At 36.6% G+C, this 60,948-nt stretch overlaps 2 protein-coding genes across 5 annotated transcripts; one reads left to right on the top strand and one right to left on the bottom strand.

The window, feature by feature from the left end:
* Positions 1 to 1,185: 1,185 nt before the first annotated feature.
* On the top strand, positions 1,186 to 9,308 carry LOC121327023 (transcription initiation factor IIB-like). 2 transcript variants are annotated; one of them, XM_041270782.1, is made up of 8 exons: positions 1,186 to 1,277; positions 2,857 to 2,969; positions 5,109 to 5,242; positions 5,855 to 6,001; positions 6,115 to 6,244; positions 6,536 to 6,817; positions 7,118 to 7,261; positions 7,646 to 9,308. In XM_041270782.1, the coding sequence occupies exons 1-7, from the start codon at positions 1,261 to 1,263 to the stop codon at positions 7,249 to 7,251; spliced, it is 957 nt and encodes a 318-aa protein (XP_041126716.1). In that variant the 5' UTR covers positions 1,186 to 1,260; the 3' UTR covers positions 7,252 to 7,261; positions 7,646 to 9,308. The 2 variants fall into 2 exon arrangements, with proteins under 2 accessions (XP_041126716.1, XP_041126715.1); XM_041270781.1 differs by lacking the exon at positions 7,646 to 9,308 and having other exon boundaries at positions 7,118 to 7,599.
* A 3,590-nt stretch (positions 9,309 to 12,898) lies between these two features.
* LOC121327128 (serine/threonine-protein kinase N2-like) lies at positions 12,899 to 41,303 on the bottom strand. 3 transcript variants are annotated; one of them, XM_041270942.1, is made up of 22 exons: positions 40,966 to 41,303; positions 31,865 to 32,165; positions 24,679 to 24,821; positions 22,774 to 22,903; positions 21,834 to 21,979; positions 21,201 to 21,414; positions 20,173 to 20,358; positions 19,690 to 19,799; positions 18,611 to 18,754; positions 18,301 to 18,376; positions 17,896 to 18,067; positions 16,996 to 17,122; positions 16,472 to 16,608; positions 16,102 to 16,177; positions 15,892 to 15,983; positions 15,408 to 15,584; positions 15,106 to 15,168; positions 14,772 to 14,848; positions 14,391 to 14,533; positions 13,618 to 13,725; positions 13,406 to 13,486; positions 12,899 to 13,318 (listed from the first exon to the last, which is right to left on the bottom strand). In XM_041270942.1, the coding sequence occupies exons 1-22, from the start codon at positions 40,984 to 40,986 to the stop codon at positions 13,115 to 13,117; spliced, it is 2,928 nt and encodes a 975-aa protein (XP_041126876.1). In that variant the 5' UTR covers positions 40,987 to 41,303; the 3' UTR covers positions 12,899 to 13,114. The 3 variants fall into 3 exon arrangements, 1 of the variants encoding a protein (XP_041126876.1); XR_005951528.1 differs by lacking the exons at positions 12,899 to 13,318; positions 13,406 to 13,486 and having other exon boundaries at positions 13,638 to 13,725; positions 14,391 to 14,532; positions 21,834 to 21,988; XR_005951529.1 differs by lacking the exons at positions 12,899 to 13,318; positions 13,406 to 13,486 and having other exon boundaries at positions 13,638 to 13,725; positions 14,391 to 14,532.
* Positions 41,304 to 60,948: the final 19,645 nt, after the last annotated feature.

Raw genomic sequence — 60,948 nt, 5'->3', positions numbered from 1 at the left:
GCTACACATATTTCTAATGTTATTGTATAACAGATTATTTTGCTCACCATCTGAATCTGGCGGTCTATAGCATGCTCCTGTTATTATGCCCTTTGAATTTTTTTTTCCGTTATTCTGACCCATATTGATTCGGCTTTATTTTCTTTGTCCAGGTTTAACACCTGGGCTTCAAGTCTGTTTCTTATGTATAGCGCTACCCCTCCTCCTCTTCTGTCCTGCCTGTCTTTCCTATACAGTGTATACCCACAAATATGATATTCGTCCCCATCACTCTCAGACAACCAAGTTTCTGTAACACCTATCACATCATAGTTACCTGTAGTAGCTTCAAGTTCTAGAATTTTGTTTCTGATACTTCTAGCGTTTAAATAAATACATGTAATGGTTGTCTTACCTGAGTTGTTGTTCTTGTTTTGATGTGGTCTCCCTTTTGTTTTTTTTGTTGATTTCTCCCCTCTTCCTTTCTAGTTTAAATGCTTCTGAACCTACTTGAGGATCTTTTCTCCAAGTAGACTGGTTCCCTTTTTATTTAAGTGCAGTCCATCTCGTCTACACAGATAGTACACGTTATAGAATGTGGTCCAATGATCTAGATAGGTGAAGCCTTCCCGTGTGCACCATGTCTTCAGCCATGTGTTTAGATTAATTATTTCCAGCTGTCCATATGGTCCTAACCCACATAACCCACATAACCCTCCAAATCAATTTAAACACCTTGAAGTGGTCTGGGCTGTCAAACTCAGATACAGACCCGGCCAGTGACTGTACAGCATAGTCTTAGCTTCACTAAAGCGGCTTTCACTAGTGTTACACACTTAACCTTTTATCGTGAATACATTAAAAAATGACTTCAATATCATGAAGCTGATTACCTGAAACAAAATGTCAAGTATCCCAAGAGTGCTGTCCTTCAAAATACACACAACTAGAAACACCTGTCTATATGGGTGTGGGCCGGACAAACCCTTAGGTGACAATTCTGCAAATGCTTACACTTTGCTTACTTTCAAAAAATCGAATTGCAAAATGGAGATGCAACTTAAAAATACATGTCGGATTCATTTACATAAAAAAAAAAAAAAAAAAAAAAAAAAAATCGGTCAGGATGGTCCATTGACACAGCACTCCCTTGTTTTGTACCTTTTAGCGTCCCGTCCTCAGGCCCTAACACGTGACGCTACGAAGCTATAAATAGACGATGAGCGCCATTATGTTCCGCAATCATTGTTGGCCGTTTGAGAGAGCGATAGAGAGAAAGAAATGGCGGCTGCTATCCGGTTAGTACATTTTAACATAAGTGTGTTGTGTTTAAAGTACTCCAATGTGTATTCTAATTACCAAGAAAAGCGGAGCGGCGAGAGTAAGTACACACCTGACTGTGATGATAACATTTTGGGTTCGCTTAGTGAAACGTTTTGCGCTGTCAGGGATAAACATTGCCAAAACTTAGTGGGGAGACTGTCATTGTTCCTGAAAATGCAGAAACTTGCTTGCATTGTATTTTGCTGTTTGATTCCCATTTCAAAAACAAAATAAACGGTTATCAGTAGTCTTTTTTTTCCGTTTCACAAAAAAAAAAGCAAAACGTAAATCAGACATTTTTAAAAACCCGGTTCGTTGGTTTAAAAACCTGTTTCTACGTATTTTATTTCTAAAAAACTTTTTTTTTTCTTCTTCTGTTTTGCTGTCACTAAACGGTAATTACGGTAACATGAACCATCGCTTACGCTGTTATGACTTCCTTTTCTAAGGAAATCAAAACTTTAAAACCAAACGAAATCCTATGGATATGATAATGACAACAGACTCGAGCACATAATAGCATGTAGTGTACTAATGACCAAATAGAGTGGTAATCGTTTAATAAAAAAAAAAGTTTTTAAAATATCAAGCCCCTTACACAAATGGACCTTTTGGTTTTTGCCACATCAGTGCTTACATTTGTATTTGTTTTTGTGTCGAAGAGTAATTCGATCATTTTATATATATAGTGGAATCGCCTTTCTTTATAACTCTGATTAAAAATAAATAACGGAAGTGATTTGTATTGGCATACTATGGTACTTTTTCTTTGTGGCGATTAGGCAGTGTTCATGGTGGGGATATGTACCTGAACTCCCTTACTCCTTTCTTGTATGTGCCTCGTACAGATATTATTATTATTATTATGCGTTGTGCTATAGCAATCCACTCCTTACAGGTACCACTATTCTATGACCTCACCACGTTATTTATAGCACAGTAAGACGTATTGTTTTTCCTGTGTGTTACTAACGTGTGGCTGCAAGTATGTTCGGTGGCCACCAGACTTTTGCGATTTTAGTAGGAGCTTAATCAGACACTTATGGGCCTCTCTCAAACAAGTACATAGTATTCTTTTTTGCGTAGCATCGATACTGCAGCGCAGCTTAAGGATGTGATTGTTTACATTTAAACACACCCGGTGTGATGGCTGAAGTCCAGGACCTCTCCGCAAACCCCCATCCTCCACGGAGGCAAAACCGCTTTGAACAATTCAACACTTTGTGAAGGAGATGCGGTTTTCTTTTTATACTGACAAACTAAACTGTGCAGGTTGTCTTCTATTAATAAAAATGTGTACTCTAGAGAACACAAACATTTGTGAAGCAGTGTTTATTAATTTTTTTATGACCCTACATTGTAGAACTGTAAGGCTTTCAGTGTACCTAAACAATCTAAGATTTGTTCATTTTATATATGTGTGTTTGTATGTATGTATGTATGTATGTATGTATGTATGTGTGTGTGTATATATATATATATATATATATATATATATATATATATATATATATATATATATATATATATAATTTTTTTTTTTTTTTTTCCTAGTGGTGATGCTCTAGCCCTTCCCAAGGTGCAATGTCCAAGCCATCCAGATGCACTTTTGGTTGAAGATTACCGAGCTGGAGATATGATCTGCCCAGAATGTGGACTGGTGGTTGGTATGTTTTGTCCAGTAATTAATGCACTTTTGTTAAGAAAAGTGTGATGTTTTAGGGTTGACAACACAAATCTTTTTTTTTTATATATCTGATGCATTCCTCTACCCACCTGAAAACTTAAACTGTATGTACTTGGCTTATTTTTATTTTTAGGGTATTGAATCAACTACTAATTTCTGCCCTAAAATTAATGAAGTGGATGTAATTATTTAACTAAAATATAATTTGCCCTATAAGTTTTGTTGTTTTTTAAATGAAATCACATGCTCAGATTATTATTTTTTTTTTTGGGGGGGGAGGGAGGAATGTGTTAATTATGTATTCTATTGATGTCTTGGTATTATATAACAAATCTCAGCACCTTTATGCAAAGGAATATAAAAAAGGATAACACTTGAATGTGTGGGTGTTTTTAATATTCTCAAAATAAAGTAATCTTCTGAAATAGTGTCATTAATCGGCAAATTCACTAGCTTTAACATCTGGAGCCCTATTTTAAGTTGCACAATAAACCACAGTTTGGCACTGGGATTGCTTGAAACCTTTGGAGACTCAGAGGCAAAGGATTTACTTGGCCTGGATATTGAGCTGCTTCTTCAATTCCTTGAGAGGGCTCATTCTCCAAGGTAGAGTTTAGTGAGGCATTTCTGTGGTGCAGTGGGGAAGCTCATATTTCAGTTACTTACTGTATGCATTATCTGCTCGTTGGGTAAATGGAGGGCTTCTGGCTCCAGATAAATATGTAATTAAACTCTTTCTTAGCACTTCATATGAAAAGGCTAGAGGTGTATCTTGCAGTCTGGTGACAGTTTATCAAACTGTGATACAGTAAAACTTTCCGTTTTACATGTTTCAGTTTTTTGATCAGTTTCTTGGCATATTTTTTTTTTTGTAGATAATCTGTAAAACTTAAATCCTGGCAGTAGATGGCAACATAATTGTACTGTAAAACACTGCCGATCAAGTGTTATGAAGGTTAACAAGCACTGGAGGCAGAAATGCTAAGATGCTGTATATGTACTGTGACAAGTTTCAAAGTTTTTAATTCCCCTGTGAATTACGTTTTGCACTTCAGCGGGTTATGTATTAACATTTATTGCTAAACAGAATGTAAATGTTAAATAACTGGTTGCATAGACCCTGATTAGCCTGATCTTGGACTAATGGTAGTTCAATGGTAGTAAAGGTAGTTCAAGATTATTTCTAATCTGGGTCTGTAAAACCAACTGTTTATAAGGCAAACTAAACACAAATGTACTTCTCCATCGGCTTAAGTTGGTAACAAACTACTGTTTAAAATGGTTAGATGTGTATACATTGGTGTACACATGACATGAATATAAACCCATTCATCATTCTTAGGCTCTTCATTTATTAAGTTGTTTCACAATTTCTCTCTCCTGCCCTCCCATCTGTAATACAGAGAGCAAGACACAATAAATAAGAGCAGCTAAACACATTGCAGAGGCAGATTACAAATAATCAAAAATAAACAGTGTACTGTTAATGCTGGTGGAGTAGAAAACATTTTGTATGTTAATAGGACCTGTGTTGTGTTTTATTTTAATTTTATGTACTGTATACTGCAGATTGGTTGTTGTACATTTCTAGGATTTTTCAGTTGCAATATCTCCAGTGTCAACAAAAGAAACAACTTTTATGCCACCTTTTAATATCTTTAAGCATTGTGAGTGTTTGCTTATAACCGAATATGGAGTTAATTATAGTAAGTAGATGACTGGACTTCAGCCTGAAACACTGGGTTTTTTTTTGTTTTTTTTTTTTTTTCACAAGGAAATGAGTCATAGTTTAAAAATAGAAAATTACAGCCCACTTGCTCTTTGAATAAAAATGAGCTATTACATCACACACGCCAATATGCAGGGAGCAGTGCATTCCATTGAGGGCTGAGTAATCATTTGCATGATTTTTTCATGATTTTGTATCTGCTTAATGAAATAGCCTAGAGAACAAGTTGTTTGTTCCATTTAGTTTTTTTTTTTAACAGATATAGATTGATTTTCATTTTTCTTTTTTTAGCAACAAACATAATGGCACTAAGTTTTTAAAAGCTGGGACACTGCAGATGTTTCTTCTTTCTTACATTTTGCCTGACCGTATCTATTTGCATCCAACCAGGTGACAGAGTTATTGATGTTGGATCAGAGTGGAGAACATTTAGCAACGACAAAGCAGCGAAAGATCCCTCTCGAGTTGGTGATGCCCAAAACCCACTTCTAAATGGGGGAGATTTGAGTACAGTGATCAGCAGGGTAAAAGCATTTTTTACATTTTAAAAGATGCAAACCTACAGAGTTTTGCAACACAATCCACCAAGGAGTAACCATTAAAACCCACATCTGGTCTGTGTAGATTGACCATCTGTTATATTCCAATATGCATTCTCTACAAAATATTTTACTGTTCTGTACAGCTACTTTCTTGCCAGTTCTGCTGTGCTTTCATACGTGTACTCAAACCACAGGTCATGTAACTTACAATTTTACAGTGCACCTCTATTGACAGACAATGCAAAATGATGCTTCATACTTGTGCTACAAAATGAGCATGCCCACATGCCTGGGGCACATCTTGGCATTTGTTAGGTTTGGTTCAAAACGTTCAGATTAGCTAGGAGTTGCGTTAAGTTTTCTTTATGTATTTCAATGTATTAAAGTTGACTATGCAACTATGGATACATCGCTTGCTTAAGCAATGCATGCAAATTGTCTTATTTGTAAGCTTTCCTTAATAAAATTTTACAGCCTGTACTGGTACAACTATTCAATATGTGTGCTCTTTAAATGTGGAATATACTTGGCAGATTTTATAACTTTCTTCAATAAGTATTTTGCTGATTGGATACTTTTTTTTAAATGTTTTAGGGAACAGGTTCAGCAAGTTTTGATGAGTTTGGCAACTCAAAGTACCAGAACCACAGGACTATGAGCAGCTCTGACAGAGCGATGTTAAATGCATTTAAGGAAATCACCAACATGTCGGACAGAATAAACCTCCCCACAAATATCATAGTAAGTGCACTGCATCCTGTACCTAAATGGTGGTGTTGGCTGGTTTGTTTAGCATAATGTAATGAACACATGCATTTTAATACTAATTTAAATGTTGCTTTTTCACTTGCTAGGATCGAACAAATAACTTATTTAAGCAAGTGTACGAGCAGAAGAGCCTGAAGGGAAGAAGTAATGATGCAATTGCTTCTGCTTGCCTTTATATTGCCTGCAGACAAGAGGGTGTTCCGCGGACTTTTAAAGGTATGTATTGGAATTAAACTACATGCCATTTCTACTCATTTAAACTATACGGATTGATATGTTATAATTATATTTTAAATGTGTTGTATTATAACGTTTAGATGCACTTTAGTATATATTAAGAGGACTGCTTTCTGTGAGAGCTGCAATGTCATCAAAGAATTTATGGAACATTTTGTAATGCAGTATTTTAAACAATTTGTTCCTAAAATAACTAAATTCATTGGACACTGAGTTGCCAATGAACAGTCACACCACCCCCCACCCCACCCCACTCTCTTTGCTCTCCAGAAATTTGTGCAGTCTCCAGAATTTCTAAAAAAGAAATTGGCCGATGTTTCAAGCTGATCCTGAAGGCACTTGAGACGAGCGTAGACTTGATAACAACTGGAGACTTCATGTCCAGATTCTGCTCCAACCTGGGGTTGCCCAAGCAAGTGCAAATGGGTGCTACCTATATTGCAAGAAAGGCTGTTGAGCTCGACCTGGTACCTGGCAGGAGCCCTATCTCTGTTGCAGCGGCAGCCATCTACATGGCATCACAGGCCTCTGCAGAGAAGAAGACTCAGAAAGGTAAATTACAATTTACTGTAGTATAACACAAATATTTATTTATTTATTTATTTTACCAATTGAGTGCATAATGTTTCCCTGTTACCAATCCATGAGACAATAGCCTCATGAATGTGAAGCGAGGACACATCTCCCAACAGCAAGACTGAGTGCAAGAACATTGGAACTATAACATTTTAAATAAAAATTAAGCTTCAGTCTGTTGCTTTTTTAATGTTTTTATTTCCAAAACTATTTTCTCTGTGAAAGTTTAGCCTCTTTTATTGAGACCAAAATTATATATTTTTGTTTTTTTTTCAGAAATCGGAGACACTGCAGGTGTTGCTGATGTCACAATCAGGCAGTCGTATAGACTCATCTATCCTCGAGCTGCAGATCTCTTTCCACCAGACTTTAAATTTGACACCCCTGTTGATAAACTTCCCCAGCTGTAAATTGCTATATGTAATGTCTACGTTTAAAGTTTTTATTTTCCTTTTTTTTTTTTTTTGGTAACTTTCCTAGACATTTACAAAATATTATTTGAGCTTTCTATTGAGAGAGTGAAACTTTGTAAAGAACTGCAGGAATAACAGTACAGGACACATTCCAGTGCTTAAAAAAAGCTGAGTATTTGTATATACGAGTGCAAAGGGAAGACATATTTATGAAGCTGTTTGCAGAAAGACAGATTTCATACTGTATTCACACTTTCTTTTGTAGAAAATAAGCAAGTTTTATTTTGTCAGTTGTATGCAAAATATTTAGTAAATTAAAACCAATTTGTGAGGGGGAAAAACAATCATCATTGATATGCCCAGATCTGCTGACTTTTTTTTTACATTTTAGAAATGGGATATTCCTTGGATTGTATTTAGCACTGACATCAGCTCGCACTTTGGATACATTGTTATTGTAGTCCTGAGATTGAAATGGTGTCTGAGCTCTGCAAAGGCAGCACAGGTCTGCTGGTCCCTGTTGTCCTGGATATCCCAGAAGGTGAGAAGTAACAGTCCAAGAATGCACAGCACAGTTTGTCCAAGGAGGACCTGGAAAAGTAAGGAGACCAGTCTGTAATCTAAGGTTAAGGGAACCCACAGGATGGATCTCTTCTGCAAGTTTGCATCACCAGCACTCTGTTCCATAAGGTGTCACAGAGCCCTGCAGGAGAGCAGTGGCTTTTTGTGCATGAGGTGGTACTGCAACTGATCGTTCATCTGTGTCAATTGAAGGGATTACATTGTGCAATGGGGAGTAATTTGCTGTAATGACCCACAAAAAAGGAGTTTGATTACTGACTGTGGTTTTTAGTTTTTGCCATTTCACAATTTTGAGACTGAAGTGGAGTTAGAACAGCCCTGCTTTCTTCATGATGCTACAAACAGATACACTAAACCATAACGGCATTGAAATCTAAACTAGCACGTTTACTGTCTATTCAATTATACTTAAGGTGCTGTGCAGAATTTAACGGGTTTACAATAGCTTAATATAATCTAAAACTATTTTCAATAGTGAGACTTATCCAGTTTGTGATGTTTGACATCAGTATAATGGCTTTTATAAAGGAGGCAGCTATTGTTAATCTTGTGAGTTCACACAATTTCAAGTCTGTCTGTTTCTTGGATCTCCCTGTATTTTGTACATTTGATGTGAAAGCTTTATTTTTTATTTATTTTTAAAAGGGGTTTGGTGTATTTCTAATGAGATTTTAAATACATTTACAGTCAGAATTGCATGTTAATTTACAAATAATAATAATTAAAAAAAAAAAAACAGTACATCAGTTGGACAAGGATTCAGCTGTATTTTTTGTTTTAAACAGTGGGGAGAAAAGCAAATTACCTTACACTGAAGCAAATGTGAAGTATGTACTGAAGAGTTGGCCAGATCAGAAGTAGTATTAACACTGAACAAAAATATAAACACAACATACAATAATTTCAAAGATTTTACTGGGTTACAGTTCATATAAGAAATCAGTCAATTAAAATAAATTCATTACGCCCTAATCTATGGATTTCACATGACTGGGAATACAGATTTGCAGGCTATGGAAGAACTGGGCCATTTTCAGCTTCCTGGAATTGTGTACAGATCCTTACGACTTGGGGCCATGCATTATCATGCTGAAACATGAGGTGATTGTGGCGGATGAATGGCACGACAATGGGGCTCAGGATCACGTCACGGTATCTCTGCTTTCAAATTGCCATCGATAAAATGCAATTGTGTTCGTTGTCTGTAGCTTATGCCTGCCCATACCATGACGACACCGCCACCATAGGGCACTCTATTCACAACGTTGACATCAGCAAACCGCTAGCCCACACGATGCCATACATGCTGTCTGCCATCTGCCCAGTACAGTTGAAACCGGGATCTGTGAAGAGCACACTTCTCCAGCGTGCCAGTGGCTTTCAAAGGTGAGAGTTTGCCCACTGAACTCGGTTATGACGCCGAACTGCAGTCAGGCCAAGGATGACAAGCATGCAGATGAGCTCCCTGAGACTGTTTCTGACAGTTTGTGCAGACATTCTTTGGTTGTGAAAACCCACAGTTTCATCAGCTGTCGTGGTGGCTGGTCTCAGACGATCCCGCAGGTGAAGAACCCGGATGTGGAGGTCCTGGGCTGGCGTGGTTACACGTGGTCTGCGGTTGTGAGGCCGGTTGGACGTACTGCCAAATTCTCTAAAACAGCGTTGGAGGCGGCTTATGGTAGAGAAATGAACATTCAATTCTCTGGCAACAGCTCTGGTGAACATTCCTGCATTCAGCATGCCATTTGCACGCTCCCTCAAAACTTGAGACATCTGTAGCATTGCATTGTGTGAAAAAACTGCACATTTTAGAATGGCTTTTTATTGTCCCCAGCACAAGATGCACCTGGGTAATGATCATGCTGTTTAATCAGGTGGATCGATTATCCAATGGATCTGGTATCTTATTTTAGCTCATGAAACGTGGGTTAAGTTTATATTTTTGTTCAGTGTAGCTTGCATATGTCAGGCATCTCTTGACTAAATTAGAACTAGCAGCTATAATGACGATACACCTCTGATTTTTATAGATGTCGTTTATAAATGTATTCAGATGATGTTTTCCGTTTTATATATTGTGAACATCTTTAAATCTAAGCCTCTGGCTCTAAAAATCACATGTCTATCAGTGTCTGCAAAAAAGTTACATTTGATCACACTAATCTACATTCAAATTCTTTCAAGTAAATTCTGTTAAATGTACTGTGTTGGGCCAGTCAGACTTGTTGAACAAGCTGCAGCACACTGACTTAGCAAGACTTACAATACCACGCTTCTAAAGGGAGGACTCCCTGGAAAACCCTCAAACATCTATAGAACATTTGCATGTGTAATAAATAATTGCCACCTGACTTCATAGCAGCAATTTGCAGATTTTCTTTTTATTACTGAACGCATGTGAAAATCACTGCCCTATTACACTTTTTATACTCTGAACCATGGAACAAATTCAACAAGTTGCAGCCCTTGTTTTGTTCATTAATTTAGATAATTATTAATTGAGAACATGTCACTTATTTACAGTTGATCTGTTGCAGATCTGGTCTTCTTAATATGTTCCTCAAATAGTAAATGAAGCAGACTTTCTAAGGAGTGACAGCCATTTTCACCACATAGTTCCACACAAGACAGATCTGTATTGTCAAATATTGTACCCCTGTGATTTAGACACATTGTATACAGACTGCTTGCCATGGAGGGTAGCCCAACTTGAACTACTAAGTACTGTATTTTGAATGTGATATTCTTAAGGGAAATTGGGAATAGTGAGACACAATAAACTGAGCAGTCTCAAATGTGTTATAAAAAAATAAAAAAAATGGGGTAATCTCCAAAGCAATATTAGCCCTGCATTTCTTTATCCAAATACAGTAGCAGCTTCAATGTTATGTATTGGAAAGTTTCGCTATAGCAAGCAGATAGCAAAGCTTACTTAACAACTGTTCAAGTTACAGAAAAAAGAGAAAAAAATACAAGGCTGTTCTATTACAAATTTATTTTAAATTTGTGCATTCACGATATGCATAATGACTGCAAAACACTCATGATTTTCTTGGTCATAACCTTATCTGCACACATTTCACTTAAAAGTAGTGTACCATTCTAAAGCATCACTTCTCACAAAAGTGCTCAAGCAGACACTTTTAAAATGTATATAGAAATGTATTTACAATCTATTATCCTTTTATGGGCTAAAAAGTTGATACGTTTAAAACTACATAGATACAATTAGTGCTTTGAGCTCAACTGTGTACATATACCCTGCCCCTTTTACCCCTTAGTGATTTATATTTAAAAATTATTTTCCGTACAAGTTTAGTTACTGAGCTAAGGTTATTGTACTTTTTCAGTTTAAACAAATTATTATTCTTGTTTTACCGGTGCCACCAAATCAAAAACACTGGATCTGAAATCTACTATCAGGCTATATCTCAAAAAGTACAATAAAACATGTTTTGGTGCTCAGCAATTTGAGACATGTGGCTTAAAATCAGTTTATATCAAAACATAATCCCTTCAATATCTCCATTACCTCAGTCTTTTACAAACAGTTTGAGTCTGATTTTCTGCTGTTGTAATAACCACTGTATAAAATGTAATTACATGGAGATTATACTGATCAAGTTATTAAAAAAATTGTCAAGGCCCAACCCGAGTAATACCTGAATAAAAGTGCAAAACATTGAACCATGTTTTCAGCAGTACTGCTGTTTCAGACCGAGGGACTGTTCCAACATAAACTACATTACAGGACTGACTGGTGCCTTAAATGTAAAAAAAACCCCAAAAAAACACACAAAAAAAAAAGCAAAACAACAAAAAAAAAATGTACGAGTTATGTTTTAAGAGAAAAACATTTAGCATTTTAAGATACAGCCTGCTTTGACATATTATAAGCCAAAATATACACTGTGAAATATATCTATTTTTTATTTTATTTTACATTCCATTTGAGAATTCAAAGTTCATTTTGACCTTGTAGCTATTAATTCCTGACAAACTTAATTTAATCCTTTGGATGGCCACTGTAATTCAGAAAAAAAACCAAAACCCCTAAAAACTCTCTGTGAATGTAAACTAAAAGTAAAAAGTTCCAAACTTGCACATTACAGCTTGTATACATTTTCATACATCCCTACAGGCTTTACAAAAATGGTTAACATCTACAGCAAATGCAAGATGCACCAATGTACTAAAAATACAGTATAAAACTATAATCTTATATTTGTTCACTGATCTTGGTACATAACATGGAAGGACAATGCAAAAACAGGAGACTGTAGAAAACCTCCAAGGAGGACAAATGTGGACCGTCATTTAATCACACCCAAGACTTTTTTGTAATGTTCCTTTGTTCTTTTTAGAAGGTGTCACCTGGACCTAATATACTATCAGCTGTTTGGCAAGTGGCTTTGGTAGGTGTTCAGTACCTGGCTTTTGCTGCATGGAAGCCCACATATTGTTGTCTCACAATTAAGGCATCTAGTTGTTATACATAATAAATACAATAAAAATGTACAAGGCAAGGACCTATATTAGTGTTCCAGATAAAATCAAGACAAAACAATTCTCATGATACCCAGTCTTTGAATAAAAAAATGCACATTTCTGGCTGAACAGAAGTTAAAAAAGTAGTCAAGAGTGTCGTTGCCTTATTACTTGGTGAGACCGTGCCACAGTGCTGCTATTCTAAAGCACCTGAAGTCTAATGTGGCACATTCTGGCCTTAAAAAATAAAAAAAATCTAAAAAGATCATTACAATTTTACCTAAGCCAAAAATGGTTTGTTTATATATATATATATATATATATATATATATATATATAATATATAAAATCCAAACCTGGGGCCCATCGTTTTACAGTAATGATCAAAAAGTAATCAAAAAGGTTTCATTTTGTGTTTCCACCAAAACATTTTCCTAGGGGTTTGTCTATAGAAACAAGAAACGAAAAAAAAAAAAAAAAAAAAGATTCCCATGCTCAGACAAAACAAAACGGACATTGGCCTGTTGACAGGTGAAAAACTGGGATGGATATATATATATATACTCCTATATATTATATATATATATATATATATATATATATATATATATATATATATATATATATATATATAATATATAGGGGAAAAATAATCTTCATTTGCTTTAAAAGTCAAGGATCCCTAAATGGCACTGAGTGCACAACAGGCTGGAAGAACTCCTGTTCTTCAGAAGAGGAGGTTGTGAGCTACAGTCAGCTATTGCGTTTCACAGTGTTGAAAGTCTGAGGTCTAACACCAGTCTGCTATATAATCAAAATCTAGGAACATTTCTTGCTCGTCCGCTGTAAGGACCCTGGGCTCCCGAGGTGGGGTCAGAATGGGTGCTTCCGAGGTAAATTCATCATCGAAGTTACTGACGTCCACACTGCCTTTAACTGTAGGTACAAATGGAGGCCTCACCTTCTTTGATAACAGACCATTCCAATCAACGTTCTGTAAAACAAGGTGGGGGGATTTAGATCATAAGGTTAAGATTCATTCAGAAACACAACTACAGCTCAATTTGAAGTTCATACATACTCGGAAAAATGGGTGCTTTTTCACTTCTTCAGCATCTTTTTCCCCTGCTCCAAGACGCCTTTCTGGATTTCTCCTCAGCAACTGAAATAAAAGTAAGTTTCCCCTCCCCATTATCAACTGCATGATTAAGTTTGTGAAGTAAAAGGCACATTATGCACTGGTGTATTAAGCCATCTGGTTCACTGCACACAGCGATTTTAGTTCAGACATACCCTTCTCATTATGGAGATGGCTTCAGTAGACAGGAATCTTGGGTAACGGACTTCGTCATTAACGATACTGTCAAACACCTCCTCTTCATCATCACCTGGGAAAGGAGACTGAGAGGGAAATAAAGGCAGTTAGACACTCACCTATTTTAGAACCAATATCACTGAGAAAAAACAAACATGCTATATGAATGCAGTGGTCACAGCAGTGGTCATTTACACAATTAGAACTTAAGAAAATAAAAACAAATCTATTTGCAGATTATGAGAGGACAGTCATGTATTATACATATCATGCCTGATTATTAAAAGAGTACCTTAGGAAACTATTCATATATTAAAACACAGAAATTTTCTTAGTTCAACAGATTAAAGCCATCATAATTATTAGTATATATCAGTACTGTATACAGGAGTTACGCAATAAGTGGTCCAAGATTTTAAAAGATGGTCTGCCAAAGCCTACTCCAGTTCTAAAATTACTGTCCAGCCCAGAGCTGATAAAGGAGCTTTAATTACTTTTCATATTAATAGCCCCAAGCCTGAGGAAAGGGGCCTCTCTGGCATGCACCACATCTCTACCGAGTGGAAATCTCTTCCAGATATTCAGAGATAATCAAATTACTTACTGGCTGACAGACAGAACTGACATTCACAGACACAACCTTCTCATGTGGACAACATTTTGAAATAACCTTCAGCATACGTCTGCTTGTCACATAATCATAACCAGAATTGTACCAAAGAGGAAAATCATTACATTTTCCAATACCCACCTCACCAACTAACATCTCAAAGATCAGTACACCAAGTCCCCACCAATCCACTGCCCGTGTGTAGGATGTTTCTGTTAATACTTCTGGAGCAAGAAACTCAGGAGTACCGCAAAACGTACTTGTACGATCTCCAAATCCCATACCTGTAAAAGGAGGACTGATCATAATCTGCAACTAAAAACTAGATAACAATAGCACAAATAAAACAGGTTTAATTAATTTTGATCATCCATGTTCAGGTCTCCCCCCCCCCCCCCCCCCCCCCCCAACCCCCCCCCCCACCCTCCCCCCCCCCCCCCCCCTCCCCCCCCCCCCCCCCCCCCCCCCTCCCCCCCCCCCCCCCCCCCTTTGGGGGTGAGTATTTACATGGAGAAATGTTACCCTTCTTTGCAAAGGCCAAAGTCGAAATCTTTACATAGCCTTCAGTGTCAAGCAGCAGATTATCCAGCTTTAAATCTCTAGACAAAATAAATAAATAAATAAAATAAAAAGCATACTAGGCTTTACACAGACTTATAATTGAGTGAAATTAAATATACAATGTAACAGCAGTAGCAAATCTTTCAGCTTTCGATTGATCATAATACAGTGAATGTGTAGAACTATACGGTATCGTTCATTTGTATTTTATAATTTAAAAGATCTGAATCCTTATTTGTGTGGCAAACAAGCAGTATATTTAAAAACCGTTACAGGAGTGACGGTCACAGCTTACCTGTACACTATCTTATGTTCGTGCAAAAACTGCAAACCAAGGACAACACAAGCAGCATAAAACCTGTACAGGAGAAAGAGGATTCAGGATAACATTACTTTACATTCACCTAACATCCTCTTTACCCAAAAACAGACATAGGCTTTTTTTTGTATCGCAGATTGCATCTCATAAAAATACTAAACCTAAATCCTGCCAGACCTCAGCTCTGTACTAATATTGCACTAACATTTCAAACTGTGCTGTACGACAAAAATACATCTGTACAAATCAATACAATATAAAACCCAAGTGTTACTTACACAGCCCTAGGTTCACAAAACACATCTGCATGAATGTGCATCATAAGATCTCCTCCAGCAGCATATTCCATGACAAAACATACATGATCTTTGGTTTGAAAACAGGCAAAAAGGTTCACCAAAAACGGATGCCGGACACAGTTCACAGTTTCGAAGATTCTCTTCTCACACATAAGGCTAAGAAAGAAACAAATTAAAAGTATTACACAGTGTTCGTATGAAAAAAGATAATTTATATGAAAGTTAGACCAATACAATATTTAAATTTATTAAAACACACAAAAAAAAAAATACAAACTAAAACATAATATATTTACTAGGGAACGTTCAAACTTTAGCATTTCCAAATAAAATTTACATGAAACATAACAGAAAGGAAAACTACAGCTGCATTTTCTAAATCCCCTTCTCGCTCAATTCAGAGCTAAGCATGTGTGTTCGCAGCATTTACTCACATCATCTTCAAAGTTTTTACTTTACTGACCTGTCTACCTCTTCACGTGCTACAATGTCTCCTTTCTTTAAGGCTTTGATGGCAAACATTTCTCCTGTGTTTTTGTATTCGGCAAGCAGCACCTGTTAAAACAGAATAGCCATTAAATTCTCCAGGACTACATGCTTTGAGAAAGTTACTAATTGAACATTTTGAAAAAGTTGCTAAGAGTGCAGTGAACCTGAAGGAATGTTTGTTTACCTTTCCAAAATGCCCACGGCCCAGCACTGCAACACAATGGAAATCACTGAGGCCGAACTGAAATCTTTGCTGCACCCTGAATTAAAAAGGGGAAAAAAAGTGATTAGCAACCATAAGAAAACCATTCTTATTATCTTTAAAACAACCCCCCCCCCCCCCCCCCAATTAAAGAAGACACTTTTTTATCATCATTTTGTTTTTTTTGTTTTTTTAAATACGTTTCAGACAACGTGTTAGAGAAACTGGCCTCAGAAATGCTTTTAGACGACAGTCAAGTTAACTCTCCAATGAAGCAGCTATATCTTGGTGACCAATACACAGGAAAAAACTTGAAAAAGGACTGCGTTGAAATGTAATTAGTTAGAAGTACCTGCTATTTGTAGGTTCTGGTACAGTCATGAACTCCAAATCTGGCTGCTTAACTTCATTCTTAGCAACAACTTGTGTCTCTGGTCTGGGTACAATGCTATTTCTGTCATTCAGAAAGTCAAACGTTGCCAATGCATCCTGCAAAATAAGCATTTTTAGGTAAAAACTACATTTCAGAAAGACAAAGAAAACAAAGTAATAACGTTTTTTTTTTCATGAGTCAAATACATGAAAGAAATAAGAATTTAAGAGTTCTAGTGTTACAAAAACATAATGAATATGTTACGACTGGAATCGCATTATCTTTACTAAAAACAAAACTGTTCAATTCAGTGCAAAAACAGAATACTTAGTCTAATGCCTTGGCAGTTATATAGTTTTACCTTAAGAATGCCAGACAAGGCGGCTGGTTTCATAGTCCACGATTAGGACTGGTCTTCGGCTACCCAACTGGGGTATGTGAAACCAACTGTGAATGTTTCAGCTTCTGCATTAAATATGCAGTATTGTTAGTTTTGTCCATACCTGTATCTGCATGCAATCTGCAATCTTAATTTCTGGCATGGACTCTCTAATCTCAACCACAGAGGAATGTCTCTTAGGAGCTGGAGGGGGTTCCTGTTCAAATTCTAACTTTGTCACTGTTGAGTCACTTAAAGGAGAGGAAACACACAGTATTGTAACAACTATAAAAACACCAAAGACTCACTTTAAACATAAGTCTAATTATTCAAGTATAATATAAAATGTAGGTTACATTAAAATACAAACAATAATGTTCCTTCTGCATTCAAGGTTAACATAACATTGCTTCAAGATAAGCTCCACGTGTTTTAAATCAAAATGAATAAAGGACACAAATGTAAAATACTCATTGAAATTTGACACAGGCACTCCCATGTGGCATGGTAGGGGTGTGAAACACCTAACATGTCCATATTTATATATTTTTTTTGCTTTTGTCAAGGACTGGTATCAATGGCGGCGTTTACATGCACAAGTCATGACAGTTTTGGGGGAAGGGGTGGGGGGGTCTTTTGTACAGCCTTTCTGCTGGAGATTACATGATATTAAGTCAGAAAGATCTTGACTGGTGAAACCTTGTGAGCCACCAGCATGACTCCTTCTCCAGGTTTTTACAGCTATTTTTATCGTGAGAAAGCGACTGACCCTGCCCTTAAAGTCGCACTCCCGAAAGGAAATCCTTTTGCTGTTTCACAAAGAATTTGTGTGACAATGTCACACAGTCATGACAATAGATTCGATTTTCAAGTGCATGTAAACCAAGCCACGGTCTCCTTGGGTGAGCAAGTAAGCAGCTTTATGAAAAGGGCCCTATAACCATGATCATTTTACTTGTGTGCCTTTATTTTAATTGATTTGATTTAAACTGGGGCATGAGAACTACAGTAATAAAGCAGGTACCTCGGTGACGAAGGGGATTCTGGGATCAGTGTATCCCCTGGCACTGCTGCAGGCACTTGAACCTGAGGGCTAAATGTGCCAGAGTTATTTATTGAAGGGATTGCTCTCCTCACCAGTCTTCCCCATGTTGCAATATTAATATTCATTTGAGGGGCTCGCAAAAATGTTTTGCCTGTAGAGAAGAAAAAAAAAAAAATAAGCCACAAGAATGCATGGCAGGCTTTTTACTATTAAACATGTAATTTCTATTTGCTGAACAGAATCTTGTATTTGCCTCATACGTGTACATAGTGAACACACATTTCATGAGCTTCTTCTAGTCCACTAGCAGATGAAACTGTTTCATATCACAGACACCTATTTTTATTGAATGTATTTATTTAATTAACACTGTTACTTATTTACCTTGTTGCTTTGAAAATATCTTTTTCTGCCTTTGAAGTTTTGGTCTCCTTTCAATAACAGGGTTAAAAAATGTAACCTGTGAAAAAAAAAATAATATAATAATAATAATAATAATAATAATAATAATAATAATAATAATAATAATAATAATAATAATAACAACAACAACAACAACAGTATATACTAAAAAACACTAAACACAAATGGAACACGTTGTGAGAACAAATCAGAACAAAACTCTTCATATTTTATTACTGAAGTTCAATGAATAAAACTAGAATATTTTTTTCTTTTTTTAAACATTCAATACCTCTGCAAACAGTGTACCCTGAGGTTCGAGGTACAGAACCATTCCATGCCGTTGATTGTCAAGGAAATCCTCTAACCGCAGAAACTTGACAGCGCAAAGTGACCGCCAGTCTCGCCAATACACAGACATTTCTAACTCACGCGACTGCAGGAAAAGAAAGACATCTTAGACATACAACTATAAAAGTAAATGAACAGCTCAGTTAATTTCCAGTTACACTAAAAGGTAGAATATGAAAACAGAAAGACCGAGCCACACTAAAAAGCTGGAGTGACTCATACTGCTATGCAGCAGCAGCAGCAGTCACAACTGATACCTCGATATGGCAGGTTCAGAGAATATTCATGTTAATGCTGGGCTCGATTATTTTATTAAAGTTAAACATGCAGCACTGTCTATTAGGTATACATGGGTCCAGGACTGCTGCCTCCCAACAGGGGTGGCAGTAGTACAGTTTAGGGTCCTCTTACAGATCAGGGAAAGAACTCACTTGAACAAAATGACATTTAAAGATTGTAGTATTAGCGGTGCCTAGAATCCAAAACCAGTGAGCCTGCCTTCACACACACACAAAATTAATAAAAACCTGCAGTTTTACAAACAGATGTGATCGGCTGATCAGGCGGTGCAGCCTTCAAAAGCCTTACAGTTGTGTATATTGATGGGAGTATTTTTATTTATTTTTTTGCATTTAAGTTTACCGGAATGAAGGGGCTTACCCTATTCAGTATGACTGTTGCAGGAAAACAAGACATTTAAGTCAAATCAATAATTATCTGCCATTGTGGCGTGACACTGTATCAAGACTAAATGTTCTCTTTTATAATCCACTGTTGGTGTTTTTTTTAATCTTCATTTTAGAAAACTGTAAAAGCCATAATTGCTGTTACAACTTGAGACACTGGCACATTTACTCTTCTTAGCTTTCTGCTCAATCTCCATATGGCTGTATTTTATTTGCAAAATCAAACAGGTCTCTGGCTATGGCAAGCAAATCCCAGATTAACATTTGCACACTTAATTCAAAAGGAGCAGTGGCCTAGATCCCTGAAGGAATGTCAGAAGTGGAGCCAACATACCCGATCCAGCTCCAGTGTAAACTTCTGATCCCACGATTGATTAGAAATAGGTTTCCAGCCAGTCTGCCCAACAACTGTGTTGTCCAACTTCAACACAGCACTGATCTCATCTGTGAAATAAAAATATTAAAAAGTTCACCACAGCTTGCTAAGGAGATTTAATAATTTCATTTGCACATCTATACCAGGTTACACATCTTTTTCTGGAGCCATAAGGAGATACAAATAAAAAGGAAGTCTTAACTGAAACGTTCAAAACGAATGCAGGGTGCTAACTGATAACCCAAATTCAAGAGCTAGATTTTCAACATTGCTCAATTGTTAACTTCCCCAACCAATATAAGCGCAGTGGCAAGAGATAATGGAGATGTTTAAACTGCATGGCACAACTGTTTATTTTTTTATTTTTTCAAATGAAAAAGACTCAAATGGTTCCTCAGTTAGTCAGTTTCAGCACAAGAGAGATAAAATTGGCCACTCAACTGGACAAGTCATCTGTTTTCGAAAGGTTTCGACTGCTTCCACTCCTATTTTTGGTAGTCCTGCTCATAAAGGAAGACCTGGCTTCACTTGGGCTCCATCCCGGTAGAGGAACGGATGTAGTTTTTAATCGGCCGGGAACATTCTCCAAAAGGTCTTGGCAGCCCATTAGTCTGACGTCTAGGGTACCTATTGAAAAACCAAACGTGCCACACACTTGTGTACATTAACATGTTAACACCAGTATGAAAAGCAGCACATTTAAGATGTTCCAAAAGTACTTTATAAGCAGAAATACATTTAAGCAGCAATAAGCAACTATCTGAACCGTATGCAGGAATAAAACCAGCTGGATTGTTTTGTTTTCTTTGCTGGGTTAACAAAACTTATACATCTAGTACCTGGTAAAGAAACACATCCCTGAGCTACTACAGGGGAAAGATTAATGATGAACTATGCCATTGTTCACAAGTATTATATGGAACTAAATTCCTGACATGGCGAGTAACTTAGACACAAAAAACAGGAGAATGTAATTTTAAAAATAAGATTTAGGTCTGTGACCTATCTAGAGGACATGTAAGGAAACCCCACCCCCACCCAAACGGTTTTATTACCTATTATGATCCCAGGTTTCCCCTTCAAGTTTAACTGCCTCAAACTGCTGGTTTCAAAATACTGATTTCTCACTTTGCAAGAGGAGATGATAGATTTAATACATATATATATATATAATGAGCTCTATTAAACATACACATGCTCACAACTCACATATATCATAGTGCTCTGTTACAAACAAAATACAATTCTAAACATTAAATCCAGTGAAGACTTAGTACAAGCAAAGAGAATTACAGTAATATTTCTAACCTACAAATCAAAAGAGCAAGTCTAAACCTTGCAATTAAGGATGTAACAAAATCCTTTATGTTTGAGATCTGTAACCTGGTAAGGCTTATTGCTCTAGAACAAAACCCATATTTGCTTCTGAAGTGCCATTTAATAAGACTTATCAAATGAAACTGACTTACCTGTTAATGCAGCTGGTTTGGCGACTGTGCTGTATTGATTTTGTGTAGAAATGATACTGTGTCGAGGGCTTAATATTGGCGATGCTACCAAAGACAGTTCTTCTATTATAATACTGCTACTCGGATGGTTCTTGGGAAGCTCATTCAACCTTTGCTCCAATGAGTATTTTAAAAGGTCTAATTTCTGGCTTGACTCATTAAATCTGGCTTGAGCCTAGAACAAAATAAATAAATAAATAAAAACAAAACACACACCACTTTTAGGACACACATTTGGCCGTAACACTAAAGTAGGGTTTATAATCTTGACTTCTGTTGTAATTGATTAGTCAAAGCATGTACATGATCATGCATTTATCAAATAAACTGCCATTTGCTATTGAATTGCATTAAAATGTGCCACAAATGGCAATCATTTCTGTAAAAGCATTCATAATTTCAAACTGATTTAAAAGGTGCGATTAAAAGAGTTGACTTATTTTGCATTTACTGTATTAAAAACTTAAACTGAAGCAGATTGATTAAATTAACAAAACATTAAACACATTTAGGTTAACTTAATCGATTTATCTTTATTGATTGAAAAACCTCAAAATTCCAGTATAAATAAAATAGATAAAAATGACTGATTACTTCAGAAAGTGCTTTCTTGTCAGTGACTTTTCCAGATCCAAGCAGCTTGATGACATTCTTGGCTCCTTCTGCAACTGCGTATTCTATCCGGAAGTGGTGTCTCAGTTCCTCTATCCGCAGCTCAAGCGGGCTGATCACAGGTTTGGCTGTGGAAACAGCAGGATGGCAAATGGGCCACTTTGCATTAAACTGCATTAAATCTTGCAACAGTTAACTTTCACACTTGAAAAACTGTCCACCACAACCTGTTACAATGTCTCTGCTTCCTTCAATAGGCTACACAAGACTGCGTGGCTTCATTAGAAGTGGACAAAGCTACATTTAAGACACGGCTGCATCTCTTTTAATGAGAATAGATTACTTGGTTCTTAACCTGTTCCCTACTGGGCAATTTCCTTAGCTGGAAGTTAAACTGAGCAAAACCTACAACTCTTTGAAGTATAGTGGCAGAATACTTTAAGACAGCAAAACATAACAAACCAAAGTTAAAATGAAAGTAATAATTTAACGACCTAAACAATACAGATCTCTCAAAAAATACAATTTTTTCTGAGGACTTGATTTCACTGTATTATTATATTTAGTAATGTTAAAACTAAAAGCAGCACAATAAATTCAATGACAAATGTTTCGACCAGAAGTCTTTCTTAGTACTTTCATGGATTAATAGACTTACATGCTAGCGGGATTCAGATCCACTGCTGTTTATATCATTACACATCAGTTTTATTAAAAGCTAAAAAATAAACAATTGTGATTTCTGTTCACGTATTTGTAATATTACAAAACCTGACAGCTTTGTATTCAAAAACATGCCTGCAAGAAAATACATGACTTTTTAACCTATTTTTTCAATGCACAGTGTATGTATGTATGTATATTTTTATACACACACACAACAAAATTACTAACGTTCTCCTGTATGTGTGTCAATGCTTACCTATACCTTCTGTATTATCAAAAGCCATTTCACTAGTCTGGATTGCTTTCAGAATCTGCATCCTAATGACTTCTATTTTTGTCTTACTGTCTTGGAGCATTTGTTGTGCTGTTCCAAGCAGTTTACGATCCTGTAAAAATAAAGAGAGAAGCTGAATTACAACAAAACAAAACAAAAAAAAAGAGAATTGTACAAATATGTGAATACCCAGATATTTGTGCCGACACAAATTAAAAATAACTTTACAAAGAATATAGAAAGCAGTTTTTTGTTTTTTAAATGAGTATTTAAACCCAATATAGCTCACCCACCCTTGTTATTGTCAAACTTAGTTCACAAGGTATACAGTAGATGCCCTCCCCTCCCTAAATAATATGGCAAGGCTTGATCGTAAACAGTAAATTATATACAGTGAAGGTTACAACCATGCTCGGCTTACAGTTCAGGTGTAAAGGTCAAAAACAGCGACACACAAAATGTCTATTCTGGTAATGGGCAAGACATTTTTTCCCCCCCATTTATTGCTCCAATTTTTTTCTATTAAATTTCCTATAGGATATGCTAATCTTTTGCACCTGCATCTTTTCAAATTGTTTTGGTTTGTCTGCTGCTGTGATTGATATCTTCTTGATTCAGAAGGTGCCCCATTCTAAAATAATGTGTTTTTATAACATACCATAACTGTATCTTGAAAAGCAGAGACGGGATGCATATAAAAATATTAGTACAGCACTATGCTGTGAGGGGATGAATGGAAAGATGGACACACAGCCTTTTGCTTCTCCAGCGGTTTGAGATCTGGGTCTGCACGAACTAACCTCGATTCATCTAACATTTTCCTAGCTGGTGGTGAGATCAGGAAGGCATGATACATTTGCTGCCTATTTTATGAGGGTCACTTGTGTATGTTGCTTTTGAACAAACTCGGTCAGGCTAGAGAGAGCCTCCATTTAATTGTGTAAAAATACAGTTACCTGCAAAAGCCAATGTTTTAAAAACCAATTCAAATGTTTCACTGGGGCCAGGTAGTGGTTGATTTTACTCTCCATACTGTATATCATAGTATAAACCGAGTTCAGGAGTTCAAACTACTGTAAGTTTAATAAAAATAAGTTAATGAACATGTGGGTACATTTAAATCACAAAGCATGTGTGAGAGTACTGTTGTGGAAAAGAAAAAGGTTAAAATGAACAGTTGCACTGAAAAAATGTAGAACAGAAAAAAACAAAGACGTTTATTAAAAAAATGCCCTCAAAACTTAACAACGAATACAATTTAAATGAAACAATAAGCTCAACATTTAGCTAAAAAGGAAATGAAAAAGTTACTGTTTTTTTTGTGAACTCCAATAAACCCACTGTATCTTTCCCCAGTCAAAACGTTGAGTGGCTAAATAAGCACAGTAATTTACCATAATAAAAAACAATAATGGGAAAAGAAAAAATGCAGAACATAAAGAAACAGCAACCAGATCTAGTCAACCCATTATTCAAATTCTTTGTCGTATTGTATATGTAAGGTAAGGCAAGTTTATTTTTCTGTTAAAAGTGCTCCCTGCTATAATGTTCTGCCGCCCGGCTGTACAGAATTCCTGGGGAGAACCCAGTAACCCATGAAGCACTACTGCCTAGCCCTTAAAGAAATGCTCAGTGACGCTTAGTGGTTTGAGCTGAAGACTGGGAGCATCTACTGGTTTCTTAATCCCAGTTTATCAGATAACACACGCTGTAACCCTGGTCAATTAGGTTTTCATGCTTTTAAGAGACTCAGCTGTGTAGAACCGTGTATTAAAATCAGCAATACCCAGTACTAGTGTACTGCACCATTTACATGACTGTTGTACAAAGAGAACATTGCTATGCAATCTTAAAACTAACTACATGTCACTTAAGGACAAAGGTTACCTTTGAAGAGCCATTTGAATACATTTGGATCATGTTCTCTGCTCCCTGTTTCACTTTTAGTTCAATATCATGCTGCTTCTTCAAAGCTGCTAGTCTGCTGTTTGTGGAGGTATTACTGGGGGTGTCTGGCGTTCTAGGGCAATCTGAAACACAATCATTTTAAAAATCAATGCAACATAACTGTGTCCTGTAACAAGCGTACATTTATTATTTACAGTTCTGCAATACTTTTCATTAGTTAAGGAAACAATGGCACAATTTAGCAGTCTCGTACCAGAAAGGAACATGACTTTCAGTTTTGCATTAACATTTCATGTGTCATAGCGCTCTCTAACTCAGACTTGTATTTTAGTATCTCTATCATACTACTGCATCACATAAATAAATACATAAATAAACCACATACTGTAGGTAATGGGCCAAAAAGTGTTACCCTATGCTTTAAGTGCATCTCACAGTTTTTCCCAGAGAGATTTCCTTTCACTTCTGGGTGGAGTATACATCTAGCCTACATCACAAAACTACTACTCAACCGAGTGCCTGAGAAAGAGACATTCTAGAAATGCAACACCTTTCATGTTAAACTTCAACACTCTACCTTCTTGCCTTAGTTTACCTCCCTAAAGAAAGCCCTCCCCACACCCATTTACTTTTCATAATCCAGCTACACATTTGAGTATAGGTAAACCAACTAACAGACTCCTCATATTACAGCATGATTTGAAGGTCACATATGTAAATGAAGTTAAAAAAAGAAAAAAGGAAGGACACACAATTTACCAGAGAAGTGCCAAGAAAACTATACTTGATTGAAGGACAATCAACAAATGCGGTTTATTTAGATCTGAAAAAATGCAACAGCTGTGCTACTGTATGCATGTACTTCAGTTCACAATTTATAAAGACATGTCAGGTATTGGGAAGGACAGTAAATCCTGTTGCTACAGTATCTAATGTAGAGTGGCAGAGTCAATGCTACCTGTATATTGTAAACATCCAGAGGTGAACTTTGTAAAAAGTTTTGGTGCTTTGCTTTCCACATTTTAAAATGAGATACTACACAAAAGCACTGCCAAGACCGCTCGTACATCTAATTTAACACCCACACAAAAACAGCGGGTAATCCAAACCCATAGTAGGCTTACATAAAATACTGAGACTAAATAAGACTAACTCTGTAAATATAGACCCACGGTCTGTCAGGTTGAAGAACTGCTCATTTGAAGACACTTGCTTTGGTAAGGATTTGCACTGACCAGTTATTACATGCGTCGGCTTGAAAGGAATACTCAACTACTGTATCATAACAAGTTTAAATTAAATTGCTTATATGAACTATGGGAATACAACTGGTTTAGGACTGTTCTGAGCTGCACTGTTGCCAGGGACCTGTGTGGACATGCCTCATCTTCTTACTTTGCCCACCTCTCCTGAATAACAGAATGTTTTCAACTAACTCTGGACAAGTTTCTTTATCTAATAAGAACAACACTGTATATTGTAATGGGGAATCTTAGCCAGTGGTACATTTGTTTTAATTGTATTACACACTACAGGCTCCTACTATGTATGCCTTGAAAAATGTTTTTTTGGCCAATTAATAAAAACTAAATTTTTAGCATTCTACAACAAGTCAGTGTTTTGTTTTTATTTGGTGGTTAATGTCTAATAAAAGAGCACAATGGATTCTAAAAGGAAAAAGTATCCTCGAACTCACTGGTCCTGACATGAAATACAACTTGTCAAAAGGAAGAAACAAATTGACAAATGAAACTGTTCAACGTTACACAGTGCAGCATGCTTGCCACACCTTGAATTTGTATCCGATCTCTGAAGTGAAGCAACACTGGGTCAGTCCTCGGCTGGTTCACATCTTGGAGACTTAGCAGAGTGCCCTCGCCCCTCCTAGAACTGATGGGATTTAACCAAAGCACCAGTATGATCTTTGAAGGCAGGGTGCTGTTGCAGAATCACAGTGTCATTGTGGTCTGTTTTTTGCTGCAGGTCATAATTGTGCAAGGTTTGCAAATGCACCAAAACACATCTTACAAGGCAACATTACCTTGTTAATACAACAATTATGTTTTGTTGAAATAATGACCAAGCTCATTACAAAATGTTGTGCATGTTCCTGACAGGGCTGCAAACAATTACAGATCATAACTAGTTCAATAAGTATGCACATTAATACACATATTATTAAATGGCACTTGAACACTCCAGAAACACTTCATACCTTAACACTAGAACCATCATGCGGGTCAATTTGACCCATTTTGGATTTAAAATGTTAATTACTCTTCTGTTGTAAATTCTAAGTCCGTTGGTAACGTTTCCTAAATATATGAATTAATCATCATGATAATGTTTAATAGCTAGAATTGCAAAGATAAGGACGTTATAAACAGTCAACCATCAATCTGACCCATGCATTACAAGTTTTTTTTTTTTTTTTTTTTTTTTTTTTTTTTTTTTTAATACAACATAAGACATTCTATTTTTTTTTTTTTTTTGTAAATGCAGCAAACAAGACACACCTCCTCCTCCTAGCACTTTTTAAATTATTATTTCAAGCCTTTGTTTGTTTGTAGACTAAGAGACAGAGATTGCAAGGATTGCGGACTTGTACAATTGCACCAAGATGCCAACTCAGTGAAAGCCTAGTTGCTTTATTTGTCAATGAACCTGGGAGACATCAATCCTTTGTTTTGTTCCAGAAATGCAACTGGGAATATATCAGAAGGAAATATTTAATCTTGAAAGCAGTCATTTTGATTGGAATACGGCAAGCTGCACTACAGCAAACTGAAGCAAACTGAAATGATAACAACTTATGTGCCTAATATGTGCCTAATATGAAAAACATACATATCCCTTTTTTTTTTTTTTATATTAACTTTTAGAAAAAAAAAATTGGTTTTACAGGTTTGTATGTACCAGTTTACACAACCGTGTTCAACGGAACTGCTCCTGTGTTTACTGCATCCAGGAGCTGTGCTGGCACTGAGCCAGCAGGCAGACGTGTATGCGCCATAGAGTACAATACAGCCATCATACCGGAAGTAGTGTTATATTTTTGTTTTTATGTAGTATTAAAACAATGATTTTGGTTTTACAGTTTTGTATGTACATATACCCGTTTTTCACTGTTTGTAGTCATGCTGTGTATGAGCTCACTTGGAAAATAAAGCCTTTTTGTGTTTAATTTTCCATTTAAATACAGTGTTTCTGCAATGCAAATGTTAGATATGATTTTCATGAATACAACTTCTGTGTTTCCGATAGTATGTCTTTCATTCTCATAATGAAGCAGTTTAAAAAATGTATGGTATGGGTCAAAATGGCCCTCGTAGCGCTTCTAGCGTTAAGGAAACCCTTTACTGTAGATTCAAAAAGGAATGCAATTCAGCACAGATACTTATGAAAAAAGCAAAGAATCCCACACATACGAAGAGGTCAGCCTTTACAAAATGTGCTGTTTTTCATCAAAGTTGTATATATATATAAAAAAAAAAAAAAAAAGTTTAGTTTATAGTTATCAATAATGGATGAGAGCATTCTTTCTTGCTCAGACTAGAAATGTACACAACCCCTGGAGCTAAACTACTATAGTGGACTGTTTATCTGGAAACTGGATATTCAAGTTTGCGCCAGCTTCTTCAGTAAAAGGACAGAGAAATACTTGTCACAATAAATCTTAAAATTGCCAACAAAACCAACATCCAGAAGTACATTAGTCATATTTATATATTGCCTTGCCCCATTACCAAACCAATAACTACAGTAGTTTCCCAAACTGAGGACGGGGGGAACAACGACGACACACCACCAGTAGCTCAATGGAGATTTACAGCTTTCCCCCCACCCCCTTCTCTGGGCCATACCAATTCAACAACTATTTGTGAACGACGATTTGTAAAACAAACTATTGCTGCTGGTAAGCAGTTTAAATATTTTGAACCACATTTAGAATGATTCTCCTCCCATCTGCAGCAATCTTTTGTTTTGCCTCCACATGTAAATTAATCATTTTAATTAAAGTTACACAATTATCAGCAGATATCCTTCCTTTAGCTGACCTCTGCAAAGTAATTTTTTTGCAAACAGGTAAATATAATTTTGAAACGTGTTTAAATATGCTTTTATTCTGGGATTTCCTGATAATGTAAGAACACTTTGTTTCACACAGAGGCATTGGAAAGATGACAGTTCATAAAATGATTCAACTGTTGACCAACATCAGTTTATAACTTTGGCAACATGTTACAACTCAGATACTGTAAACATCATTTGCTATTTTCGTCTTCAGCATTACTATTAACTTGCCACACCTTGTTTGTGCTTACATCTTTCATATAGTTTACCACTTCAAAAGGAAACAGACTGACAAACCAGGTAAAATAAATAGTATTCCAGATCTCTCAATGAAGAAATGTTCTGCACGAACAAGCTGGTGTCGTCTTTGTTTAAATACAGTAAAATGGTATATTGTGGTAAAATACAAATTCGAGAACTGCCTAAGGCATACAGCACTACATTTAAAGACACTTTAACTTTAAAAAAAGTTACTGCCCATGCAAAGAGTCACCAGTATATACATGAGTAAAATAAATGTAGAGTGTGCAATTACTCTATGAATCTTAATTATTATCTTCTCATTATGAAAAAGGGAAAAGTATAGGAGATAACTACAGATGTACAGTACTGCACACAAAGACAATAAGAATGAACAGTACACTGAAAAGATCTTACTGAAAGTCCTAGAATAGTTTTCTGTTAACTGGGTTTCAGCGCATGACAACAGTACTGACAACTTGACAGTGCACGTTTAGTCTAGTAAAGAGGACTGGATGAGAATTACTACCAAATGGGAGTTTAACAGCACAGCAAGATGAACTGCAATCCATCTTTAATGAATTATTGCAAAATAATCTAATCTCTAAATTGATGTTCTGCTGCACCCAGAATAAACACATGCTAGCAGTCCACAGATCTTTTTCTTCAGACAGTTATAAACTTGTTTGCATGCTCTCCAGAAGAGCTATTGTATGGTACAAGGATCAAGGCTGGGGCAGGGGTGTTGTCAATAATGCATTTCCTTGCATCAATAAAAGGCTGTATTATTTCAAGTTATTGGCAGTTGCCGTTAACTCCAGAGGCAGCAGTATAGTATTGACAGCAGGCTGCCAGGGTTAAATATATATATATATATATATATATATATATATATATATATATATATACACACACACACACACACACACAACGTGGAAAATGGACAAGCAGAAGAACTAATCTATATTGCAAAGCTCAGTTGCATCTACTACTGTTATTATTAAAAATAGTAAAATCCACTGGACAGCCCTGTAAATATCGGACCACAAGCGTGTATTAAGGTAAGCTTGCAGCAAAACAAAACAAAAAAAAAACTAAAATATGGTTTTAAAATGAAGAAAAGCAATAAGTATCATCTTTATTAGCACATTTTATATTTAAATCAATCAATCTATTCTATGTAGCACCTTTCATAGTGGACCACCATCAAAGCGCTTAAAACGTGTACATTGGTAAGCATGGTCAATCGATGAAATTAACCAGCAACAAATCTTCATTTTAAAAACCACCACGTGAAATACTGTGTTAATACAAAAAAAAAAAATTGCAACCATGTAAATATCAAAAAATAAGTTCATACTGTTGGCCTACAGCACACTCAAATGCTTCAAAACTGTTTTTAAGATTAACAATAAAATCAATACAAGTACCAGTGTTATCACAAAATCAAAGCAAAAGTGACTAATTTGATTTTATAACGCGTATAATAAGATTGATAAACAAGAATGCTGTAAAAGAAGCAAAATACGAATATTCATTGCAAGACTCAAATGCATGAAATATCGTTAATAAAAAAATTAATTAAAATCCTGAGCCTCAGGGTCTCTTCATCGCTGACTGGTAAGCTCGCTGTGCAGCCATGTGTGTGCATTGGCTGGAACATTCAGCATGACGTGCATTATATTATTATTCATAACCCGGCATTTAAAGAGAGACCCGGCGTCCATTTACCATATTTCCCAGCAGCCCCATTAGAGACCGGTGATTATTTGAAGTTTTACGGTAGTAGTAAAAACAAAACATTTGTACTAGAGGTTGCCACTGGTAGAAAATATAAAAATGTGTACCAATCTTGAAAACCTCTTCAGCTTACTGTAGTGCTAAACTAATTGTACTAAAATCAAAAGAAACATATGAGTACGATACCCCTTTAGCTCAGCTATAACTCTTACTAGTGCACAGGAATTTAAAGCTCATTTTAACCAGCACTATGGCAGAACTGTAAAGGCCACAACATAATACTGGCACATCGGCACATAAACCAAGAGTCAAGACCGATCTATTCTAGCAAAGAGAGAGTTAAAATGGACCCAACTCTGCCGTAAAGGCCACACAACAGCTTAATCAATAAGCTGTGCCTCATGACTGAAAACCACTTCCTGTTCTAATCCTCATGCCTCTTTGGGAAATATCTACTGTACCTTGTACAGTAATGAAACTACTGCAGACAGCTGTCATCTTTGGAACAAACCTGAACACTGACAGACTGAAGGATGCATGTGCTTTTGGAATACTGTACACACGTTCCTCACTTTATCAGACTACTACCAGGGTTAGGGTCTATTCTAATTCCATTTTCTTTTAAAAATCAATTCAAATTCCAATTCCGTTTTAATCCACTCAAATTCCAATTTCTTCAAAGGAATTCATTTTGAAGGAACTGGAATTCAAGTGGATTAAAATGGTTTAAAAGGTAATGGGAATTGGAATGGATTTAAAAAAGGAAATTGACCCCAACCATCACTACGACAGTATATTAAAAGCAAATATTTGCTTTTCAGCTCAATTGCAGAATTTAGCTTTCCGGATCAATCAATTGTGGCATTCTTGGTGGCCAACTTCATTTCAACTACAGTACACTCCCACCAGTCTTTTGTATTCGCCCTCATCGTTATGTAAAATGCGTTTGTTTTAAATACATAAATTCTCATTCTAAAATTCTCTTATTTTCAACATCACAGAACTGTAGCCCTCGTGCCCCCAAAGACAGATAGATGCAGTAGATTTATTAAAACCTCAGTTACTTCAGTATGTTTAATTTTGAGGAATACCAGATACATTTCTACCGTACCTAACAGCTCTTCTGGATCCTTCACTACAATATGTGCATTTAATTCCTGCAGCTCCTGATGTAGTTCCTCCACCTTTTTATTTGACTTTTTCAACATGTTGTCCACATAGGCCAAACTTTTCTTGTCAGTTGTAACTTTTCTGAGGTTCTCCGCCCCCTCTTTAATTTTAAGTTCCTTGCGGATCTCCCTCTTGATCTGGTCCTTGATTTCGTCGAGTTTCTGTTGCACCATCGTGTCAGAGAGGTCCAGGTTGTGGCCCAAGCCAAGCCGCTCAGAGACCAAATGTCTTCTGGCATCACCCTAGGTAGAGAACAAAACAAAAAGATTAAAAGTACTGTACAGGGGGTGGATGCCCTCTTTACAGTTTACTGAATACACTGAAAATGATGAGAAGGACACCTTGCTACTAAAATATAATTTAAAGCAAAGCAGCTTATATTAAGGAACCACGGCTTGATAGATTTAAAAAACAGCTCCTCTGCCAATACCATAATCTTACAGACAGCTCAGTTTGAAAGTGCTGCACTGTAGGCCTCCTAAAAAGGTCTGTACAACAAATGCCAAGTTTCCATAGAATTAAGTACCCGTTTCCTTTTTTGCTTTGAAATCTATTAAAGCCACCCCCCTCTCAAATCTGCAGGGAAAAAAAAAAAAAAAAAAAACACACACACACACACACACAACACAGAATCACTCAAACAAAACTACATAAAACAAGCTTATTATCACATGTCAAACACAAGTTGGCTTCCACAGACTTATCAACAGGGTGGGGTACACTTGCAGTAACTGCTTTGCTGTGCTGTAGTACAAAAGTCAAGGGAGATCAAAAATATTGTTCTGAAGTCCTAGAACACAGACAGACTTCTTTAAATATATTTTTGCTACAGAAACCTGTGCAGTACATTGTCTGCCAGGTGACACAACTGTTCCATCCACAAAAGCACAATTACCCAGGTCATTATGTTTATTATGCAATTTCTATTTTGACGTAGATTTCAGGCTAATTTTTCTGATACACAGATCAAACCCTCAAAAGATTAATGGAGATTAGATAAAGGGGCATTCAGAACAAAAAATAGCAGACACTTTTTTCCACACAGAGAATTGTGTCTGAAACCAACACCCCAGAAATGTTGTTGAAGGCGACCCCCTGGGATCCTTCAAGAAGCTGCTGATTCTGGGATCAATAAGCTACTGACAACCAAACGAGCAAGATGGGCCGAATGGCCCCCTCTCGTTTGTAAACTTTCTGATGTTCACTTTTCCAGTAGATTAGAATAACTTAATGCAATCTAGTATTGTTAACAATTTAATAAATTAAATAACTCTTACCATAATACTCAGTAAAAATAAATCCAAGCATGTTCCTAGTTACGCTGGAATTGTCTATAAAATAATTTAACATACAGGTAATTAAAAAACAACAAACCCAAAACACCACAACATGCTGAACAGAAGCAAGAGCCATTATCAAACTGTCACAGCCTGTGTTTTCTTACAGAACGCCCCCTTACACGATAACAACCGACAAGCAGTTTGGAAAGGACAAATCCTGCTTAGGCTAACACTGGATGAGATCATGGTGCTGCAAAAGACAGACAAGTCAAGCATTTGCATATACAGAATCTAATCTGACTGTTGAGGAAGCAGGGCCTTACCGTGCCTTAAACTTCACCAGAGGCTGCAGTGTTTGTGGTTGGTCACAGAGCAACAACACCTTTTATGTGCCACAGTTCAAGAAAGGTACTCAATGCATTGCAAAGTACTTTTACAGTATACTGTACGGAAGTCCGGATGCTGTAAATTTCTTCCTTAAAATGAGAAGCTCAGGTGAATCTCTATACAGACAGCATTCCAATACAACTGCATGGACAGTAAAAGTAACCAAAACTTTACATTTAAAAACTGATTATGGCTTGTTTTAATGCATCAAGTACTGTACTCCCTTATTTACAGGTAAGTGTTGGTTTGTAATGACCAAAAAAATTTAAAATCCCCAAACACAACCTCACCTCAAAAGATTAACCACTGATTCACTCTGGATGATGCTGGTTCACATTTCACAAACGGTTCACTCCATACCCAGGTTGTGGTTTTTACATAAACAAATACACATGACTTACTGTACAGTACAGTACAGGGTCGACAACACGTCATCAACCAAAATGGACTATTCAGCAAATTCCAATGATCTCCTACAACAGGGGCTTGTACCTTCGTGAATAAACTGTCCACTACGGTACAGCACATCATGTACAATAAACAGCCAATCTCAAATGAACACTTTGAAATTTATTCAAATGATCTTAACATTGGCAGATCTAAACTACTACCACTACTCAAATATTACACATGAGAAAATCAGCAGTTTTCTTTGCTTTTCAAAGTCCACTTATTTTAACGATTTAGCTAACATTAGAATACTGGAAATCTACAACTGCTTAGATCAATTGACTAGGGCTGCAACGAAGGGTACATTTTGAACTTTGAAGGTTCGGAACACATTAATGAAGAAAGGTTCGAACCATCGATGGTACTAACTTGCATAACTTACTGGTGACATCACCATTGCTACTTGTTTATATTTGATTGAAAATCCTATTTTACAGGTAAGCCATGTAAAAATGGAAAAAAAAAAAATTCATATGTAGATTAAAAATACATTGCATAGAACAGTAATCATGTTTTTATAATTTAGATAAAAATGCACTTTGTTTATTTACACATAATTGATGCTGCTTGTGAGTAAGCTTGCATTGCAGCAGCACCAACTGCACCGGACTTAGGCAAAACAAAGCTTCATTTAAAAGTCACTGTTCCAAGCACGTTATCAGTCACAGTCAGAATTTGTAAATTTTGTATGTTTCAAACATATTCTACCATCGCACTTCTCTTACACTGTCTTGTACACTAGGTATGCAGTACATCATTTTACTGAAGCAGTACAACCACTATAGGTACACCCCCCCCCCCCCCCCCCCCCCCCCCCAGTGCTTTGGATAATATACCCTGCTTTGAGTTATTACGTATAACGATTTGGTTGGACTGTAATACAACAACTTCTGTTTAAGCAATATGCATTACACAAATAACACAATCAAACTGTTTCATGTGAGTGACATTTAACTTGTGATTTATGGTAGTCACACATTGTCAAACTATTTCAAGACACTGTGGGGGCAGTAGACCAAAAGGTTCTGTCAGAGAGATTCAAAGTGTTGGAATTGGTGAGCTATCATTTCCAGTTTTTAAAAAAAAAACGTGCTTTCAAGTTCTTGCTGGCTAGAAAAGGGATGTATTTAATTATTATTTTAATTATTTTTTTATTTTATTTTTTAGAACAAAAGTAGATGCTACTATGTGGGGAGCCCACACTATTTTTTAGGTGCCCTTTGTTAAACACTGATACAGTATAGTACCAAATTCCATCACTTACATGACTCAAACAAAAACCTAATCTCCTGAACAGCATGCACCAAACCCACCAACCCTCACTGGACACTCAAATGTGATTTTTTTACAAACTCGAGTATTTTCCATTAAAGAATTCTTAACAAATGACTCAATGCTGCCAGGAACAGTTTAGAGCTTTGAATTCAGGACTCCCCTCTTTAAAATATTTAACTCCACCTAGCAACACTTCTTGTACCAAAATAGACAGACTGCACTATAAAATGTGCACTATTAAAACGAAAACTCCCACCCCAAAACAGAAATAAGAAAACTTATGCTACTGTAAAATTCCAGTGGACAAAACACTGAACAAAAAACAGCTGTTATGAATATAACATGCATGCCAAAACCTTTTTTTTAATTTTTTTTACTACAATTAAAAACAGTATTAAGCCTGTGTTAATGTTGATAAAATATTTAACTTGGCAAAGATCTAAAAGTTACAGAAAAGTCAATTTAGCCCAAATATTTTATTACATGACTATCAATTTTAAAATCACTGTTCTGATTATGCAGGCAACTATATTGTATCTAAACAGAATCAACTAGACAGAATCAATCCAGTCGACTAAAATGCACTGTAGAAGAAAAACTTTCAATTGTTTAACAGTTAGGCTAAATAGCACTGGTACAGCTGTCCTTCATGATTAGGACAAATCGTCTTCATTTAAATAAGTCTACAATCAACAATACATGGTATGAAAATAGCCTGCAGTCTATTTGATCTAACACAACCTGCTGTGTGCTGTATGAAACACAATACTTAAATTAACTAAGGCTGTACATCTACATTTTAAAACATTTGTGTAAACTGTTGTTTACTTTTTCTAGTATTACATAAATTGTCAATGTAAATGTAAGTATTTTTTGTACAGCCACCTCTATATTCTACTTGCTTTGATTTTGTTTAATATTTAAATCCTTACAGCCATAGTGTACAGTATAACACATAGACCCCATATTCAGCTCATTTACAGATAAAATTAACTAGAATGACAAAGCCATCACCAGCAAACATGGTCGATATTCATGAATAATACATTTATAATAAAAAAATCAAGTGATTAATAATAACAACAACAATATCTTTATTTTTATATACAGCCTTTCATAGGGACCACCATCACGAAGTGCATTACAGAGGTAGGATGAGAACTGTGTATTATATGCAGTCACTTACAATCGGATATTGATTTAACAGCTCATCTGCAGGATGGAGCACAAGGAGGTAAGTGAGTCAGTGGCAGGGTGGGATTTGAACTGGTGACCTTCTGGTTACAAGCCCTGGACTTTAACCACTGGACCACACTGTCCCAGAACAGAAATTATAAAAATAAAATTCTATGTTATATATTTATTTGCCCAGTCTATAATTGTACTGCAAATACCAATTTTGAAATGGCAAATTAAGCCGTGCAACACAGTAAAAACAAGGTACATCTCACGTTTAAACACACCACAAGCATGCATCAAAACCTTGAGAAAGTAATCAGAAAACGTTTAGCTACCTACAGTGAATGCAACAATTTAATTATAGGTTTACATAAGAAAAAGTCAATGCTGAATGCTGTAATCTTAATATCTGGTAATAAGCCACCGGTCGGAACTCAGAGTCATTCTAGCCAGACCTTGCATTTAAGTATTTACAACCCACTTCCAGATTTTTATGTAACTACAGAAATTGAGCCAGACCAAAAAATAGATGATTACTAACTATTGAAAGTCCTGTAGTCTTCCTATACAGGGCAATTTGTAGCAACACTAGTTTACAGTACTCTCTCATAGGCTTATAAATTAAGTAGGCTCAGATTTCATATTCAGAAAAAAGCTTTTCAAAAAGGTAAATAAACTGGGGACTGCACTGGTCAGATAAAGATCCTTCATAATACAGACATGCAAACTCAGAGCTGCAGTAGGAACAATGTGTAAAGTGACTTACACCTTCACATACTGAAGACAGGTCAACATTTTGAACAGTTTTTTTTTTTTTTTAAAAAAACCAGAATTAATAATATCTGTTACTCAACCAAATCTGGACAATTTCTAAAACAGATATCCATCCTGGTTATAATTGACAAAGGATTCCAATTAAAGTAGTGCTACTCTAGAATGTTTAAAAAAATAAATAAATAATGCACAGTGTAGCATGCCATAAATTGACTTGGTTCCTTTTGGTAATGGTACAATTTAAAAAGACATGATAAGAGATCAACTGTCATCCAGATAACACATACATACATCTTCATCCCCATTCACTCTCAATATAGATTACGTGTCTGGCCAGTTTGTTCATTTTAATACCTAGTTCAGTCAATACAGGTGCTGTGCTAAAAACCCTTGCCTACAACCAACACCGGTCTAATCTGTCCTTCGGTAAATTAACCAGCTATCCGAGTTTTCCTCCTGGCTTCAACTCTCACAATAGTATCAATTTCACAATCACAAAAGGGTTACCCCTCGCACGTCACAATTAAGACAAGAGCACCTTCCATTGCAAAAAACACACAAACCTTAAAAGCCACCTTGGATGCTGATCTTCTCCGGTAATCACTACTTATTGGAAGGTGTCAATACTGAAATTGTCTGTCCAGAAGTATCCACATAGGAATTAATATTCCTGCTTAAACTGAACACTGGGTATTCTTTTCTTTAATTCTAAAGAAAAAAAAACACTGCACAGCAATTTCAAACAGATACAAAACATGATAAAGCCAAAATTCACACTGTATTGTACAGTTGAATCCAATCGCTATAAATTCAAAATATTTCCATCTGCTAGCACTTGTGTACCGTTTGCCTTTGTAATACCAACATACTAAAAATGACCAGCCACTGTTTTCTATTGATTAAAATAAATATTTTCTTGTAATCCAAGTTTGAAAGGAGTCTTTTTATAAATCAAGATAACTCTTGGCAAACATGGACGTGTACAACAACTTTACACTAAAATCTATTTATTAAAAATGCTATAAAATACAAGCGGGAAGCATTTTCATAGAAATATGTATTTAATCTCTTTAAAAAGCCAGCTTTATTAAACACTGTTATCGTGAGGAAGGGCTTTTTTTCTTCTTTAAATATATAACCTGTCTTTTGACTGGATTTCCTCTGCGCTCATGAGGCGATGTCTTTCTGTGGTTGTTGTACACACCAGCATGAATGAGAACTTTTTTTTGTAAATTATAAATAGCTTAATTTTCTTCTAAATCTACCAGTCTGTATCAACCACAGTACATTTTACATGTATTTCTGTAAATGCAGACTTTATGAAGTTACAATATTATTTAGCATTCCTTGAAACAGTTTATTTTACAGTAACATTGGTTAATGTGTATACCTACAATGGTCTTTAACCAAATGATTTACCATACTGTATGCACCGTTATGTCTACACTAATGCAGTCTGATGTTTCCTACTGAACCACTTGTATTTTACCATCAGCTACAGCACACCAAGAGCATTCTAACCCTAAAGACCAGGAATTCAGCCCTTTAATTGGGCATATTACAAAAAACAACACTAAACTGGAAAGTCTGGGTGACCCCTGGCTTGGTCACGGGAGTTCAACTTTCTTACAGTGCGCTACACAGGATCTACACAACCAAGGGCTTGCAGAGTCTGTGACAACCTGGAGTCAAACATTTCTTAGGAGCCTTTCCACCCCCACCCTCCCCTAAACTGGGCTACATTCATAGTTGTATATAACAGTGGTGAGGCGGGGGACTAGGACAAAGGTGAATATCTGAAAATCCTGGGGAGAGAAAACAAGGGCACAAATCAACATTTTACAATGTTATGTTCTGATTATGCAACAAAAAACAGCATATTCAGCACACTCTAGTGTACTACAATCATTTGCATAATGTAACATTTTGTGCATAAACAAAAATATAATAGCGATTTTTTTTGAGGAGGGGGGCAAAAAACTGTAAATAAATATTAAGGTTCTTACATCAAGGCTCAGTTTGTTACATACTGACTTAAAGTGTAACAAGTCAACTAGTCACATGCAATATCTTATCACTAGGGCTAGTGTGGTAGCATAGACTGTGCTACAGTAAATGTTCCTTTGTAAGCACTATCTGAGCCATTGTGTTAGAAAATGCTACCTGCATGGGTAGAGCTGGGCTGTAACAGATAATAAGTAGCCAACCACATGTAAATATAAGTATAATAAGTAGCCAACCACATTTGTATGATTCTTTAACTAGTGCATGCTCTTTTCTCGAACGTTTTAAATCTTAACACAAGTATAGGTAATTGCTAAACACCATACACACTTTGCACTGGAATGTCTACAGCAGTTCAGCATTGTTTCAACTAATAGAAACAGCCATCATCCATTGAAAGGAAAAAATACAAACTGTGGATCTTGAGAGAGCAACATTCCAGCAATGTAACTCATAAAACAATACAATCTGTCTCCTTTCTCTGCTCTCGTTAACAATGTACGTTGCACAGCAGCTTTAAAAACAGCACACACACTAATGTACAAGTCACCATCACACAGTAAACGCGTTGTTACTTTTATTTTGTATTAGTGTTTGAAGAGTATTGCATGGTTCATTTTAAAGAATGTCCATCCTTCCTGTTATAAATGAATGTATGAGGATCAGTTATTAGTAAATGTGTATAACTATGGTTCATCAATTCATATAATTTACTTGTGTGCGAGAAAAACACACTAACCAAATAATTTAAATTGGGAACACCCATTCGAAAAATATGACGTAATGTGACAGATTAAAATCCCGTGGTCACCAGTTAAAATACATACACTATATTAGTAATTTTGTAAAGCGATAATTTCAAAATGAACAAGTGCCATTACATAATTGGCACCCTTTCAAATTTCTCAACATAACAGGTAGCGATAGTTATCACTTTGCAGACACGGGAATTTGGTAGTGTACACATAGCACTGACAAATACAGCACACATAGCTGAGGGCAAACGTACAGTTCGTTGTCAATAATGATAGAATGCAATGACGAAATTACAGGCAAAGCAATGGTCGCGTAATTAAGTTGAACATTCTAGTCAATGTTAGTACAATGGGATCCTAGCCAAATCATTGTGCTTGAGACATTATTCTTCATGCGTTTAAATAATACATATTGATCGCATTGAGTAAATATTTCGCAACTTTGAAGAAAAAAAAAACCCTTAAGTAGCATCGTTTCCTCTAAACTATAACGCATTGTCTGTGCTAAATTAAACCATCTGCGAGACAAGTCAAACGCAGAGTTTATGGCGAGACACCTTTAATTTATGTAACAACTAAATTACCTTTACAATTATATCAATTCACGTCAACAAGACATACATTTTATAGACACTAGTTTGGCATTACATGCGAGATAAACAACAACAAGGAATGAAATAAACTCTTACTTCCCGTAGAAGAGCAACAGTTGGAATATTGAATTATTTTTCCAGGCCTAATTCCCCACGTCCCAGCCAGGCAACCGCCTGTAAAATGCAGAAAATTCCTAGCGCAACAAAACAGCAAGGAACCAGTCATTCTACTCCCCGAAACTCGACTCGGGAAGATTACAAACAGTTTTAATATCTCGGCTGTCTCAACATAATCAAGAACTGTATTAAAGAGCTTTAAATGAAAGGGTTGTTAAGTTTTCCTACCTGCACAGAATCGGCCGCCATCTTGGCTCTCAACTTTGAATCAAACTCTTCAGGGAAGGGGAGGTGAGTTTAAAAAAAAAAAAAAAAAGTACTGGAGCAACTGAACTTCTCGCCGGCTTTCCTGTTTTTACTGTACGACTGAAAGAAAGTCGAACTCCCGCGAGCAAGCCAGGGTCACCCTGGAAACCGCAGACTTCCCATTTCAGTGTTTTGTTTTTGTATTCGATCGTATAAAACGTACAGGTTTTGCTGAGAGTTGTTCAGTGCAATTTGAAGAGGCGGTGGTTTCTAGTATATTAGCTCACCACAGCCTCCCTCCGCCCTCAGGAGTTTCTCTCTCTCTCTCTCTATCTCCCTCCCTCTCAAGCTTTCACTTCAATTCATTCTCGATCCTGTACAATTCTAGTCATGTGACCACAACGTCGTAACCTTTGTCGGTCCATGACTGAGTTTACATGGTCGGCTTGCTCAGTGGTTAGGTGAATTACAAAAACAAGTATTTTATTTTAACCAGCTAAAAAATGTGTCAAACGACCTCTCGGTGAACCTAGAATACTGTATATTTCGTTAGCAGAATATAGTTGTCTGTGCACCCGCCGATTTATCTGTGTAATGCTAATAAAATCGTTCCCCCGTCCCCCATTTTCTTCACTGTCACACATAGATGTCGAAAATGCACACCAACATAATATGGCGTGCATACGTCCAACAGGACCAAAAGATCCACTTCAGCCTATTGTTATGGCTGGTCAGGGCAGGCGTTCATTTGGAGTTTGTAAATAAATAAATAAATAAATAAATAAATTTGGGATTCATAACTGGGGTTGGTTTTTTTTTTTCCCCCCAAAGTATGTCTATAATAAATAAATCAATACATTTCTATTCCCAGGGTAACATGTTTAGATTCTTCGAAGGAATTTGCTTGGCCTAGCAATCTTGGACCCCCTTTCTCATGTGACTGAAGCTTCCACAGGCTTCAGTTGTTAGACGGTTGACAGGAAGCAGAGTGATGCCAATTTTCACCAGATTAGGCACCAAGGTGACACGATCAGATTGACTTGCTGACAGGTTCTAGAATAGATTTACTTAGGAATTCCCTAAGATGTTACAGACTCCAATGACATTTTCACCATGTGAGAAACATAGGCAATATATCAAACTTCAATTTAATGGTAAACAGCCATTATGGGTATGGCATTAGCAAATTGCTTACCAGATATATGTGTTTGGTTTGTTTGAGTCCTGTACAACCAGTATGGCTTGTTTCTCAGATCACACTGGTATTGCTGGTTTGTTTTTCACAGAGGCATTGCTCAGAAGGTGTTGACATTGAAACAATGAACCTGAATGGAAGAATGTTTGACCATGGCTTACCCAACTAACACTTGTACAACCAATCAATCTGGACTTACAGGGAATTTGTCAGAAGTAAAGAAATAACGCTTTATTTTGCATGGCATAAATTAATATTAAATAGATATGCAATTGCATATACATTAATGTTAAATTAATATTTAATAGATATGCAATTGATATTTAATTTACATTCAATTATTCCTTGTTACTTTCCATTAACATTTGTCAGATTAACTGTATTTTCAATTAAAAACATGTAAACTGGGAAATTATTACATATTTTCTAGGGTAACAAAACGTAATATAAATGGGCGTTATATGCAATTACATTTTCAATCAACATTTGGTTAACATTTAACAAGAAACCAGCTATTGCATATTTATTAAATATTAATTTAAAATACATTTTAATATGCAATTGCATATCTATTTAATATCAATTTATGCCGAACAATATAAAATGTTACCGAAATGTTATTTACATATCAAATCAAAATATAATCTAACCCTGTGTGTGAAGCAGTAGACATATTCCACTATGACAGCAACAAATTACATGCTTTCCTTGTTACAGATGTCTTTTTTTATATGGCTGAAATCAGGTGAAACCAACACTTAACTACATGGCACTAACAGTTCAAAATGTTATCTGCAAAGCATTAACCTGATAATGCTTCAGAACATATAGTTACCCTGTAGATCATGTTATTCTATAAATGGAGTAAAGTTAATGCACTCTCGCTTGTTGTTTGAGTAACTACTCACAGCTAGCTCTGTATAACTTACAGGTAAACTTAGAGAAAAAAAAAATACTGAATCCACATCCTGAAAACATTTGGACAGTATACAGGAAAACATTAGCTAATGACACATACATCCTTCTGAGTCTTATAGGAAACAACCACTGTTTACTGTTTATCTAGGCTTGTTTGTTTATAGCTATTTGAGGGTTCCGTTGGATCAAAAGCTGATAAGAAAAATAACATATTTGACTTTCTGAAGACTGCGGAAGTGAAACATTCTAGTGGTTAGACATGCCCAGGAAAAGGCGCTTTAAGAAAAACAAAAAAGATTAAATGCCTCATGAATATGTTGAAAAATATAATAATAAAAAAGGGAATATCCCTTTATTTTTGCATGATTTTTTATCATACAGATTATAATATTTTGCAGATGATTTATTCATTTGTCTGTTTACTCATTCAAGCACGCTTTCTCTGTATCCTTGTAGACTTGCTTGCTCCATTAAAGAGAAGATAGAACCGACTGTACAGTGGAACAGGACACTCAGCCGGGAGGGGGGGGGGGAGGCAGCAGGTTTATTCACACTGTGAAACATACATTGAAGGACAGTCGTGTTCATTTATAGGACCCCAATCAATTTCATGGCACTCTTAAGCTTTAGGAATATAGCCTGGTGCTATGTGTTTGTACTGGATTCAAGTTTTCAAATGAATAGTATTATGACCATCTTTTCTTCGTTTCCTTAAGCTGGTAAACACAGACACATCTGTGCTCTGAAGTGTTTGCCACATAGTTTTTTGAGCCAGTAGGTATTTATGTGCATATTTTTTCACCTTTTCGGTTTTCACTAGAAAGCCAAGACTCTTTCACCAAAACCACATTAAACAAAAAGTTCATTGCCACCAAGATCACAAAGTCAAAGTGAAGACTGTTAACCAAACCAGAGGTCTGGTTTCCTGTGTCTGTATGCTGATGTAAATACATGTTTACAAGGAATGGATTTATGCAAGTGTTACAAATTCTTCTTTTCATTTAATGTTGGCAGGTTGTTTTTCTCTTTTAGAAAACAACTGAAATTCAACTCTGGTGTAAATGCTTAAATACTTAATGAGTCTTTCCTCATGTACAGTACTTAAAAGGTCCTTTTTAAAAAAATAAAAAAAATAGTGTTGGTTCATAGTGGGGAGGTATTTTTAAACATGGCAGCATGTATTTACTGAGGATTTAAAATCTTGAGTTATGAGAGCCTGAACTGTTGTTCAATATGACTAACATTCTAACCTTATTACTGTTTCAAACAGCTTTTTCAATATGTTTTGTGTATATTCATCACCTGGCGCTTTCTATGCATTCCTGTACAGTATGCTCTTTTTTTCAGTGCCTCCGGTAACCTCTTCGGTTCTTGAGGTATTAGGTACAACTGCTAAGGTCAAAGTTAATACTCATACTTTGGAATCTATAATATCAACAGTGCACTGTAAATGAATTGCAGTTGTAAAAATAAAAACTGTGATCACTGTGGGCCAACACACACTGAAGATCCATTCTGTTGTGATCAAGATCATTTTCAAGACAATATTCGTCTGTAAACGAGTGGTTTGCAGTGCTCGGGTGTACCAGTAATGTAGGTGCTCCAACAACCACAGACACAAAGTTCAACCAGCAGTTTAATTGTGTACTTTCCTTGGTTTGAGACCGTCAAATAGTAAGGCTGGCTCTACCCAACAGCCTGCATATAACAAAAGGGGTTGCAGTCCTGAAATAATAAGACAAAGATGCAACACAGACACAAAAACATGTCTCCAGACTGTGTGTGCTCTTTGTGCAGGTGTGAGGCTCTCAGCAGTGGTTGTGTATATTTACAGGTGTGCTCTGGGCTTAGTGCTGGCTTCGTGCTGCAGCTCCCGGCTTCGTATTAGCTGCCTGACAAAGACAAATACAAAGAGTTCATCAATAGATTAAACACTCCACTCATATTTCCACAGTTCTTGTTTCCTCCCATTAACCACAACAAAGGAACCAATTACGGCACCCCGCCCCCTCCGATAGCTTGTTGAGTCACGTCTCCTCCAATTCATGACTGACACTTTGCTCACCGTACTAGAGCGATGACGCCTGGTACCTTGACTCCGCCCCTTTCCATGAATGGCTGACTTCTGACTGCCCCTGGAATGAACTGCCCAACCATTCAGTACGAGGTGCACAGTTCCTGTTGTACAGCGTCCTTACATGTCAAGAGGGAGATTGTTGATTCGAATACATTCGCTCTCTTCGCTCTCTGTCACAATGTCTTATCTAATGAATGTGTAGCTCACAGTGCTGGAATTTTACCAGGTGGGATTCTACCTAGTTATCTTGAAGTGTGCTTTTATGAGCAGGCTAACTAATGTGAGACATCAACACTCACTAGTGACCTGCAATCAAATATGATGAATGTTTGTTACTGTCTCTGTCATTTAATAGATGACTGAATGTTTTCAAGAGTGCAAAAGCGGTTGCCAAGATTTTAGCCTTTAAACATCCCCTATGGGATCCGGAAAAGCGTTATTGATTTGGCTTTCGTTGTTATTTATATGTTTGTAGTCTTCGATGGTGTAGGAGGGTTATTTCAGTGCATGTAAATCCCTAGCCATCATTTCTGGTTGCTTAACCCAATTTAAGCCAGAAATTTCCTGTGGTAACAATGGTACTTCCTGTGCCAAACCATGTGTTACTCTATCAAACTTGATAATCCTATACAGCAGTTTTCTTCTAATACAGAGTGACTTTTCACATTATTCAAGACTGTTGCATCCTGTTACTTTACACTGTTAGACAAGGTGTGCATAAGTCCTGTGGAACATTTGAACAACTTTGGAAATCTCTTGCAACTATACGGCATTCAATAGGCATCAATCAGCTAGCAAAATATAGATTTTCTCATTTTCTTTTAAATTCTTTTTTTTTTCTGGAAATGTGCATCATTCTTCTTGACAGGTATAGTTCCAGCAATCTAAAGTATCCACGCTATTAAGGGATACAAGTACTAACTGGTATAAATGGTACAGTAGGAGGTGTGCCCAGGGAGCAGTAGGGTGGTGACACTATTTTAAAATCTATTAATGACTGGTTGGTAATGGCAATTGAATGCACAGAAAATAAACATTGATTAATAATACATTCTACCCTTTAAAAAAACAAACTATACTCTTGAATGCAGGACCGTTTGAGTCAAGCCTAATAGCCCTGCAATCACTCGTCAGTGGTAGTCGCATTGGTCTGCTTGTAAGTGTACCTATTCACAGCAATGCCAGAACCACTTGTCCCTCTGTTATTAAGAGACATATATTTTTCCTGTGCTACAGGCTGTGTTATAACATTGCTTAACATTCACAATGACCTCAGCTTCACCCCAGCCTACCATGTGACAGCTCTTTCACCTGGACATTAGCGCTATTGGAATATATTCAGTCCCATGGTATACCTCTCCAATATCAGCAATGCTGGGAAGAATCGGTTTAATCCAGTATTCTAAGGTGGGATGGGAGTTAACTACTGTATGAAACAGCCAAGCTGCTACCTATGACCCTTCTAGCAATGTGGGCATATGATATCCAGAACACAGTAAAACAAATGCTGTTGACATTATGTTTTTAATAGAGTTGTATTATGCACTTTCCAATCAGACCTCAAAATCCTCATGCAGATGAAATCTTATTAATTTAGTTATGTGCCAGCTCTCTATCAGAGGAGTGCAATGAAGGAGGGAAATGGAGGAGGGAATGTTTCTCATGCAGTCAGTCAGCAGGAGGAGCCCCATGTAGGCCCTTGTTTCCTGGGGAAACAAGCAATGTTTAGGTTGGAATTGTTTGAATGGTGGTAAACAGGATTGGAATTGTTTGCCTGGTTCTAAAGGTAGGGTTGACATGTTTTGTAAATTAATGCTTAATAATCGGCTTTATTGTTGTCCCACAAGGAGTGGTTGGTAAATTGCTGCTTTAGCTTCTTTCCAGATCTATGCGGAGCACATGGTAGGTGAGTGGGTCAGTGCACAGCACATGGTAGGTGAGTGGCAGAAATCTAATGTATAGATCTATTCCTTATCTACTGCAGAGCTCTACCAATAGCTTGCTGGCATGTTTCATGTGTAGGCATTTGATAGTTTAGGACAGAGCTACCTTTCTGACTGATTACCAAAGGGGTCTTAAACAGACATAAAAAGATCTATGATAAAAAAAGGATGCAACCCAAAATAATACTTTATTAAAATGTTGGAATACTGCTTTGTTATTATTGTGCTCGTTGTATGTTTAAACACACATTGTTACAGTACAGTATCTCACATTTGTCCTTGCAGTCTTTTTCACGCCCATGCACATTTGTGAAAGGGACCTTCCACTGCATAGACATTGTTTCCTGAATTCAGGCTCTCCTTTTGTAGGAAAGGTGAAATGGCACTGCAATCAACGCAGGGTGGAAGTTTAACCTGGTCTGTGAATATTGAAATGTTGTTTTCCTGATACAGTGATATTCTAAAGGTGTAGGTGGTGATGTCATAATGTTTGTGTGCCATTTTAAACATGTCAATGATACGGCCTTGCTGTGATTCCCCTCTGGATATGGGGCTGCTGAATCCAATATGCCTTCCTCTGCTATTGATTTCAGAGTGCCCTGACCTTATTAAACCGGTGACACAATCAATTTCCATCTCCACAAGTGAACTGATGTTTGCATGCAAATGAAACACGTACGACTTTCTTAATCTCAATCGTCTATCCTCTGGAGTTCCAATGTAAATGCTTCATTTTCTGATTTAACCATCAAATTTAGTAGTTTCCTATTGTATTTGTACTGTATATATTTATATAAGGATGACCAAGGCAACCTTTTCTCTCAGTCGTTCCATCAGTTGTTTGTTGAAGACCTTTTGTTTTGCTTGTGTACAAAGTTAATGCAACAACATCAAAACAAGGTTAGCATTGTTTTGAGCGATTTCACAATCGATTACCAAGTAGGAAAACCGTAAAACATCATTGTTCTGAGTGGATAAAAATAATCTGCTTGTGAGATAAACCATTATCTATTTGGGACTACATTCTTCTTTATTTACAGTATGTCTTCATCTTTACATTATCAACACATATTATCACCTGTCACCTCCCCTTTTAGGCAATCAAATCCAGTCACTGTGACTTCATGAGGTAAGTACTCTCCTGTGTCCATAAAATAAACAACCTTGTAGACAATTTAGCTTATCAAATCCAGCAGGGTCAGAGACACTGAACATGTCAGTGATGTGGATAAACAGCTAAGGCTCCTTGGCTTGTTCTGAAACTGTTTTGTGTTTTTAGTTTCCCTTTTGAACAGCTACTTTTGATTTGGATTTTCTAAAGGCAGACCATCTCTATGACGTTCCACTGTCTGCTCCAGTATTGGTTTATGAGTCTCCATCCTGTGGCTGATGGAGGTATAGCAATGTAAATACAAAATATTTTTTTTTTTTTTTTTTTGTTACCACCCTTGAACTTGTGTAACCTTTTCCTCATACAGGAAATCCTGTTGAGATTCTAATCTCTATTACAAAGGAAACCTGTTCAGAAACTGGTCTGGCAATTAGCAGGCTTCCTTCAACAGTCAACCTCACCATACATGCCAGTTTGATTAGAAAAGCGAGATAGCGAGACACTAATATTGCATTTCATAGTTTGAATAATCAGTGCAGGTTGGTTTTATTAAACTGGCTGTTGCCAGGGTATCAACTCTTTTTGGTCGACACTTACCTCAGTTTGTAGCAGCCAATGACTCGGAATGAGTTTCATACAGCTATAACGGAGGGTTGGTGTTCCAATGATTAAAGAAGGGACTTGTTACCAGGAGGTTCCCAGTTCACTCCCAGCCACTGACTCACTGCGTGTGACCCTGAGCAAGTCACTTAACCTCCTTGTGCTCCGTCCTTCGAAGTCCTGTTGTAAGTGACTCTGCAGCAACCATTGTTGATGCATCGTTCACCCCCTAGTCTCTGGATGTCACTTTGGATAAAAGCATCTGCCAAATCATTAAATAATAATATCTGAAGCTGTTTTTAGCTGCAGGATCAACTCACTGCAGGCTGACATCTGTGCCTGCTGAGTTTCATTTTTCTTGTTTTATGATTGATTATGTGTGTTTTTTTTACTCTTTGTTTCTTGTGTTTGATGTTGTTTGCTGTGGTGTTGTGAGCCACTTGCCAGGTCGTCATTGTAAATTAGAATTGGTTCTCAATTGACTCATGTGGATAAATAAAGGTTTTGATTAATAAATTGATTGATTGGTTGGTTGTTTTTTGCATGCCTGGTCCTATCAGTGTTCTGTCTGTTCAGAGAGCTGTAGCTTCCTCTGCAGTCCTGGACAGTGGTAACCTTTTCTCAAGTCCATCGTGTGGAGAGTCTGTAGGATTCAGATATGGAACTGATCAACGTCGTCTAGACATTCTGTTGACCAGAATATTTATTTATTTACTTATTTATTTAAATAGCACACAGTATGGATGTGTGCCCAGTCTTTTTTGGAAGATTGACCTGTGGGCATAATAATAAAATTGTGAAGCCACCACCAGCGCAGACAAAGACATCCTGAGCTTAAGGAGTTTAGCCTGGTTTGGCCTGTCGCCAGGTTTCAATCCAATAGAACATTAATGGGATCAACCTTGACTGCTGGTTATAAAGATATAATGACTCGCCCTAGAATACAGAGGACCTGACAGTGATATGGACTGAAAAGGAGCTACTGACTGAGTAGTCTATACTGAGAAGAAGAAAAAAAAAAACTTTTGAAAAACAGGCCAATTGAATTAACTTAGATGGGGGGAAATAAATTGTGCAATAACATCAAATGATATTATCCCTAGGTAAATTATAACCTCCTTTGTTATAGTAACTGTCCATACAATAATATAATTGTATGTTTTTTTCTAGTGCCTTTTAAAAAAATGTCATGACTTTAAAAAAAAAAGTGTCTAGCTAGAACCCAAATAGATTAAAATAATACAAAAGAAAAAAAAAAAAAAAAAAAAAAACAATAGACTATTTCACTGGAAAACCAGTAAGTAAATGTTAATGGAAAAGGGACCCAACTCAGCAACTCCCAAATCATTTTAGGCACATGCGACAAAATACTTTGTAACACGTGAACCTCACTTTGTTCAGCTTTAAATATGAAGCTTGTGCTTATTTGTTGGTCTTGATGTTTTAAAGAGATTCTGTTTGTAAAATTTAAAAAGGCAGTATCATGTATATTCATATGTAGAATGATTCTGTGTAGGCTATGTTGAATGGTTAGTGTAGATTTTACTTGTGTTGTCTGTCTATTATAAATAACAGTGAGCAATGTACTCCATTTACCAGTAGAGGGAGACAAAAGCCTTCCTTAATAATTATTGCATGAAAGTCACTAAGGTACCACCGTAATGCAATCTGTTTTTCCAAGTAGCATGCATCTAGAAAGATACCATCATGTACACAAAAATCAATAAAAACCTTCCAGCTTACTGACACCTATTGCAACAGTTTAGTCCTTTTAAGATACTGCTGGCAGTGCCTTTGATCCTACAATTCTCAGTCTTTCTTAACTGCCTTGAATGTACTGTTACCTATATGACAGTGCACATACATCAGGGCACACCTTTGACTTTGCTGTCTGTTCGGACAGTAAAATGTCACCAACCTGCAAAGCCTCCTGAATCTACAGATTAACTATCCCTGTTTTGGTGTAGATTAATGACGGTATGCATTGCCAGGTGATTCCTGATGCTGGAGTAATTGCAAACAGACTGTCTCATTTTGTGTACAATGTATATGGCACTGCCATAACTAATATTTTAATTGGATTTACAATTTTTCAGGCATCATTTCGGGACATGTACTGGTTTAATTTGCAGCAACATACTGACTTAAACAGAATAAAAAGACTTTAATAAAACTGTGAGAAAGCTCGGACAGAATAGGAATCAAGTTATTTTGCACTGAGCTCCTAGAATTTCCGCTGCACAAGAATATATAATGCAAGTGGTATTTTTTAATGTATTTTTTTGAAGTCTTAATGATGTTGTTTTGGCCCTGATACGACCACATATGAATGTACAATATAATGTGCATATTTAGTATTTATTATATTAAATGATGTCGCGTTCTGCACATTTCAAATAGTCTACTAAGCTTTCAGCTTTAAAATATATGCATTATTTTATTAAAAAGGTCTGTTTTGCTGGAGCATTAATTTTTCACACTGTTTTGCAATAAGAATGAAATATTCATCCAACAGGATTTCAAATGATTAATTATTTTGCTCAATTTTAATTATACTGAGCTTGATATTTTTTCCACAGGATGTTGTGATACAATGAAAAAACAAGGGAACTGGGAGGTAACATAGTTTTTGAACATTTTTATTACAACTGATTTCAGAAGGGTGTATAAAAAAAATACAGTTAATTAATGTTATTCTCTAATGCTTTGGGTGTTCAGCAGTAAGTTATGAAACCTGCTAAATTGTTAATGTTATACACAATATTGAGTTACAACAAAATGATTGTATTAAGTTACTGAAATAAAAAAAAAAAAGTATTGTATGATGTGAGGGTTCCAGTTTCAAATAAATGACTGTATTCATGTATTGTTGTCCCAAGGTAATTCTTAATGTTTGCCAACACCTCCGGATCTCCTTTCCAAAACAGCTAATCAATGCAGGGTTTCACTGCAAGGTGTGGAACATTTCACCCACAGCAGATGGCAAATACAATGTTTAATAAAACACTTAATGCATTAACATGAGGAAAAACATCTAACAGGCAGATCATGTGAAGCCCTCTGACATTTTACCTACCGGTACCTGAGGACTGGCATGAATTATAACACAGCAGCCTTGCTTTAACCCAGCCTCTGTGTTTTGTGTGTTGCGTGTTGCGTATAATAATTGCAACAGCAGAGGCAGCAACTGATCTGCCAGATCAACAGAATTGTTATGAATGACATTAAAAAGGTTTCTGTCAACAGCTTGTATTAATGCAGAAAAGTTTGCTGTCTTCTGTGTGTTGCCATGGTCGAAGGAGAACTGGATAATTTATTCTACATATTAAAACCACCTCATGAAAAAAGGTTGGTGATCAGGTGTACAAGATGTGCAACATGCAGCAGTGAGTTTCACGGCTCGAACGTAGTCTTGCTGCGCATAATCAGAACCAATAATGTAATTTAGATTGGTGTGGGTAAAGCACTGGCCACTTACATGGGTTTAAATCTTGGAACAATATAATTAATTTGGAGGAGTAACATAAAAAAATAAATAATTAGCACAATTGCCACTGAGCGCCTTTGCGGTCAAAAAGAGGTCAAGGTTGGAAACTGAGAAGGCTGGAGGTCCGTTCTATATTGATGCTACTCTGAGGATAAACAGAGACTTCCAGCACCATTCATCATTAGCAAAATGAACGTCAATTTAAAAAAAATAATAAACAAACCAGCCGAACAAAACCCTTTTTAAGCTCTGGAAAGCTCACACAATTTTTATGTGATGTGTCCTTTTCTTGTAAACCAGAAACCTAACCAAGGTAATGCTCAATAAATAAACACACCCTTGTCTGTGAAGAGTGGTATTTCTCACATGACCTTTAGATAGTTTAGAGAACCATATACAAGGCCTCTTTTGTTTGCCTGAACCGTGTTTAACATTGCGATATGGAATACAACAGAATTATTAGAAACCCAGTTCTTGAAAACCAATGGGAATTGCTTTGTTTTCTAAGGGAATAACTTCCTTTTTATATAAACAAACATGAAATTGGTTTCCATAAAAGCAAATAGGATTATTCATCTCTACCTTTATGTACTAATTTATTGAACCAAAATGCTCCACCGTTTGATTGTTAGAAATGTCAAGTTTTAAACTTGTATGGTTTTATCTTTAGATAACAAGATCAAACCACAATTGTCATGGTGATGCTTTACAAGGTGTGTTAAATGAGGTATTAACTCAAATAAGACCTGAAAGAAAACAGACCTGTAAATAAAAAGTATGTATATTTTGTAACTGTAGGGGGCAATAATGCACACAGAAATGGAATAGTTTCTGCACAGCCTGACAATTAAACCAATCATGTTTAAACAAGGTTTTTTTTTTTGTTTTGTTTTGTTTTTTTTGTTTTTTTAAGTCTGCCAAATTGTATGACATTTTACAGTACATCCCTGAGAAAACGTATTAACAAAGTGGTATGCTGTTCTTTGCAGTAAAATATAAAATGGGATTTTCACAAATTCAATCGAATAAACACACACAGACACAACACTTTAATTAAAACCGCCTGATTTACTTTTCCCCATGTGTATTATAACTGGAATTGAAATGCTAACCTGCTAATTTTGTACCATTTACGACTGGTTTCACAGTTCACGATGGTTTCACTATTTAAGATAATATTAGGTAGTCCAAGATTAGTGCTAACCGGGGTCTGCGGACAGAAATTGCATATTTTAGAAGTGTCTGAATAAATACATTGTTGCTGGATAGTTAATAAGCGCAGTAAGCAGAACCAATGCTAGAGATCGATAGAGAACACACACAGATATAATGAAAATGCAGATGGTGTATATCTGTAATCTCACTCCATATATGTACCGGTATCCCTTTAAGTACGGTTCTAACGGCACATTACAACCATAAGCTTACCTTTGAAAATGTAAGTGTCTCAGCTGTCAAAACACTGTGGTCTAGTGACAGACAGTTAAAGCCTATGAAGTCTTTATTTTTTTAAGCAAGGCGTAAAATGAATATGGTGAATATGTTGCCTTCCCCACCTGCCTCTGCTTTAACACTGATTCGCTTTTTTATTTACTGCCCTGACATCCCAGTTAGAAACAAGTTTTAATGTGTGAGTGCTGGTTTTTTTTTCAAACAGTCTGAATTAGTCCCAAATGTGGTTCAGTCAGCTGGTTGCTTGTATTCCAGCTTACAATGGATTTTTCTGTTTGCGCAATATGAATGTGAATAGGTTCCCAACAACATAAGAAAGTTTACAAACGAGAGGAGGCCATTCGGCCCATCTTGCTTGTTTGGTTGTTAGTAGCTTATTGATCCCAGAATCTCATCAAGCAGCTTCTTGAAGGATCCCAGGGTGTCAGCTTCAACAACATTACTGGGGAGTTGATTCTAGACCCTCACAATTCTCTGTGTAAAAAAATGCCTCCTATTTTCTGTTCTGAATGCCCCTTTGTCTAATCTCCATTTGTGACCCCTGGTCCTTGTTTCTTTTTTCAGGCTGAAAAAGTCCCTTGGGTCGACACTGTCAATAACTTTTAGAATTTTGAATGCTTGAATTAGGTCGCCATGTAGTCTTCTTTGTTCAAGACTGAACAGATTCAATTCTTTTAGCCTGTCTGCATATGACATGCCTTTTAAGCCCGGAATAATTCTGGTCGCTCTTCTTTGCACTCTTTCTAGAGCAGCAATATCTTTTTTATAGCGAGGTGACCAGAACTGCGCACAATATTCAAGATGAGGTCTTACTAGTGCATTGTACAGTTTTAACATTACTTCCCTTGATTTAAATTCAACACTTTTCACAATGTATCCGAGCATCTTGTTAGCCTTTTTTATAGCTTCCCCACATTGTCTAGATGAAGACATTTCTGAGTCAACAAAAACTCCTAGGTCTTTTTCATAGATTCCTTCTCCAATTTCAGTATCTCCCATATGATATTTATAATGTACATTTTTATTTCCTGCGTGCAGTACCTTACACTTTTCTCTATTAAATGTCATTTGCCATGTGTCTGCCCAGTTCTGAATCTTGTCTAGATCATTTTGAATGACCTTTGCTGCTGCAACAGTGTTTGCCACTCCTCCTACTTTTGTGTCGTCTGCAAATTTAACAAGTTTGCTTACTATACCAGAATCTAAATCATTAATGTAGATTAGGAATAGCAGAGGACCTAGTACTGATCCCTGTGGTACACCACTGGTTACCACACTCCATTCTGAGGTTTTTCCTCTAATCAGTACTTTCTGTTTTCTACATGTTAACCATTCCCTAATCCATGTACATGTGTTTCCTTGAATCCCAACTGCGTTCAGTTTGAGAATTAATCTTTTGTGCGGGACTTTGTCAAAAGCTTTCTGGAAATCTAAATAAACCATGTCATATGCTTTGCAATTATCCATTATCGATGTTGCATCCTCAAAAAAATCAAGCAAATTAGTTAGACACGATCTCCCTTTCCTAAAACCATGTTGACTGTCTCCCAGGACCCTGTTACCATATAGGTAATTTTCCATTTTGGATCTTATTATGGTTTCCATAAGTTTGCATATAATAGAAGTCAAGCTTACTGGTCTGTAGTTACCTGGTTCAGTTTTGTTTCCCTTTTTGGGGATCGGTATTACGTTTGCAATTTTCCAGTCTGTCGGTACCACCCCTGTGTCAAGAGACTGCTGCATGATCTTGGTTAGCGGTTTGTAAATTACTTCTTTCATTTCTTTGAGTACTATTGGGAGGATCTCATCCGGCCCAGGGGATTTGTTTATTTTAAGAGCTCCTAGTCCCTTTGACACTTCTGCCTCAGTTATGCTAAAGTTATTTAAAACTGGATAGGAACTGGATGACATGTGGGGCATGTTGTCAGTATCTTCCTTTGTAAAAACATAAATCACATGCAACAAATAAACATCTTAGCAATGTAATGTAAATGTACCTTTACTGGATAAAACTGTGCACTAGGTATCCGCAAACTGCTAAATGAAACATTTAGATGTGTTAAATAAGTTTGTGTTTAATGCCTAAATGCTTGATTTTACAGTGTTCTAGCATATTACGTAATTTAAGACAAAATGCCACTAGATACTCACAAACACTGTCGTGCTATTTTCTTATGCTTTGTGATTATTTAGTTGTAATTGTAGACAGTTAAAATGCAGTTGTGTATTGCGCTTAATATTTTCCGTAGTTGTGTACTTTTTGTGCCTTAATGCAAAATGTACCCCCCCCCCCCAAAAAAAAAATGCTACAAAAATACCATAACCACTTGATAAATCTGTCTTACCTCTTCCTCTTCTGTAAAAGTAGAAACACTTTAGAATCTGTCCAGTTTCTAACAAACCTGTATATTATGCCATCAAATTTCTGACACTTTCTACACTGCCTTCTCAGCAAGCAATTCAAGCAATTCAATTCAGCAAGTTTTCCCAGCTCAATGCAATACGAGTGCATTCAGTGTGGCTTTCAGAATCTCGACTTTCAATTGGGTAGGGCTTTATTTTATTGGACTTTAATTTGATTTGTATAAAAGGATATGTAAACAACCAGGCTTCTAAAAGTTGGATTGGTTGGGATGGGAAATGTAATCATATTAAATAACACAATTAGTGAACATTGAAACTTGGTTATTCTTATTATTACTCTTATTACAGAGTTAAACTAATGAAAGCAAATCTGACAGTTTGCATTAAATAAGGGATATAAAGCCTGGGGTCATGGGTTGTGTGGTTTCAATGGTTTGGAAGCCACGTTGTTGGCCGCTCGCTCACAATACACAAATAAGAAAGAGTTCTTGGCTACAGTCCGGTTCTGTGTTTGTTACAGATACTGTGTTGTTCAAAATTTACTTAACATGAAGGATTCTGGGACATATTGAGAAACAATTATTTGGCAGGTAGCAACAGTAGACTAGGGAAGAAGGCTTTCACCGCCCCCAACGAAATAAAGTAGTGTTCTCTTCATCATGGTACACTGTTGTTGCTATAAGTAACACTTTGACTTGTAGTTTGTATTTTGTTTTACAAATTTTATTATTATTATTATTATTATTATTATTATTATTATTATTATTATTATTTTTTTTTTTTTTTTTACTGTAAACCTATTTTGTTTGTTTGTTTTGTTTAAAAACACACTGAATATTATTTTTCCGATTGTATAATTATTCAAGGGATTTGTTCCGAATAAAGGTAACAAAGAAGTTAGTAACTGAAACTGGTAACTGATTCTGCCTTGCATAAGCAACAATGAATCACGCAGGCCATCGATTCCAAATTAATTTTAGTAAGGACGTATGCTTTCAAAGCACACAGGGTGCATGCAATACCAGTGGGACTGGGATCACACATGGACTGTGATGAATTCTGCTTTGGTTCAGCAGAACAAGTAGGCCTGAGCACAGAAAACATGTCACAAATGAAAAGTTAACCTGCACAAGGATGAAGGGAGCAGTGCTGACGTGCAGTATACTAACGCTGAGGGAAATTCATTTTATTATAGCAGGAACTCTATCCGTGTCGTATACTAGTAGAATTGTAGTTTCTTTGTTGTAGCATTTGGAAGCAAAGAAGGTACTAATAATGCTGTTAGCATGCCACTATTCCCAATGGATGGAATGAATCAAGCAATTTATGGACACAGTATGCTTGGTATAATGACACATTTAAACACAAAATCTCTCACAAAGAATGTAGCTATTCTATTCTGATATTTAGTTACAGGCAACATTTACAACTTGTTTTTTATTTGTACCTTTACATACAAAATATTTTATATCATTTCAAAGGGAAGTATTTTTAGGCAGTGTTTGCAAAAATCTAACTCGCATCTTATTTAAAGTTTTCTAAATCAGTTTTGAGAAAAAAGAATCTCGAACCATTTCATGAATATCAGACTTGTTATCCAACTCTTATCTTATAAAGAGTTAAACTGTGTGAAGAGCACTCGCTAATCCAGGAGCTGGGAACAGCAGCAAGGGGGTTAACAACAATACAAAGTACAGTTGAAGTGAGGTTCCTTCCTTCCTTCAGGGGTGCTCTGCTAGACAGCGCCTGCAGCAGCTGTGGGGAGAGCTCGCTCGCTCACAGCAGAGAGACACAGAAAGAGGGCAGCTTGCTGCAGTCCCTGACGCGGTTAATCACACTCTCCCCTCTCAGCACTGATTTGCAAGAGCAGATTAATCAGAGAGCATTGCTTGATGCAATTTGCTGTTATTGTGCCCAATTTTAGCAACATCTTTTATTATCTTCATTATTCATTTGGGGGGGGGGGACCGACATCAATTATGCAAATGAGTTCACACACTTTGCAGATTACTTCATTTGCCGCTATTGTTTGTGGAAATGTAATTATTAAATATTATTAAGCTTGCGTTTTCTTCAATTTTCTAAGGCTTAGTTTCAATTTGATTTTTCCTCCAGCTGCTCTTCCTTCCTTTCAATGCCAGAAGAGCTCCTCATCAAAGCAGCTTTGGCATGCGAAGGCAAAATACACTCTACTCAATTTAATAATTTTGAAGTTAGTCCCTTGTTCTCAGCTGTTCGCTCAAAGCAACGTTGGGGAAAAAAGCAGAGCACATTCAATTTAATGAGCAGAAATTGAATTCAAGTTTGTTCAGAATTGACTTCAATTAAGCAGTGCCTTAATGATAAATTAATCTCATTTCTTTATTCCCAGGAATTTGTTTTTCAAAGGCAGGCTTGGGCTGCAATGGGGAGACCAATTTTCAGCAGATCGGAGGACTGATAGTATGAATTGAAGCTTTTATACTTAACGTATTCAGATGTAATAAGACGTACCCTATGTAGAGATTCTAATTTTCATTAACTGTAACCACCACTACTTTTTCCCCAGACATGTATAAATGGGCAATTTAAATATTGCTATGCATTTAAAATAGAATACTAATCCTGATTGCAAACTCTTAATTAAACACATATTTTAAGGTCGAGTGTGGGCTCAGAGAGAAAAAATAAGTCTGCTTAACCCATTTAAATTTTATAATTGTAGGAGATTTAATTTTTGTAACTCTTATAAGCATGCTTAAGTAAGAAAAGGAATACTATAAATATCCATTACTATACTGGTAGCATACTTAATACACGTCACCACAGGGTGTTTTATTAGTGCCAGAACAGCAGTTGTTTTGTGGGACTGTGTGGCTTCCTGTGTTCCTTGTACATAGAGCAGCACTTTGCTGGGTAATTTGGCTCATTATGCAGCATGGAAGTGGAACTCTGGTGAAATGTCTTTCTGAAAGTTCTGTTCCAGAATTGACTCGGAGAGCTTGCTCTGTGCCACCAGATGCTTGCCAGTGGAATATGGAATGACCTTCGCTCGCAGTCCCTCACCAGCAAAGAAACACAACAAGCAAGAGAATGCATCCTCCTGATCTAGGATTTCTTAAGAGGAAAACTAGCTCAAAACCTGATGAACAAACCGTGCAGAGTCCAGCTTTAATTAGTTTCTGTTTCTTTGTATACCCCTTGACGATGGTTTTTGGAAATCAGGTAGTTTTATAATGCGGAGACGGCTGCTGTTCATTAAACCATTAGTCCAGTTAAGCCAATTAAACAAGCTGTTCTAGTACCTATTAAAGAAAAGTTATTTAAAAAAATAATAATCTGAGTAGGGGTACTCTATAAAGTTGTAAAACCCTGCTTTGCTAGACAATGGTAAACCACAATTCTGGTTTAATTCTCCGCTCCACCACAGGATTTCATTTCATCAAACAAGGGTTTATTACGTTATAAGTAGCATGTAGAGTTGCATGCTATGAACAGGAAGCAGGGATTGATTTAAATGACACATTTTAAAATATAAAGGCAATGATAAAGAATAGCAATCATGTCCAAAATGTCAATTATCTTGCATCACAGTTTTTGTTTGATTTGTTATTTGGTTCTTCTTTAAAAGCCACAATAAGGATAGAAGCACCATACTACAATATCTTGTTAGATTTAATGTAGAATCGTACATGTTGAGGTATAGTGTGGTACACTGTAACAGTGCCATGCATGTTTGTCTTCGTTCTCCAAATCAAGGTTTTTAATTGATTTATTTTAAAATTATTTTTGGGACATGAAATTAAGCCTGTTGCAAGTCTTTTTCAGGGTTCTGATAGTTCCCTGACATTTTGCTTCCCCAAAGTGCATTGCTATTTTAGACAGCCTCACAGCCAAAGTACAGTTCTGAACCTGTAGCGTTAGCACACAAAGTGCCTCTCCTGACAGGACATCAGCCATGGCAGCAACACAGTGCCTGGAAGGTACTGCTGTATTTTTTAACAGCTTGTAGACCATTTTACAAAACACAACAGTGCAGAACACAATTCAAGACACAGTGCTTCTGCACACCCCGAGGATTCCTAAATAATGATGCAATGAGGAGACATGTCATTACACTAATTAACACTGTCCACGTCAAAAAACTGTCAGCTTCACAAAGTGGAGGGAAGCTTTTATATTACACTGAAAAAACAAACAAAAGATAAACAGACCTGCAATAACTGGATTGTTCCAGAGCATTGTTACATTTATCAAGTCGACCCACCCAGATTCCAGCATATGATTGGTTTAAAGGTAAATAGGACATAATATAGCATTTCCACTATAATAAAAGGAACTAGGATCCTTTTATTTTTTTTATAAATGCTATATTTTGTTTGCTTGTACAAAATATTTTGGCTATATTTCCAAGTTGAATTTTGTTTCCACTTGGGTGGGGTATCAAGTCAAACAGCTGTAGTGAAGAGAGCGTAACTGTTGGCTTTAGAGGGAACCTGCAGAAAACAGAAGCATGAGCTAGCCCATTGTAGCCCATTGATGCAATAGAGTCACCACTGAGCACCATCATGGAAATACTGGATTGTTTTACCTATTCATGCCTAGTGTCCATGGTGCAGTGCACTGAGGTGCTTGCTAGCACTGAAGAAAGATATGGGACTAATGGGAGAGGTCTGTATAGTGGTCAGAAGGGAGTTCACTCTACTGTACCTACAATTGGATATGTGCCCATGGCAACAGCAGTGGTTGCTAAGCTGAAAACGTAATCCTTGCTAGGTGTGGAATTACAGTGCCAAACAACAGAGGGATATTTTAATTTATTTACTCGTCCACCAAGTG

The sequence above is a fragment of the Polyodon spathula genome, chromosome 14 (genome assembly GCF_017654505.1).
Source record: "Polyodon spathula isolate WHYD16114869_AA chromosome 14, ASM1765450v1, whole genome shotgun sequence".
Classification (NCBI taxonomy): Eukaryota; Metazoa; Chordata; class Actinopteri; order Acipenseriformes; family Polyodontidae; genus Polyodon; species Polyodon spathula.
The sequence above is the reverse complement of the archived record's forward strand: the minus strand, read 5'-3'. Positions and strand labels throughout refer to the sequence as shown.

Excerpts from the sequence above, each read along its gene's own strand:
- LOC121327023 (XM_041270782.1), top strand. Across the intron at positions 2,970-5,108 it reads AGAATGTGGACTGGTGGTTG|GTGACAGAGTTATTGATGTT; the intron begins GTATGTTTTGTC and ends GCATCCAACCAG. Across the intron at positions 6,245-6,535 it reads TGTTCCGCGGACTTTTAAAG|AAATTTGTGCAGTCTCCAGA; the intron begins GTATGTATTGGA and ends TTTGCTCTCCAG.
- LOC121327128 (XM_041270942.1), bottom strand. The coding sequence starts at position 40,986 with ATGGCGGCCGATTCTGTGCAG. Across the intron at positions 16,178-16,471 it reads CCAGAACCTACAAATAGCAG|GGTGCAGCAAAGATTTCAGT; the intron begins GTACTTCTAACT and ends TTTTTAATTCAG. Across the intron at positions 15,984-16,101 it reads GCCGTGGGCATTTTGGAAAG|GTGCTGCTTGCCGAATACAA; the intron begins GTAAACAAACAT and ends CTGTTTTAACAG.